Here is a 57,546-nt window from a genome sequence, read left to right as displayed (position 1 = left end):
GGTTTATCTGGGGATCCATTGCCGTGCGAGCTGCTCGGACTGGAAGTGACGGCAGTGAGAATACATCTGAAAGAGCCCTTCAACCCCGAGCACTTGCAACAACGTCAGTCGCCTCCTTTCAGCCCACACTGTTGCTTTGGAGAGAAACTGCTGGAGTGTTTGATTGTCAGGCTGCTTCTCCCTCCAACAGGCACCCAGCTCTGGAGTGCTACCCTTCGCTGCTTCATTCCTTAAGGAGCCAATAGGCACACGGCTAAAGAAGACCCTCCGTGATGCCCAGCACTGCCTTATCCTGCCCTCCGTGATGCCCAGCACCGCCCTACTCCAATCAGCTGCAGTTAAGGATAAGAGCAAAAATAATCATTTTGCACATTCTGCCCTCGCCGCAGGCAGAATTTGGCCCAAGGAAAAAGAAAATGTGGCATGTCCATGTCCCCAAAAGAAGTCATTGGCGTGTGGTTTGTGGCGGTGGGTTTGTAGCACGTTTGCTTTCCACCACTGAAAGGGGGACTGGCTGGATGCGGGGTCCGGTGATGGGCTATGAAGCTGTTCCCTTGTTGGTGTGAGGTTTGGGTGGGTGGGACTGAAAACCAGGACAAAGTGCCGGCGACTTCGCATCCAGCGTGAAATAAGCTGCAGTCTTTATCGACCCGAGTTCTAGCCCGGTGGAGGTTTTGACCTAGCAGCCCAGCCTCTTGTAACATGCATTATTCATCGCATCAATCACCTCTTTGGTGCAGCATGAAGTGGAGCAGACGCCAATTCACTATTTATGGTTTTGGAACAAGATAGAAACCAGAGCAATGCACTGTCTAGAAATGAGAGCAGCGAGAGGGAAACGCGTTGGACTCTTCTGACACTCCTTTGTCTCTTAGTTACTGCATTCAGCTGCCAAAAGGGACCGGCGGTAACAACAGGGCGCTGAAAACAGTAGGCTGCGGACAGAGCGTCATGTGTAGGGCTGCTGTTGTCCAGGCGATAAATCCAGAAACGGTTGGGAGAATTCACAATAGGCCAGCCAAGCCCCAGCTGATTGCAAAGCAGAGGATGCTAAGGGAGGGGTCTGCAATGCACATCTGGCCAGCAGCGTTTGTCTGAGACGGGGCCCATTAGTAACGCGGGGAAGGGGAGGAAATAGACAGTTACTTAAAACACCCAACAGGAAACCACCCGGATCACAGGAGCAACTGACCAGGCAGGTGTAACCTCGCCTGAGCTGCCACTGCATAGACTGGAGCAGGGGGCACGGTTGCGCTTAGAGCAGCAATTCTCAAACTGGGGCTCCCGAAGCAAAAGGAGGTTGCAAGACTATTGGGGGGGGAGGGGGCGTGAGTGCGGGGGCTGCTGGCCAAGCGCCCAGCTCTGAAGGGAGCACTGCTGCCAGTGGCAGTGCAGACGTAAGGGTGGCCTGGGGAGGAGAGGTCATCACAGCCTGCAATAGTCTCAAAGGGAGGGTCCCAGCAAAAAAAAAGTGTGAGATTCCCGGTTTAGAGGTTCTCCTCCACATGCAGCTCTGACCCCTACCTCATGAAGCAGCTGCCACTGTGGCATGGACCCCCCTCCCCCCCAACCTTCCCTTTGAGCTGGGGGCGCTCCCCATCTGGAACCAGGAAGAGTGGGTTGCAAGTAGGTCCAGGTGCATCAACCACCCCCGGCACCTAGCGTTAATTCTGCAAAAGCTACGAGCGCACCCGGCTGTATTGTCCATTCTACGTCTCCCGGACGTTCAGGGAACCCCCCCACCCTCTTTGGGGGGCAGCAGGGCCAGAACTGGCACAAGAAGCCCTGGCTTTGGCAGCCATGATCAGCAGGGAAAGGTGGGAAGAACTTTACAGCCAAAGCAAAGGTGCGAGGGCTCTATGCCGATGGCCTGGGCCGCTGGCAGAGCTGGGTTTTCTCCTGACGTATGGGCGCCAGATTAACTGCGTCTCGCCTGGCTGGGAGAATGGGTCAAACTCACCTCCTGAATGGGAGAACTTGGCAGAAACGTCACAGCGGGCACTTCCTGGGCTGTGTTTTTCTGCTGGGCCCACTCCCCTGGGTTTTACTATGGGGGGGCCATGAGCTGGGGGGGGGGAGCCTGGATCCTGTGCGCAGGCCTGCCGGTGTCACTGGGGTATTTATAAGGCTCCTGTCACTCGGTGCTGGCGTCAGTGAAGTGACGCCACGTTTGCACTGCGGAGAAGCGAGCGGAGCCCTCCCTGTGGTGGAAACCATTGTGCGCAGGCAAAGCTGGCGACTGCTCTGGGGAGCTGGAGGGAGGCACGGCTGCTGTCGCTCGGTTCATTAAGATGAATGTGCTAGCTGATAAGGCCAGCGCTGCACTGACTGCTCTTAGGAGCCAAAAGACTGCTAGGCAGCAAACAATACATCCTCATTCAGAGGCCTGGGCTGCTCAGGGGCTGAGGTTTGCAGCAAGACGCGGCGTGCTGCACGGTGCTGAAGTACTGTCATCGCCGAATGAGCTGGGCCCCCGCTTTGCTCACACAGAGCGAGCCCGCTCGCTTGCACTCCAGCTTCTTACAGGGTGGAGGTTTCGCGTCTGAAAGAGGGAATTAAAGCAGCTGTTATGGGACTGCTGTGGGCATTCCCCACTGCCCCACCAAAAAACTCTCAGTTGCTGTGGCTGACATTTGCAAAACCAGGAACCCTCCTTTCCCCCCAAAAAATGCCTTTAAGGAGGCGGGGCTTGCTCACAGCGCTGTAATTTGCACCGTGTGCTGTAATGAAGTGACTTGGGACTTTGATTGGATTGCACTATAACCATAGTCCCACGTAGTCTAAAGGGCACGTCTACGTCACATGCCCCTGGCTAGAGCACATGCATTGCCCTGCTGTGTGTGTGCAAATCAGGAGCATGAAAATGTGACCACCTGGAACGGCTCACTTGGTCCAGGTTAGGCAAGTGCTTAAGTAACTTGCTGAATGAGGGCCTTAGTGAACCCTGCCTCTTTTCCACAGAAGAATGGTAAAGGAGAGAGAATCAGTACGGTGCAATGAACTGATCCAGGAGTGTCCTTGAAGTCAATGGAAGTAGCTGCACACTATAAAGTTAGGCAGATACTTAGGACCTTGTTGAATCAGGTCCTAAAGGAAAGTTCTACTGCACTGCGTCCCTATCGACAGCTTTCTGAGTTAGTCATTCTGCTGAGTTAGTCATCTTCATTTCAGCTCACTGGCTCCTTGGAGAGGAGCTGAACAGGTTTCAGATTCCCTCGGACATTGCTGATTACAAACGAGCTGACTCACCTGGAAGAGATCTCTTCTTTTCCTTGTTTTTTGTACTCTCTAGCAGAGGGAATCAGGAGTGGAAGCTAGTGTCGTCCCTACCAGCTCCAAACAGAGCTGCATGGGAAGTGACTTTCCTGACCCATGAGAGTTTTTGAGATTTCAATTTTCTCCCCTCCATCCTGAATCAGGACGAAAAGTCAAAAATCTTGAAAATTTTCCTGAACCGAAAGTCCAAATATTTTTTTGGATTGGGGCAATCGAAATATTTCATTTAGGAAATTTTGCAATATTTTGTTTTCATCATGACTTTTAACATTTTTTTTTTTTTACACTTTTTTAGTATAAATAAACCCCAATTTTGACATGAAGCAGCGTTTCCAACCGGACGCCAAAACTTTGCACTTCAAAAATGTGAAAACAGGATGTTTGGATACGTTTGGAACTTTTCCTCCCCAAACTTTTCGCATCGGGAGATCAATTGAAACTGACCCATTCCTGTGAACAGTTTCCGTTTGGAAGAATCAGCATTTTCAGAGCGAAAAAATGTGTTGGAAAATTCCTGATGAGCTCTCCTGCATAGGCATTACAGAGTCCAAAAGTCCATCTTCCTGGAGCCAAGGTTTGTTTTTTTTAACAAAAAGGCAAATCCAAAATAACACTTCATGAACCCAGTCTAGTTTTGGCTGTTCCTAGTCCTCGGGCCCCTTCAGCCACCCTTGCATTCAGGGTGGAGTTTAACAAGCCACATCTGCCCCAGTGAGTCAGCAGGAATTAACCTGCCACAGCAACCAGTAGGATTCCACCACCAGATAACAGGGCCAGGCATGGAGAAAATCCTGCTCCCTGGGCGCAGAACTGACTGATGTTCCAAACCGGAGAGCGGCCTGCCCTGTTGAAGACAGGTACCTCGGAAATTCATACCAATTCACAGGCTATATTAGACAGAAAAAAGAGTCTGTTCAAATAATAACACCTTGATGGGGAAAGGGGGCGGGGGAATTTTCTCTGAGGGAAAAGCAGTTCATGTCACATTGAAAATGGAAACTTGCTTTTTAACTCTGGAGTAGGATTGGAGTCATAACCTTGCTGAAATCACCACCCACTTTCTTTTTTTCTTCATAATTTATTTCTCCAAACTGGCTGCAGTTGTGCTATGGGCCCTGCTTTGCACCCCAGAGAGTGACCCTAACACACTGTGAGCAGAATGGCCTGTTTTCAGTGCAACTCATACATAAGCCACCTATTCGTTAATTAGCTTTAATGAGCAGACTTAGCTTAGAGTCTAACAAGCCTTGACCTTCAAGATTCAGATCTCACAGCTAAAACACACAAACATACCCAGGTCACATACAGAATTAGGTAATCTTGTGCCTGCACCCTGTACAAATCAGGAACTCCGCCTGACTGTCAGTTTCTTCCAGCCAGGCACAATTGCCCAGCAACATAGCTCTGTCTCTCTGGATGCAACCTAATTCAGTTTCTGGTCATCCATAACAAAACCTCATCAAGGCATCTGGCGAGGCAAGAGACAGACAAGCCCCAGCCCATGGAAAAGGTCTGGAGTGCTAGCCAAAGATGATAATTTTAGCGAAAGCTCTGCTCTCAGACAGAGAGCATCCCAGATGTTGATGAAGAGTCTGCCTATAAAATTCAGACTCGTTAGTCTGGTAGCATGTTGTCATTCTGCCCCCGTACACAGGTTGGTTAGAACTGGTCTTGAACCACAGGGTATTCACAGGGATAAAAGCGCATCAAGAAGTCAGAAACTTACCCTTATACTTCCGAAAAAAACCCAACCACTCACATAGAGAGTTATAAACCAACTGAACTTTACCCAGGGGTCACATAGGAACAGAACAGATCCTCGTACTCACATAAGCACTATCCACAACCCAAGATCCCCCACCAACACTGCCCATTACCTGTTCCCACCCCATGGCATGTCTCTCTTATTGTTGTTATTTATTTGTGTTACTGTAGCACTTAGTGGCCCTAGTCATGGACCTCCCCCCATTGCGCTAGGTGCTGCACAAACACAGAATAAAAAGATGGCCCCCCGCCCCAGAGAGTCTACAGTCCTCCCTTCCTTACCTTATCTCTCCATCCTCTGTCCCTGTCGGCCCCTTCACAATTCCTTGGTGAAAAGGGAGGTTTCAGCTGGCAGTTGGTTAACATACCATGCACTGGATACTAACTCCATGTTTCTAAAACTAAATTTGCTCTGTAAGAAGCAAATTATTTCAGAGATGGTGCGAGTGCAGCTAGCGTTTCAGCCGTGTGCAAACAGCCTGGGGTCCTGGGGCCTCCTCCAAACCCTTCCCTCCTGCAGCCTGTGCTCCTTCCTCCAAGTTCCAGGCCTGTTGCTGCAGCAATGGATGCGTTTCTTCAATGGCTGGTTATGAAATCGGAGCACACTATGGGCTAGACTATGCCTTTAGGGACGCTCCCTGAGCACAAGGCGTGCATACCCTGCAATCCCAAGTCTTACCCGCCTTGCTCTAGTGGGAGGAGTAGCAATTTGTTGCTGGCCTATGCTAGCAAAACGACTCCCACCCTCGAGCTGTGCTAGCCATTGAGTAAAGAGAGCAGAACCAAGGCCTTACTCAACTCGGTCAAGTTGTGCAACTGCCCCTAACCCACCTGTGTCCAGCCCCAAGGGCCAGGTAGCTGTCATCGGAGCATAGCTGAGATTCTTGCTACACTGCTCAGGTGCGTAGTCCCAGCCTCAGTTATAGAAGTTGTGACAGGGCCAGACCTGATGGCTACAGGAGAGTAGTGGAGGGTATGTATATTAGCCCCAGGCTTAACAAATCCCTGTTCCCTGGGTGATCCAGCTGGGGCTACTCAAGGGCAATTAGGCCAATTAGGCCAGCTGAGACCAATCAAGGAGTTCGCCTCAGCAGTTAAAAGCCTCCCTGTCAGGCAGAGGGGGGGCAGCTGGAAGGGAGTGAGGAGGAGAAGCGGAGCGGAGCGGCCACATGCCACAACCCCAAAGGTACCAGAGACAAAAGGGGGTACCCGTCTGGCCATGGCCAGGGATCTAAGGCACAGGCCTGAGGGAGAACCCCTCCCCACCCAGTTCCAGGAAGCAGCCTGCGAGTAGCGGGGCCAAGGACAGGCGACCCAGGGAAGGGAGTAAGTCATGGACTGGGCAGTTTGAAGACTACTCTACACAGGGTCCCTGGGTTGGGGCCTGGGGCAGAGGGTGGGACCGGGTCCCCCCCCTGCTCCCACCCAGGTGTATCATAGTCGTAGCTGAAGAGGGAACAGTACCCACGAAAGGGCTGAACAAGCCGCCCATGGCACAAAGGATAGAATGAATAGAAATGTCAGGCTGAAAGGGACCTCAAGAGGTCATCTCATCCCCGCTCCCCCATGCCGAGCCTTAGCTAGCTGTTCTCTGCCGAAGGCTAAAAGGGGTGAACTTCTGAAGAAACATTCCAAGCCCCTGATCCAAGCAAAGCTGCCATCGGTGAACCAAAGTGTCTTCAAATACGATAACCCTGTTAAAGGAGGGTGATCCGACAAGTGACAAGTTTAAAACATACCGTTACTTAAACATACTGCCAAGCAGAGCTGTCCAACACTCAGCCGTTATGGCTTGCAGGGGTCCATGTGAATATTTCCTCCGGGCTTGTAATTTTGCCCCTCCACTACAGTCTCGCATTGAGCTTTGAGTTTGAAAGCAGTTGGCTGAGTGACTGGTTTTGCCCAGAAACCACAAACTCCACATGGCTTTTAATGCCCGACCACAAGGCTCAGGTTTATTTGAAAAGTTTGTGAACCTTTCGAGTGAGTGTGTATTTAAAAACAACAACAACTCCTCCCCCCTTCCCCCCGCAAACCAGACAACTTTGAGGTGGTTTTGTTTTATGGCGAACCACTGCACAACTTGGAGCTGATTCGGATCTCACGGACCCCGCTCTTACACTAGTGTAACCCCATTTGCTTCACTGGAGTCCCTCCCGATTTGGTTGAGTGTAACTCAGATCAGAACCACTTAATCACTTCACTGCTATTCACATCCCCCGTGCGGAGCAGAGATGGCTCTGGATTGTAAGCATTTAGGGCAGGGACTGGCTCTTTGTTCTGTGTTTATACAGACCCCAGCACGATGGGGCAGTGGCCCGTCTGTGCTATTGTAATACAAATAATATATAACCAGGAGCCCCTTGGCTCTAAGGCCCTTTTTACTTTTCTGATTTTTTTCTGTACTTTTTCTTGACATTTTTGCTCTTTTATGGACCTTTCTCTTTCACTCCCGGGTTTTTTCCCTCCCAGATCTCCCTCTCCTCTCCCTTCTCGCAGCGAAATCAGCAGCGGCGTTTTGCACTCTCTGATATGACTCTCATCACATCAGACTGATTGCTTCAGGGTCCTGCAGAAAATGTGAGTAAGGAAGAAAGTTGTTTTTGCGACGAAATTATCGCCAGTAGCAGTGGGAGGAGCACAGAATGCATCCAGCAGCGGTGGGAACCCCAATAGGCATAACAACGGGGTGAGATTTGTATGTATTTTTTATCTAGCCAGTGAGGACTTACCATAAAAGCTCCTAGCAATAGAAGGTCAGTAGCCAGGAGAAAAGAAATCAAATACCTGAAACAAATAGGGCAAACTGATTGAGGTAGAGAGTGGGAGAAGTAACTGCAAGGTATGGCACAATCCTAAACCATATCCCCTCTCCCTGGGGCAGTGGGTACAGTCAGTACAGAAAAGGGGAGGACCGACTCATAATAAAAACGGAGGTCCGGTTCCCGTTAATGCTAATGGCAACACTTCCACTTGACCTCATGGGATACAGGATCAGGCTTGCAACTTTTCCATCCTCACCCCCAACTCTGGGCCCTTCCTGGCGGATAAAAGGGCAGGGTCCTCAAAGCCCTGTATGCAGGCAGGGGAGGATCCCTCTGGAGCTGGAACAGTGGGAGACAGCTGTAAGTGCGGACCCTCTTGAAAGCCTTGGCGTGCTGGGGGCAGTGGAGATTCCAGGCCGTGCTGCAGTCTGGAGGACAGCCAGGAGAGGCTGCTGTTACTCTCAGGCCACAAGGGGAAGGGCACAAAGCTGGTTAAAGTCACTTTGGGCCTGTGCCAGCCACAGGCTGCGAATGCTGCGTTCTCTCTCTTTGAGGCTCAGCACTGGATCTCAGCCTTTGTCTTGAACTAGAGAACGTTTTTAAATCCTGAAACAGAGACACGACTGAAGAGCAGTCACAAAACGGACCCCTTCCAAGAAAGCAAGAGCGGAGGGGGTCACATTGAGAGGTGATGGGCAAGTCACTGGTCTGTCGGTGGTTGTAAGGGGGCCGTAGGGTATTTCTGCCCTTTGACCTATAGGTGTAATTCCCAGCTCGAGGAGACAGACTCGCCTTAGCTCGGATCGAAGTAGTGCACTAAACATAGAGTGAAGCTCCGGCAGCATGAGCAGTGGGAGGGTCCAGCTGACTTGCGTACATCCCCACCCGAGATACCAGGCGTGTACTTGGAGAACCCAGCCCCTCCTGCCACTCACACCGCCGTCGCCACATTCTAATTTTGGTGAGCTAGCTTCATCAGAGCTAGCACAGGTATGGCTCCTTGCACTGGAAATCCCAGCCCAGCTTGAGGATAGATATTCCTTAAGGCATTCTACAATGGTGACTTGCATGCTGAGTCTGGGGCTTTATTTAATTTATACCTCAGCACGTAAATTATATCAACAGCTTCCTGTACCCCCAAGAGTTGGTATTAAAAAGAGGGGAAACATTCCATAATTTTGAAATTTGCCATTTTAAAGACTTCAGAAGCTGTGAAATGTCACCCTCTCTACAACGGGTCAAAAAATGGGGGGACAACATTCCTGAGAAAGATCATTATTTTTCTTTTCCCCCTCGCTCTTTCTTTTTTGTAATATAAAAACTTCAGCAACATTTCCTGAAATTTGAAGAATTTTCTTCAGACTTCTTTACACTCTCAACAGTGAAGGGATTTTTATATGTCTGGTGTTATTGCCGTGGTGGATTTACAATAAATCCCATCATCATGGGGGGAAAAATAGTATCTGAGACAAAAGAAATACAATGAACATAAACTGAACTCAGGCAGCAGGGTTTGACTGACAGCTCGTAAATGCTCCCCCTGAGTTATCATCTGTAGATCAACTTGAAAGGGCATCGGGGTGGGATTAGGTAGCTAATAGGTGATGAGGGAAGGGATACAAGGAGTTCCTTCTGCAACTCCAAATAGGCAGGAGCTGGAGAAAAGCAGCAGTCTGTCAGCTGGAGAATAAGACTGGATACCAGCGATAATACATCGATTTTAGGGTTTTCCATGCTCATCACTAGAGTATCCAAGCGCTTTCTAGGTATATAAGAACAGCATGGTCAAATTCGTAGTGGCCATCAAGGACTCTTTGTCGCCTCTTCTCCCTCCCTTTGTTAAAGGAGGCTGAGCTGGGCATGATATGTGGCCTAGTGGATAGTGCACTGGACTGGGATTCAGGAGACCTGAGCTCTGTTTCCACCACTGGCCTGAGGGTGACTTCAGGCGACTCACTGGGCCTCAGTTTCCTTGTCTGTAAAATGGGGATAATGATACTGCCCTCTTTTGTAAAGTGCTTTGGGAGCTAGTGATGTAAAGCACGGTATTAGAGCTGATAATAGCTGCTAAGTCGAAGTGGAACTGGTAGCACTGCTATATAGTTAAGGTTGCCATTGTCATATAACTTTCCATTATAACACCTTGTTTTCAGTTGCTAATAATTTTGCCAAATTTAACTATTTGGGCTAAAATGTCTCATGCGGATATCTGCCGCAGGCTGACGTTTTTGGAAACGTTTCAGCTAAAATGGTTCAGCCACTTCTGAAAGCAAGATTGGGGCAAAGTACATTGTTTTGCCCATGTTTAAAAAAAATTCTTCCAACCATTTCTTTGAGTAGCTTTGCGCGGCCGTGCTTTGGATGAAGGTTTTTAAATTTGGCTGGGGAGTTGCACTGGGGTCATGGGTGTGACTTTTGCCCTCCCTGTGAAAATCTGCCCAAATTTGGCTTACTGATGAGGCTCTGAAAAATGTCATTTTGCATGTGCTCAGTAGAGACTTCTTAGATTTTGGCCACTAAATTCTCTTAAGATTTTGTCTGCACTAAGCATGCTCCATCCCCCCACCGCTCCTATGTGCACAGGCAACCTTAATTCTGGCATTCCCTAACGTCTGAGTGCTCGACTTTGCAACCTTAATATTCTTTTAATGTAGGTATTTTTAATGTAATAAATCTATACAGAGAGCAATAAACTTTTTGGAAAGAAAGTAAACACAGACATTCCTTTAGAAAGGATTTGTAAGAGCCAGCACATAATTCATCCTGACAATGCAGAAATTGAAAACCTTTGAATGTAAAGAAAATAGATTCCACTTCAGAAGGAATGAACAAGAGGTCTGGGTTGGAAATGAGGCAAAACTTTTTCACTAGGAGGGTGGTGAAGCACTGGAATGGGTTACCTAGGGAGGTGGTGGAATCTGCATCCTTAGAGATTTTTAAGGCGCAGCTTGACAAAGCCCTGGATTTAGTTGGGGTTGGTCCTGTTTTGAGCAGGGGGCTGGACTAGATACCTCCTGAGGTCCCTTCCAACCCTCATCTTCTATGATTCTATGAATACATTTAGAAATGTAGGCTGTGATTGGCCAAGCTGCTTCTGCAATTTAGCCTCTGTCTACACTAGCACTTTTGTCGGTACAGCTTATATCGATCAGGGGTGTGAAACAACCCCCTCTCCCCCGAGCGACATAAGTTACACCAATCGAAGTGCCGGTGTAGCCAGCACTATGATGACAGGAGCGTGTCTCTCCGCCGACATAGCTACCACAGCTCATTGGGGGTGGTTTAATTATGTTGATGGAAGAGCTCTCGCCTGTCGGCAAGGAGTGGCTACCTGAGAGGTCTTACAGCGGTGCAGCTGTCTCAGTGTACCTGGGCCACTGCAAGCTCTGTAGTGTAGACGTAGCCTTAGATTCATGCTTCCCATTGAAGTGTGAAGAAGTTGTGCATCTGAACCCCTTAGATCAGCGTTCAGATCAGTCCTTTTAAGTAGCAAGTACCCCCTCACTTCTGACAATTGTAATAAGTACCCCACACTCCATTTTCCACTCTGAGAAATACAATCTTCCCCCCCTTTACCGCTGGGCGACTGTATTTCTCGTACAGCAGGAGAGATCTGAGTTGTGCAGTGCTGTGTGGCTGGGGCCGATCACAAACCCCCTGTTGTTTCTCCCCTCCTTCCTCCATATAGGAGCAAAGATCAACGCCAGCCAGTCACTATGGGCTGATGGCGGGGTCACCTGGTGTTCTCCTCACACAGGTGTGAACTTGTGAGGTCTGAGCAGGCTTTAGCGGCCTACCAGAGTGGATAGCAGCGCTCCCCATGGCCATCCCTAGTGGGGTGCGGGCCTGGGGCAAATCACGCTGTGTGGGCCCCTCTTAAGACTTTTAGACAGGTAAACTCTAGGGCTGTCTAGGGCTGCGGATAAAGCCGGGCTCCAGGACTGGGCCAGCCGCCAGGCTCTCTGCCTGGCTTTCTGGGCACCGGGCTTTGAGCCGGGAAGGGGAGCTGCCACCTGGGCAAGTTGCAGGTGGCGGCCAGCCCGTGAGGTGGGCGACTGCCACCTGCTCCAAGCTGGGGTGGAGGAGGCTTCTGCTCAGGCTGGGAGCCGGGGATGTGGGCAGGCAGCTGCTGCCCATCTTCAAGCCAGGACGCAGGAGGCTGTCTCTCGGCTCAGAGCTGGGGGACGAGTGGCAGCCACCCAGCGGCGAACCCAGCTTGCAGGGTGCAGGAGGCTGATGCCAGGCTCCCACCTGGGAGCTGGGACTGGGTGGGACATGGGCAGCTGCCACCTGGCTTCCCAAAAAGCCGGCGGCTGCCCCCAGCGTCCCAGGACTGGGGTGGCTGCCGTCTACCTCCCAGCTAGCAGGTGGGACCGGGAGGGAAGCGGGAAGCTACCACCCGCCTTCCCCAGAAGTCAGCGGCTACTGCCTGCCTCCCTTCACTGGGTTTTTTGCTGTGTACCCCCTGCCTATGTCTTGTGTACCCCTGGGGATACGTGAAATTGAGAAACTATACCTTAGATGGCTTTGGAAATCTCAGCCCCTGGGGTTTTTTTATCCTGCAAATTGTCATGTGCTTCCTTATATGAGGCTGAAGGACCACCACACCCACTGAGTGGAAGTTGAGGATAGGAGGAGTCTCGCAGGACTCAGAATTTCACAGATTCATTCAGGTCCTTACAATTAAAATATAAAGGAGTTTCTAACTAAAAAGGTGAAAGCCGCTGCTGTCACAGCTGTGTTGTCAGATGGCTAACAGATTTCAGTAGGGTGACCAGATAGCATGTGGGTAATAAGCACCCAGATAAGAAAAAGCCCTGAATATCGGGACTGTCCCTATAAAATCGGGACATCCGGTCACCCTAGTTTCCGGCCAGCGCTGTGCCTGAGTTACAGAGTTCAGATGCAGAGCTGAACTTTCCCCAAACTGTTCAGACCTGGGTCTTTGGTTCAATTGTCCCATTCATCACCAGCTGCAATGTTCAGCTCCAAATCTGTCTCCAGATCCAAAGTCTGGGGGTGTGGAGATCCAACGTTTGGGTCTAACCCAATCCAATACCCAGGCCTAATCCCTAATCCAAACCTTCAACCAAAATGTCAACCAGCCGATGCTAGAGATCTGAAATACCCTCCCCTTCACTCTGTCACAATTGCATGTCTTTGGATCCAGTCGCGCAAGTCTTCCACGTATAGGAATTGCTTCCCAGAATCGGGCCCCAGTCAGTCTTCCAGAGCACAGCAGGAGAGGATTTTCTCCCCATGTAACAGGAATGTACCGATCTGTACCTCTGAGTTTTGAATAATGGATGTGGTGTTGCTACAATTGCTAAGCATCCTTCAGCACACGAAGAACCTCAAGCAGTTTGTTCTCTTTGTAGCCAGTTTTTATGCTGGCCCTGATATTCCTGGAGCGTTTCGGAGAACAATAAGCCATTTTTAGATCTCACCATTCCGCCCTCACATTCAAGAATTACTACTAGTATTATTTCCAAGGAAACAAGGACTCGCTCATATCTTTTATGTGAATTCTCACATCCGGAGATTTCCATGTGACTCTGCTGCCTATTTTTAGCTCCTCAAACATAACTGCAGGGATAAGGGCTTTAAAAACCCACAGAAAACTAATGAACTGGCCGTGTTTGTTTAGGGATTTTCATTGCACAGGCAAAACTATTGTGAAAGCGAATGACCAGGTCTCAGCAATCGGTAGAAATAATGCAAGAGCCAATAGCATATGACTGGATGTTGCCTTGTTTACTTTTCCCTTCCACTCTACAAACAGAGGAGTGTTGTTCTAAAAAATGTTTGCATTTTAGAACTGGATCCACCCAGCAGGTGAGTGAAAGGCTCCTGTCTCACAGCAGAAATGCAAATCTAGCAGGCGCTTCAGGGGAGGGCTCGGGTCCCTTCTGAGCCGCTCTGCTGATATAGTGGAGCCACAAACAGCCTGCAAGCAGAATTCCTGTGGTGCAGCTACCACACTGGGCAGTCAGAGGCGACCTATGTAGCACCCAGTCCAAGCCCTGGTGCAGGAGGGCACCGTGGGTGGCGCATGATGGATCTTGGGTGGTAGAGGGATTCTTAAAGCAGAGGTTTTCAAACTGTGTGGTGCACCCTCCTAGTGGAGTGCGAAGGATCATTGGGGGGGGGGGGGGAGGGCACAGCAAGGCTGGGGCCAGCCCCCATGGGGGTGGGGAGGGAGCGCCACCCCACCCCGCTCTGCCCCAGCTCTGCCCCCCAAGCGTGGCTCCGGCCTCAGTTCCTGGCCCCACCCCCCCAGCCCCGGGCTGCAGTTCTCTGGCTTGGCCCCGCTACCTGCCTCGGCCGCCTCAGCCCCACTCCTGGCCACGGTCTCAGCCTGTGGTGCCCAGCCTCAGCCCTGACCGCGGCCCTGCTCCCAGCCACAGCTGGGGAGGCGTGTACGGGGGGGGGGCGTGATCTAGTGGGGACCATTATCTTAAAGCTACTTTTCCCTCGGCCCCTGGCTGCACGGCGGCGTGGAATTTCAGCTGTTAGTCTTTAGCAGAGCTGCATGACCTGCAGGGCTAAGAGGGGCCAGCAAGTGTTAGTGAAAAGCGGCCGAATTCTTCTCCCTTGCCCTGCCCCTTGTCTGGTCGTTTACACTGATGTAAAGTGAGTGCAAAGTTCTACCAGATCAATAGTAGTGTTGCACACTCATTTTGCACCAGGGGAAGTGACAGCGCAGGGTGCAGCACGCAGGGGAGTTGACTCTGCTCTCATTTGCACCTGTGTAAATCGGGAGTGACTTCAGAGAAGTCAGAGGAGCTACCCCAGGGCAAAATTGGTGGAGGGGAGAATTGGATGCAGGGGCCATCCACTGAGGCCTGGATTCAGAGCCGACTTTTCCGGTGTCAGAGACCTTGTCTCAGCCACCCCGGCCGTTCTGAATTTGAACCAGCAGCACCATTTGTGACTCTATCCTGAAACGCCTGGGGAGCGGAGGGAGCAGTTTGAGGACTGTGGCCTACGTTGCTGGGCCAGTGTTGCTTTTGTTTTCTGTGCGCTGTGCCTTCACCTTTCTGAGACGCCTGTCTGTGTGCAGCCATGTTGCTCTCAGCGCTGATGCAGCCTGTTCTAGAAGAGATTCACACACACGCTGCTCTCTCCAGGAGGTTTGACTTTGCTTCTGTTCAGCTGTTGTTTTCCAGAGTCGTTGAAATCAACAGACTGTGCTTTGCGCTCTGTGGCTGGAAACAAAACAGGGAGCAGAAAGATTCGATCAGACTTCCTTGGGCATGCAGGAAGGCAGGTAACAGCTTGCTGCTTGCATACGTACATGAGAGCCTGAAGAGCTGGGGAGACTGGAAAGCAAACAGCTGCAGTAGCCGAGACAAGCGGAGCTGAGTTGTGATTTCCTGTCTTTGGAGCACATGCTGCTAGGAACGCCGTAACTCCACTCAGCTGAGCTCAGAATTTGGCCCCAGCGCTTTACATTTCAGAGCGATTGTAATGAACATTGTAGATTGCAAATGTGAGCGTGGCATGGGCCTGACAAACCTGTAAACTGCCTGCGCACGGGTGTCCTGTATTCAAAGCTGCTTTGTACAACTGCATGCCGTCAGTGACTTACAGTCCATCGAGAGACCCAGCCACTAGGGGACTAAGCGTTAGTGCTGTGAAGATTGTTTCTGAAACGTTGCCACTGGGTTTGTCTGCTCGCTCGTTGCCTCGGGACTCATCAGTTCCTCTTTTTCTCAGGCTTTCTTGTTTCCTATTTAACATGCCACTTGATAAAAGAGCAGCATCTTTCCTTTGTGGTGTTGCCTGGCTTTTGATGCCATATTTCCAAAGGCTTCCAAGCCTCCTTCCAGGTCCAGCAGTCATGGATCAGACAAATCAGTCTTCCTGGGCTTTCAGCCTGGTCCCTGGGAGACGTTGTCAGCAATGACATTTTCCTCAGTAGAGTGCCTTGGGCATATTGAACATCATCTTACATCCACGTCTCAGGCAGCTGCTGAATACAATCTAGTTAGCAAGCCCATGTGCCGTAACCAGAATCCTTTTGTCTTCCTCTCTTGCAGACCCCAGTTCAGCAAGGTAGTTATGTACAAGCCTGATTTTAATCCTCTGACTAGACCCAATGGCTTCAATGACCATATTCGCATACTTAGTTAGGCACAGGTTTAATTAGCTGGCTGACTCAGGGCCCAGCAGTCCAAGAGCTGGCGGTTTTGGCACACCACTGGCAATAGGCAATAGCAGGTGTACAGACACTTGTCCCAGAGAAGGGGCTGCTCACGCAACCTGAATATTAAGAACAGAGGTCCCCAAACTGTGGAGTGTGCCCCCCCCCAGGGCGATGCAGTAGAGTGGGTGGGGGTGGGACCTGAGCCAGTCCCCATGGGTGGGCAGGGAGGAAGCACTACCGAATCCTGCTGGCATGATCAGATGTCCCAATTTTATAGGGACAGTCTCCATATTCCAGGCTTTTTCTTACATAGGTGCCTATTACCCCCACCCCCACCTCGATTTTTCACACTTGCTCTCTGGTCACACTAAGCCCCTCTTTGCCCCATCTGCACTCTGGCCCTGCCCCCAGCTGCAACCCCAGCTCCCAGGCCCCAGCTCCTGGCCCCGCTTCTTGCTCCGGGCCCTGTTTGCAGCTCCGGGTCCCCATTAACCCCTGAGCCCCTCTCCTGGCTGTGGCCCAGGCCCATTCGCGACCCCAGGGCTGCATCTCTGGCCCCCAACGCAGCCCCAGCCACAGCTAAGGCCCCCAGCTCCCAGCCCTGATTGCAGCCCCCGACCGTGGCTCTGGCCCCACTCTCGGGGGAGGGGGGGTAGCAGAAAGGACACAGACCAGGGAAGTGGGGGCATGACCCACAAAGTTTGGGGACCACTGATTAAGAATTCCATAAGCATCATTTTATGCCAGTCTTAGGCCCAAATGCTCCCTGGGTGCCACTGATCAGCATCCCCCAAGTGAGGGGCAGGTGCATGCAGAGGTGCCCGGCGCCTAGCGGAGAGGATAACCGGTGTGCTGCATCCAAAAAAGCAGCAAAGAGCAAACCATTTTTTTCCCTCTACTTTTGTCCTTTGAATTTGGCTCTTAAAGGTAAACGCAAGGGGTCTGAAGCGGCATGAACTGAAACCGACCAAAAACAGCTTGTAGAAGCCAGTGTGAACTGGAACTGGCAGTTTTTCACAGCTCTGTTTACAACTCATTAAAAAAGACCAACCGCCAGGAAATTAGAATGGACACGCTCAGATAATTTGTGCTGCAACATCACAAAGGAAACGCTGTAAAAGAGTGCACAGAAGGCAAGTGATGATCGGAAGGAAAAAACTCACATGCTAGAACAAAGGTCCGAGGCTAACTTTGACCCTGAGCCTCTGCCTGATTGCACCAACCTGCAACGCTAGCAGCACCCAAGTGGGCACCACAAAAACGTGAAGGGGCTTGATTGAAGGCAGCGTGACCTGTGGCTATGAGACTGGAGTTGGAGTCCTAGCTTCTAGTCCCAGCTCTGCCACTCAGCTGGTGTGTGTCCTTGGGCAAGTCACTTTCCCTGCCTGTGCCTCTGTTTCCCCTCTCAGGCTGTGTCTGTGTTCAGTATTCAGAGAGTGAGCTCTTTGGGGAAAGGTCTCACTTTTACTATGCCTAGCACAACGGGGGCCCTGATCTTACGGGGGCCTCCCAGCACTGCTGTAATATAAAGAATATTCATAGAATTGTAGGAACGTAGGGCTGGAAGGGACCCCAAGGGGTCAGCAAGTCCAGCCTCCTGCAGTGAGGCAGGACCAAGTAAACTTAGACCATCCCTGTGCAACCTACTCTTAAAAACCTCCACTGGCGGAGACTCCACAACCTCCCTTGGAAGCCTATTTCAGAGCTTCACCACCCTTGTAGTTAGGAAGCTTTTCCTAATATCTCATTTTAATCTCTCTCGCTACAAATTAATCCCATTTCTTCCTGTCCTACCTTCAGCGGACATGGAGAACAATTGAACACCGTCCTCTTTATCACAGCCCCTGACGTATCTGAAGACGGTTATCAGATCCTTTCTTAGTCTTCTTTTCTCAAGACTAAACAGTTCTTTAACCTTTCCTCCCAGGGCAAGCTATAATTTTTGATGATCTCTGGACTCTCTCCAATTTGTCCACCTCTTTCCTAAAGCGCGGCACCCAGAACTGGACACAGTACTCCAGCGGAGCCCTCACTAGTGCTGAGTAGAGCAGGACGATTACCTCCCGTGCCTGATGTATGACATCCTCTTAGTGCACCCTAGAATGATATCGGCCTTCTTCACAACACCACCACACTGTTGACTCACATTCCATTATAAGCCCCAGATCCTTTTTAGCAGTACTACTGCCTAGCTTGTTATTCCCCGGGTTGTATTTACGCATTCGGTTTTCCCCTCCTAAATGAAGTATTTTGCACTCGTCTTTATTGAATTTCATCTCGCTGAATTCAGACCAGTTCTTCAATTTGTCACGGTCATTTTGAATTTTAATTCTGTCCTCCAGAATGTCTGCGACCCCTCCCTGTTCGGTGTTATCTGCACATCTTATAAGTACGCTCGCCACTCCATTATCCACGTTCTTAATGAAAATATTGAATAGTACTGGATCCCTATGGGACCCCACCAGATAAGCCCTCCCAGTTTGACAGCAAACCATTGATAACCACTGCTTGAGTATGGCCTTCCAAGCAGTTGTGCACTGCCTTAGAGTAATTTCATCAAGACCACATTTCCCTTGTTTGCTTATGAGAATATCATGTGGGACACCTGCCAAAAGCTTTACTCGTATCTTAAAAAGAGGCGGGAAAAGCAATGCAGTGAACATGGAAACTGACTCAACCCATGGCTCATCTTTTGAATTGGGACCCCACGCCTAGATGATAAGGTGTAGATCAAAGGTGGGGGAATTCAGGACTGCCTCTCATCTACCATAGAGAAGAGATGTTGAGAGAAGGGAAGAAAGGGTCTAGGGCTAACTTTCCAAGAACAATAGGTGCTTGGTGTAGGAAAGGGGGAGAAAAAGACCCTTGAACCTCTAGTCCAGTGGTTCTTAACCTTTCCAAACTACTGTACCCCTGAAGCCTGAGTCCCACCCCCACGGGGCTGAGGCATGTAACTTAGTTTCATGGCGCCCCTGTGGCTCCAGGCAATTGCCTTTCTTGCCACCCCCAATACCAGCTCTGCACTTGCGACCCCTCTAAACCCCCAGGTTGAGAAACACTGCTCTAGTCTGTGACAAGGTGATGTCTTGAGAGGTGGAAGAATAGACTTGTGGCTTCCCCTTCTGATGATTAAAGGCAGCAGCTGGGGCTCAGTTGTCCCTGGGAGAGATGGAGTCAAGACCTGACAGCCATTGGGGAAAACACTATAGGAAGAGCCTGAAAAGTTTCTGAGAATATCTGCATCTTTAGAAGCTTGTTGCAACTACCCTTTTGACGTGTACCATTCACATCTCCTGAGATACTCAACGTCATCTCTGTAAATCAGGAAGGGTTGGAAAACTTACTGTGTACATTCCCAATGTGACAAACGCGGCTAATTCAGGTGGGAGGCCCAACCTCCTAATGAAAAAGAACTCTATGAAGAACAAATCAAACAAGCAGGACCATCATGTGCAAATGTCCCACCAAGACTCCTCAGATCAGACAGGTTGTTCTTCTTCACCATCCCAGAGCACACCCTATAGGCGAGCCTCCTCAAATGTGTCTCCCTTTATGTCTGTTTTCAGACCCTCTAAGTCCTCCTTGTTGGGTCAGTTTAATGCGGATCCCGTTGAACTTCCTGTTTCCATCTGTGCACAGCTGGAGTTTGTAGCTAGGATCAGTTAATAATTTCTTTTTTTTTAATGCATCATTCTCAAGTGCCTTTTGGCAATCCACATTAAATAAATTATTTAACTAAAATAAATAGTAAATAAACAATGATGCCTACAATATTCACCCAGAATACTTTCATGCAATCAGGTCAGATGAAACTAGAAGGTGATCACATGAAGCTCATGTCTTGAACATTCTGTTCCCTTAGTGTAGGGTATGTGTGTGTTGCCAGCTACAAAAGATGGGAAAATATAGATATAGACAATAGTTCCAAAATGGAAAAACAATAGAGGAAAGACTCTAAATAGCTCTTTATTGATTGACAATTTGCAGATAATACAAGTCTCACGTGACTCTCTCGAAAATTGATGGGATATGAGCCAAGAAATTAAATCCTCCCAAGAGTAATGATGCAGCACCATCAGCCTTAATGAAGATGACAACCAACTGTCCTCACAACAACCCTGTGAGGTAGGTGAATAAATATTACCCTCACATTATAGAAGGGGAAACAGACAAGGTCACATCCTGAGGGCCAGAAATCCCTAGTTTCTGTCCTGTGCTCAGCTCATGCCTTTCTTTTTCGCTTCCAGATATTTTTTGGAGGTAGCTTTAGAGAAGTGTAAGTAGATGAGCGTCACACCAGAAAGACCCAGCTCCCAAAAGTAGTCATGAGACTAATCAACAGATTTTGCAGCAAACGTGCCATGTACAAAACCAACATTTTGCAAAGTATAGAAAAGGAGTAATGCAAATGGAGCAAAGGTTAGAATATGGATGTTCCCCTTCATGCCTCTCTGTATTAAGCCTATGTCTGTGAGACGAAGATAATTTCATCTATACATATGGAATTGAAAATGACCAATAAACAATGTTACAAATGTAACCAATTAGTAGAGCTAGTGGGAAAATGAGGAACATTGCTCACATTTTCACAAACTTTAATTTCTGTTTTGTAATTTTTAATTACATTTGGAAATTTTAATTTTTGTTGATGTTCTCCAACCAGCTCCACCAATTATAGTTATTTCAAACAGTTACATTTCAGTAAATGGAAAAGAAATGTCATGGCATCTGATCGTAGCTACAGGCACTTTAAAAATGCACATAATTAATGATAAACTGTAGTAATGAATAATGAGCAGTATCTCACCAGAGCTCAGGGATGGTGTTTAAAAATTGAAGTATAAGATTCTTAGCTTTTATACCTAAGTACTTATTTGGCTCTCATTACTGTACAGTTGGAATGCTTCAAAATCATTAATGGACTTTGTGCTTCCAACACCCCCATCAGGTTGGGAAATATTATTACTTAGATTGTAACCTCTTTGGGGCAAGGATTGTCATTTTGTTCTGAGTTTGTACAGCACCTAGCACATCAGGGTGTTGGCCCATGTCTAGGACTCTTAGGCTCTGTGGTAATACAACTAATTAAATCCCTCTGGGGAAAACAAGGCGCAGAGTTAATTCAGTGACTGGCTCAAGCTCAGACAGGATGTCTGTGGGTGATCTGGAAACTGAACCCAGGCTATTAGCATACTGGCCTATCTCTGGGACAATCTTACTACTGAAAACACTGCACATATGAGAGGTGGGGAAACTGAGGCAGAAGTGAAGTTACTTGTCCCAACCCTTGCAGCACATTTGTGATAGGACTAGAACCCCAGTTTACTTAGTCCCACATCTGAGCCCCAGCCACTGAACGGTGTAGTAACATGCCACAGGGAGCTCATGGACACCTGCTGTGCAAGTGGGAACCAAGCATTAACTCTTTCTTAAGTTGCTGTCTGTCTTGAGCTGTGGTAAAGTTTGTACTTCTAAGGTAATTGGATGAGTCAATGCTAATTGGTTGAGATTGGGGGGGTGGGGGGGTGTGAGTTGGCAGGTGTGGAAAAGCCTGGCAAAAAAACAGCTAGATAGAGACACGGAAGAGGAAGGTTTAAGTTAGCCTGTGAAAAGGTGTTGAAAAGCCCTGGGATAAGTTGTTCCTAAAAGAGTGAAGTAGGGATAACAGCAGGAACTAAAGCATTTGAGGGTATGTGGGGCCTTTTGGTCTTTGCTTTTATTTGGATTTGTTTTAAATATTACATTTTGCTACAGAGGATTTTTTGCTATGAAATGCTTCAGATGTTGCCAAGGTAAAGTGAATCTTTATGTACCTTTCTCATAGCATTTCATTAATGGCAATGTAGTGAGAGCTGGTGCCTAAAGGTATTTAAGTTTTATTTTGGGGGGTTTTTCACTGCCAAAAATCCTTCAACACAGATAATTCGACTGAGGAGAAGTGTCTGCCTTTTTAGATCACTTTACTGTGGGGCTCTCTCTGGTACCCCTTACCATAGTTCTAAAGCTCAGAGCCTCACAGGTATTTAGGTGCTGAACTCACATTGATTTCCATGTGCATTAGGTATCTAAATACCTCTGAAGATCTGGGCCGAAATGCTGAGAAAATGCAGAGAGAGAGAGATGCCTTTTCTGGTCAGCTGCAGTAAGTACTACTAGAACCTAACCCTGTGAAGTACTTAGCATGTTTGCAGGCTCTCTCATTTCAGTGAGATTACTGGGGCTCAATATTACGTGCAAGCTAAAGAGAGCAGGTTGGATGTAACGTGTCAGGCTGTTTGTTTTCGTGAGAGATTTCAGCCCCCAATAATGAAATTCTCACAAGTTTAACTGCTCTCTGGAGACTTCTGCCAGCTGGAGTTGAAGTCTTGTTTTGTGAAATTTCTGTAGCTCTTCAACAGAAAACCGACTCCTTCCTATTTTTTTGTTTCTGTCCCGAGATCATAAGGGTGAGTGTGGACCCAGACATATGCATTCAAATGCCATATCCCTTCTGTTTCCTCAAGTACAAAGGCATTTAGATTCAGTGCTCTAATTTTTGGCCTATCTCCATCTACAAGCCTTATGATGAGGAAGGCTTCTGCAGAGTTCCTCTTCAGAGGGAGCAAACGTCTTTGCAGAGAGGAGACAAGGTGCTTCCTGCGTGAGCTGCGCTGAGTAAACATTCTAAGGCATCCCCCGTTGCCTAGACTCCTTCACCTTTTCTTTCTTCCCCTATCAGGGGGCCGCCTCCCCACTTCTGATCACAGTCGCTGCATTCACCCTGAACGTTGACCTCGTGCCGCTCCTTTCCAGTGAAAGAGGAGAGTTGATCACACGTGTTGCTCTGCCGCTCTGTTCACTCCTCATGGTAAAGTTACAGAGCTGTGGTGACCTGATGGCCTCTTATCACACGGCCCCCCTGAAGAAGCAACAGAATTAATTGAGAAGTGACAGCACGTGAAAGTAAACTCTTTGTGTCACTTGCTGTCAAAGGAAGCAGAGCTGATTAACAGATGCAGTAGTGGTTGTCCCTGTAATGTTCCTTCGGAGAACCTCTGAGCCCGCTGGTCCACAGCTGTGCTCTAGGCAGAGCAGGCTACCTAAATCCTTGTAGTTGCTTAATGCACGGTTTCCTGCTAATCTGAGATGAAAACCATTGCATGTGAGGAGGCAACTTTTACCAAATGCTGCAAAAGCGCCTTCATTTTATGGCTCCTGGGGGCTGTGAAAAAGAACATGTTGCAGTAGCATGTAACTGTAGTAACCAGCTCAGAGGGGAAAGGTCTCTGTTCTGCATAGCCAGAGGTAGGGGCATCACTGAAGCAGGTAGTGGGGACAGGACAAGTGCGGGAGATGACTGGATAATAATGGCTCTGAATCCCAGTGATAAGCTCTGTAATACCTGAGGTAAATCAAAGATGAGGAGGAGAAATATTCCTCTGACGTGAATGTGCGTGATTCCCCCCCCCCCCCCCCATGTCTGAAAACACCCCAAGTTCACCCATGTCCTACAATTATGATACGTTCTGTACAAAGTAGGCCTTGTTGGGTGGTATTGCTGCTGAACGTGAATATCCTGTTGGATTGGATTGTGTGTGCCACCACAGTATTGTTGTAAATGTTACTACAACATGTTACAAGGGGGGGAAACTCCCACGAACTGCCTTTCAAGCACAACAACGGAGTGGCCAGACCGCGTTAATGGCTATCTCTCACCCATTCAAGAATAGATTCCACCACCAAGAATGGTTTACCATGAAAACTTTTCTGCAGGAAGCATGTGCGCAATGGGGTTGCTTGACCAATGGGAAGCAGCTGCCGCGTCACATGCATAGCTTTCTAGAACAGACCATAAAAGGAGGCATGACATCATCGCTTGGGTCATCTGGGAGACAGAAGGACTTTGAAAGGGGGAGGTGAATCCCAAGCAGGGAAGGTTGCCCAGCCGGCATTTAAGCAACTGCTTAGACCAGCTAACAAGGGTGAGACGTTGCTAAGCTCGTTAGTGCATAGAACTTAGACTGCGATCTTATGTTTATTTCATCTGGTAACGCCTTTTAATCTTTTTACATTTGCTGTGCATAGTCACGTCAAATCTATTTTTCTGTAGTTCATAAACGGGTTTAATGTTAACCAGTGCGTCTTTAGGTGAAGTGGTTGGACAAACTGCTCAGCAACAAAAGCTGGTGCGGGGCTTTCCCAGTGTGAGGGAAGGGCGGAGTGGATGATGATAATCTCCACTGGTCCGGCTTTTTGACCAGGGTAGACAGTGTGGCCCGCGACTGAGGAGCCGGCTGGAGTTTCTCTGTTGTCGGCTTGATTGTGAGTGGCTGGAGCGCGTTCATTGAAATAAACTGGGTGTCCTTCCTTGCCTATGGAGGGATGTGTAAGTGCAAAACTTCCCAGGGGTTTGGGCTGTCACAGGGTGAGAGGGAGCCCAAGCCGGTCACACAGAGGGCGTGGCGGTATTCCAGCTACCAGGCAGTAACCCAGGGGTTCTGCACACCCTCACACCTGCACACCGCAGGGTACCCTTTTCAGTAGTGCTGCACACGCTGTCTGTCTTTTACATCCACGCATATCTCTCATCTCTGAAATCGGGGGGGGGGAGGATCATGCCCTGACCTTGTGTGAGGGGGGAATACCAGGGCCACATTCTACAGTGCCCTCCCCTTCTCTCCCTGTCCTTGCCTTGCCCTCAAAAAGAGCAAGGCCTGGGCATGGCAGAAGCCTGCCGTGCTCTCCTGGGTCATAAGGCAACATCTTCTTTCTTTGGAACTTCCTGCAGTGATTAGACTTGCACCGCTCTTGTCAGATGTGGTTCACGTACCAGATGGGCTAACCAGGACTGTGGTTAATTCCTCCTGCGGATAAGCAGTGCTGGGCAAACGACGGGCTTGGTATCCCACAGCGTTCTTTCATCTTGCAGTGATAAACTTTCCCAATTGTCTCTTCTTGAAAATCATTGTGTTTTGCATGGGGGAGAAGCGATCCTGACTGCTGCGTGCTGACCCGCAAGCGTAGCTGTCGTTTTATCAGAGGGCTGCCGAAGACGAGGTCTCTCAGGAATGGCACTGATCTGTGCTCCTCACATGATGAATATAGGGGGGGTGTGTGTGAGGCTACCAGTTCTGAAAGAGAGTAACCCCTCTCATGCTGGCTCCTGAGAGAGCCACTCCTGACTTCCCGCTGCCTGCTAGACCTGGTTTTGAGCGTCTGAATCACACCGGCACTCTCTATGCAGCAACAGGCTCTCATTTATATTGTATGAGAGCGGCTACAGACCTGGATCACTGCTACTGGCTTTTTTCCCCCCCCCCTTTCATTGACTCAGAAATGCTGGTGCACAACTTCCCGAAGGTGTAATGTGCAAGTGACCTCCTCCAAAATACGTGCCAAGAGGCCAGATTTCAGGCTTGTTATCGTCCCTATATGTGTGTGTCGGGAAGTAACTGCTCTGCATTTAAATGGTCCCTTAATAATGCTTAGCTGGTATTCAGGTGCTAACTGCTGGCATTCAACATGCTGGAAAGACATGAACTCACTAGTTCTTGACAACCCTTTGTGGCAGGTGATCCCCGCTTTCCAGATGGAGACATAAGACAGTGAGTTGCCGAAACCCACATAAGGAACTGGAACCAGAACTTCTGAATCCAAATCCAAGAGGGCTCTCAGTAGACACAGTCTGCTTTGGCTGCTCAGCCACAGTCCAGAAACGCACACAGCTGCTTAGAAGGGGAGATCTTTGTGCTCCCTGAGCTGGTGGTGTCAGACCAGTCCCCCAGCGTAACTTAGTGGAGTCTGAAGGCTACTCCTGAGTTACTTCAACAGCCCCAGGAAGTTCAGCGGGGTACAGGGAGCCCTGCTCTGACTCCAGTACTAGTAACAGGGAAGAGGTGATGGGAGAGGAACCTTCTACACTGGACTAACCTCCCATGGTCTGCTACGGGCGCCACATCTTCACTGTTTTTAAAAATCACTGAGTTCTGAGGTCTGGGGGTGATGCCTGGGACAGAGTTATCTGTCCATTGGGAAGTAGATCAAAATTGCCAATTCCTCTCATGGAGACCACCAAAAGGTCATCAGACAGTAGCAACTTTCTGGTGCCTACCAACTGTAGTCAGATTAGAAGCGAGGCCTTGAGAGCCGGTCAAATCCTGAGCAGCCAGGAGCCTCAGGAAGTCTGGATTCTATGTAATGTCATATGTTTCTTCTGCTTCCTTTCCGGATGGATCACTGAATTCCATGGGGAGCTTCAGAAAGATAACTTTACTGCATGCTCACTCAAATGCTGTTCGCGATCTTCTCGTTTGTTACAGCAGTACCTGGATTCATAGACATGTAGGGCTGGAAAGGACCACAAAGTCAAATCCAGCTGCATGCACGGAGGCAGGACCAAGTTAATCTAGACGGTCCCTGACAAGTGTTTGTCCAACCTGTTCTCAAAAACCTCCAATCATGCAGATTCCACAATCTCCCTTGGAAGCCTATTCCAGAACTTAACTACCCTTAGAGTTAGGTTTCCACAACCCCTCCCTCCCCATATCTAATGTAAATCTTTCTTGCTGCAGGGTAAGCCCATTGCTTCTTGTCCTAACTTTACTGGTTATGGAGAATAATTGATCGCCATCCTCTTTATAACAGCCTTTAAGGCTATCAGGTCCTTCCTTAGTCGTCTTTTCTCAAGACTAAACCAGCCCAAGTTTCTAGCCTTTTCTCATAAGTCAGGTTTTCTAAATATCTTATCAGTTTGGTTGCTCTTTGCTGGACTCTCTCCAATTTATCCACAACTTTCCTGAAGTGTAGTGCCCAGAATTGAACATGCTACTACAGCTAAGGTCTCCCCAGTGCTGAAAAGAGTAGGGCAATTACCTCCCATGTCTTACATACGACACTCTTGTTAATACATCCCAGAACATCCAAATTCTTTGCAACTGCATCACATTGTTGACTTGTCCTCAATTTCTGATCCACTATAACCCCCAGACCTTTCCAGCAGGACTACTACCTAGCCGGTTAGCCCCCATTTTGTAGTTGTGCATTTGATTTTTTTTCTACATCCCACCCCCCTCCTAAGCATAGTACTTTGTACATGTCTTTATTGAATTTCATCTTGTTGAATTCAGACTAATTCTCCAATTTCTCTATGTAACTTTGAATTTTAATCCTGCCCTCCCAAGTGCTTGCAATCCCTCCCACCTTGGTGTCAAGAACAAATTTTATAAGCCTACTCTCTGCTCCATTATCCAAGTCATTATGGAATATCATGGACCCACAATTGACCCCTAAAAACTGATTTGGTTTTATTTTATTTACTGAGCAATTCCAAATTATGTGGCTTCCCAGTTTGACTGCAAACCATTGATAACTACTCTTTGAGTTCAGTCTTTCAACCAGTTGTTCACTCACCTTATAGTAAGCTCTTCTAGAGACTGCATTTGCTTATGAGAGTGTTATATGGGTCTGTATCAAAAACCTACTAAAGTCAAGATATATCACATCTACAGCTCTTTCTTCCCTATCAACTGGGCCAGAAATCCTATAGAAGAGGGGGATGCAGTTGTTTTGGCAGGTCTTGCTCTTGACAAATCCATGTTTATTCCCTAGCTAGCGTCCTTTAGGTGCTCACAAACTGATTGTTTAATAGTTTGTTCCAGTATCTTTCCAGGTATGAAATTAGACTGACTGGTCTATAGTTCCCCAGGTCCTCTTTCTTCCCTGTTTTAAAGAAAGGTACAACGTTTGCTCTTCTCCACGACCTCACCTGTCTTCCAAGAGCCCTAAAAAATAATTGCTAATGTTTCCAAGATTGCTTCAGCTACTTAAGTGTGCTAGGATGCATTCCATCAGGCCCTGCTGACTTGAATAACATCTTACTTATCTAAATATTCTTTTACTCTGTTCTTTCCCTCTTTTGACTTGCATTCCTTCCCCTTGACCATTAATTGCATTGAATATCTGGTCACCATTAACCTTTTTAGGGAAGATTGAAGCAAAATAGGCATTAAACACCTCTGCTTTCTTGATGTCATCAGGTTTTTTTGAGCTCTCCTTCTTCCCTGCTAATTAGAGGACCTACACTTTCCTGTCTTTCTCTCTCTCCTAATGTATTTTAAGAACCAGTTCTTGTTGCCGTCTATGTCCCTTGCTAGGTATAATTCATTTTGTGATTTTGTTCCTACGTCTGTGCTATTCTTTTGTTTTCCTCCTCAGCAATCATACAAAAAGGGGAAACATGGACTATTCCTCTTCTTTGATTTTCAGGTAATTGAAGAGCTCCTGAGGGAGCCCATATTGGCCTCTATTATTCTTTCTATCTTTTTTCCTTCACGTTGGGATAGTTTGCCACTGAGCCTTCAATATTGTCTCCTTGAAAAACTGCCAGTTCTCCTGAACTCCTTTATCTCTTAAGTTTTCTTCCCAGGGGACCTTACCTCTTGAGTTTTACTCTGCTTGTCTGAACTCCATTGTCGTCGTCCTTCTCTCACACCTTCCTTTTCTTAAAATCATCAACTCATCCAAGTTGCCTTCCGTTTGCCAACCAATTCCTCCATGCTGGTCATTATCAAGTCTAAAATGGCTGTTGCCCCTGGGTACTTCCTCCACTTTTTGAAACACAAAGTTGTCCCCAGTACATTCCAAGAACACATGGGGAAATTTTGTGGTTTGCATTATTACTCTGCCAACAGAAGTCTGGATAAAGTCCCCCCATTACTACCAGGTCTTTGTTTTTTAATATTTCTGTTTTGTTCTAGAAATGCCGCAGCCGCCTCCTCTTCCCAATTTTTGGTGATCTATAGTAGATCTACCCTCCTCCCCCCAATCAAGATATCACCCCTATTTCTCTCCCTCCTCCCTTATCTTTACCCAGAGACTTTCAACTGGTCTGCCTCTCAACTCCCCTCTGGATCTCCAATCAAACATATTGGAGGTAGGTGAAAACTCATTTACACAAACTGGAAAGAAACCAACAGCATTTTTTCTTCCCCGAAAAGAAACCAGATTTTGAATGAAAAACTCTCAAATGTATTGATGTTTTCCACCAATATTTTTTTTTTAACCAAAGTCACTATTTGTGTGTGTGTGCGCGCATGCGCCTACCAAAAAACCTGACTTTCAGTGGGAAAACATGGCTTTTGGTAAACAAACCCTCGTGATAAATTTTATTAGACACATCATCAAAAAATTAACAATGGATCCGTCGTTGAGCCCTACAAAATGGAAACAACCCTCTTTTTGTAAAACTGTTTTGTCCCCGCTCTCTTCCTCCCCACCCCCCTCTTTTTTTCAATCCCTTCTAGCCTAGATCCTTTAACCAGGTCAGAGCCCCATCATACTAGCAAGAGTACAAACCTATAATAAATGACAGTCCTTGCCCCACAGAGCTCACAAGGGTATTGCCTCTGTGTTCTGGGCTCTAAAAGTACAGTCTGCTGACACTTCAAGTCTCTTTAGGCCCTTGAGACTGGAATTTTAGTAACTTCACTAGGTGGAAAACATATTTGCACTCAGTTCACTAGAACTGCAGCACAATCTCGTAAATGAAAAATAGACTGTAACAAGCTCAAAGGACTCAATTTTTTTCTTGCATTTTAAAACCTTGCATGATTTGAACAGCTGAATGATACTGCACCAAACTGGGCCTGTTTAGCACCAGCTTGTCTCCTCCTGACATACAAGCAGCAGACAATATAGATGTAACTAAATGGTTCCACACACTCCGCCGTAGAGTAGGACTATCTATTTTAAATGATTATATAACAAACCTTAAGTGTGCCAGGAATCTAAATAAATGTTCGTGATTTGTCTTTTCAGCCGACGGTACATTTACTTTAGCTGAACAGATATGTTTATCAATGCAGTGTTTTCTATAAAAATGAAAGAAACAAACTATAAAATATAGAGAAGTTGAGTAGTTGTCTTCTATGTACAGCTGGTTCAGATGCAATCTGGTTACTTTTGGAGGGTAGGTAAACAGCTATATTGTACATAAAAAAAGCACTTTGCAACCACAGACCAGATTTACAAAGGTAGTCAGGAGCCTAAATTGCAGATAGGGGCTTACAAAAATGCCTGAACAGATCCGTGGTTTCCAATCTTTTTGGCTCGAGGGCCACAGATATAATTGTTACAACCCTGAAGGGCCACCAGCCTCCATCAGCAACCGACCCCAACCCTCCCCCCTGCAGCCAGATGGAAGGAGTTCAGCGAGGAGGCTGCCTACCTCCTTGCTGATCTCCCGTCTCCCTGGCTGTAGCAGGGAAACTGCATCCATCCCGTGGCCCCGTCCACTCCACCTGGGTCCTTAGACAATGTCTCCCTTCTGCAGCCGCTGCCAGGGGAGGGGAGACCAGTGCTCCCCTCCCTCTGGCTCCAGCAGGGACCCCAGCACCTAGGGACCCAGATAGAGCACTTTGCTGTGCTTCCTGCTACAGCCAGGGAGAGGAGAGTGCTGATCTCCCATCCCCTTGGCTGCAACAAAGAGCCTGTGCCGTCTTTCAGCTCCGTGGCAATGCGTGCCACCTTGGTCCTTACGCAGCGGCTCCCTATGGAGCCAGTGGGAGGAGAGCGGCAGGCCACTCTGAAAGCCCCCAAGGGCCACTTTTGACCCCCGGGACCACAGGTTGGGAACCACTGGATTAGGCAATTAACTCTTATGACATTCAGTGACGGTTCAGCCTCACATTAGGCTCTCTTCTAAATCACACGAGGCACCGATGTGCATGTTTAGGCTCCTAAATATCTCTAATTCAGGCCCAAGATCTCTACAGTCCCCTGACTTTTACTGATCGATTCTTATTTTCTTTACTGAACAATTCCAAAGTAGAGCATTTTTATTCCGGCAATGAGCAAGACTCCAAATGCTCGGCGTATGAGTTCAGTTCAGACAACAAGTTATGTTACAGTAGGATCAGGAATCCCCAGCTGATATGGGGCGGGGGAGGGGGCAGTGTTTGGTGCTGTACACAGAGTAATAGACTGTCAATCCCAGCCTCCAAGAGCTAATTATTGAAGTACACAGACGAAAGGGTGAAAAAAACGGACGCATTCTCCCCATTTTACATGTGAGGAACTGAAGTGCAGAGATCAAGGCCCTTATCCTGCGCAGACGTCAGTATATGCTTAACTTCAAGCGTGGCAGTGGCTCGCTGAAGTCGCCTGCTTGAAGCTAAGCATATGTCTTGGTAAGAGGGGGTGCTTCAGTGACTTGGCTAAGAGCTGTACAGCAGAGCAAGGAACTGAGCCTGGACTGCCTCGGTCCCAGCCAGTGCCTTAGCCACAAGACCACCCGACCTCGAGAGCAGAGAAACATCCGAAAACCTGGCAACTCCTCCACAGATCTTCAAAAGCCAGGTAGGTGTTTCTGGCACCTTCATGTCTAATGCTGGCGTGGGGAAGGCAGTCCACAGTGGCACTGCATGACAGCCTGGCTCCCGAGAGAGCGGTACTGTCGGGTGAGGGTCTCCAGGGGCTCGTGTGGATCTCAGGGTCGCCACGGATGCTCCAGAACTTACTGTGTTGCCGGACACGACTGTATTGGTTGGGGGAGGAGGCCAGGTAGCCATGTAGAGGCACAGGATGGCACCAGTTGCCCCAAGACTTACCATCTCTTCCCTTGGTTCCCAGGACATCCATCCTTCTGGAGAGCTAAACTCCCTTTCCACAGCATGGGGTGGCAGTCCAGGCGCTCCTAGGCCCAACTCGGGGGGGGGGGAAACATCAGGTAAACCTAGCAGAATTCCCGGTTTGTCCCCTTCCAGTGGGGAAGCCGTCCATGAATTCCAGTGTGGCTCAGTATCGGATGAATATATTTATTTCAGTCTGTTCAGCGTTAATAGCCTATCTTTAACATAAGGTGTTCTTAGGGCATAAGGTAACATGAGTAAATTAAGAAAAAACTCTCGCTGTAGGCAAGTTTATCTCATGGCTCACTTTGGGATTCTTATAGCTTCCTCTGAAGGATCTGGAGACCAAGGTACTGGAGGAGATGGACCTCTGTTCTGGTATGGCAGCTCCCATATTCTACCTTCAGATACATAGGTTCCCGCTCACTAACATCACAGGAATATGTGGACGTACCTGAGAGCAGAAATGAGATCAGACTCCTATATGGTTTGCATAATAGTTCAGCACATGTTCTTGCAAAGGGTTGCTATATAGTTGCTTGTAGAATTAAAGGTAAATCTTGAGAGGCAACTTCTCAGAGCTAGGTTTAAAACTAATTGATCACTTCCCCAAAAACACAAACACACACACACACCTGTTTTTTATTTTGCGTTGATAAGAAAGGTTTCCTCAAAGACGATAGAGACAAATAACCTTTCAATAGCCACTACTGACATGGAATTATATTTTCAGTCACTTTTCAGTTGTGTGTTGCTCCGTCCTGTCACATTAGTCTGCTAACACTTCCATTGTAACAATGAGACAAACAGTGCATTGTGCTGTTCTAAGCCAAACATTCATCTCTTCTTGGCGCTAGTTCAACAGGGCTGTCAAAACTCCTTGCAAGCCAGCCAAAGCTCATTAATGGCGGTTGGATGCGCATATAGCATGGAAAAGAACTCGGGGGAGGAGAAGAAACATTCCTTGAAAAGGTCTTTAAAAGTATAAACACACAAACTAAAAACCCAAACTACTAAATATACGTAGTACTTTATACAGAAGGCAGGGGAAGAAATGGATTACAAAATCCTCAAGACTTATCCCTGCCTTATACCTAGCTCAAAAGAGACTTTGGCATTATTTCTTTGAGCATAAACTTAGTTGGGTTGGCCCTGCTTTGAGCGGGGGGTTCACTAGATGAGGTCCCTTCCAACCCTGATGATCCATGATAAACTTATAAATGCTACCATCCTTATGATGAGATGAATCCTTTCTTCTTCCCACATGATATCTCCTGGATTTGTAGTTATTGGGTGAGATTCTTCTCTCCTAGCCTGGTGTAACATCACTGAAGTCAATGGAGGAATCTGATTTTTGTACCAGTGCAAATGAGAGAAGAATTTGGCCCAACCTCTCTATAAACATCCTGGCATGCTGGCACAACACTAGCTTAGCCTCAGGCAGTCTAACATCCCTGCTACAGCTGGTAAGCCCTTTCATTAAGATGAGGGAACGTGATTTAATTATGGAGCCCGAATGTTTATATTTTGTTTGGGTGCTGAGTTAGTGTCGAACGTGAAGAACGTATGACTTGAGGGATTGTCACCCCTTCAGGATATTCCCATCCACTTGTTTTATGGACTCTCCAGTTTAGGTTTGTTGTTGCAGAAATCTACTGATCTTGAACAAAGTACTAGTGATGGATAAACTTTCCAAAGGTAAAGTGGTTGAACCTTAGGAAAAAATTCTACTTCAAATCATCCTCAGCTTAAAATATAAGAAATCATTTTTAAAAAAGTACTCCTTCTAATGTACCAGCGGTTCCAATAAGTCTGAAAACAGGGTATCTAATTTGACATCTACGCCTACAAAATGCCAAAAAAATTTGCTGCTGGTCAAGGAGTAATGAAAGACCTGAAGTGACATATTGCAATATATGAGACGGAAAGAGACAGTGCCGCCGCTTTACAAATGCCGTTTAACCACCCTACACTGTGACATAACTCAGTCTGAATTAAAATGTGAGAGTGGGGTGAAGGCCTCCTTTAAAAACGGAAGTGGTTGGTGGAGTGAGGGTGTGGGAAGATGGTTGAAACAAATGTCTCAATGTACTGTTCACCTGCATCTTAAATTACCCTCTTTCAATACTAGCACATCTGCTCACTTGTTATCACTGGATAGGAAAGTGTGTTAGCAGCTGCTAAAGAGCTCTAGTTCAAGTTGCTGGTGGCCACTCAGTCTGGTTATGCTAGATGAGCAGAAGAGTAGCAGAATGCGGCGCAGAGCTCTGGACATATTGTTCATTCTGCTTATGTCATACCCCTTCTCCTCTCTCTGCCCCCTCCCCCAACCTTGCGACACTGTTGTATCTATTTAAATTGTAAGCTCTTGGGGATGGAGACTGTCCCTGGTTCTGTATTTTTTGTACCGTGCCTAGCAGAGGAAGATCCAGATCTCTGCTGGGATCTCTAGGTGCTACTGTAACACCTCAGTCCACTTATTAGCAGTGTGATGTGCAGGAAGTCAGGGCTATGCTGCATCATCTTCTCTGTTTCAGATTCTGCTACTCTTCTGCTTACCAAACTGAATGACCACCAGCAACTTGAACTAGCGCTCCTGGGCAGTTGCTACCATGTTATCAGTGGATTAATGAAACGGTTACTGGAGTACTGTGTGCGATTCTGATGGCCAGACTTTTTAAAAGGAAGCTGGTAAATTTAAAAAAGGAGCTGTTTGAATGAACTGAGGTCTGGAAAACCTGGCTCATGGTGGGAGACTATAGACAATCAATCTGTTTAATTTATCCAGGAGAGGGTCATGATGTGACTTGGTCATGGTACATCTGCACCTACGTGGGGGGAAGATTCCTGTTAGCTCAGGGCTCTCTAATCTAGCAAAGGGACACGGGGAAGTAATGGCTGGAAGCCGAAGCCCAACTAACTCCGACTAGAATTAAAGGGCACATTTGTAACATGGAGGCTATTCCAGTGGTTATTCTACCTAAGACTGTGGTGGATTCCTCGTCACTTGAGGTCTTTGAATCAAAGCTGGATGACTTTCTGAAAGTTATGATGTAGCTCAACCAGAAGTTAGGGACTTGATACAGGAAACTCCTTCATGAAACACTATGGCCTGTTTTATCAAGACAGGCTAGATGATCATAGTGGTCCTTTCTGGTCTTAAAATTTGACTCTCATGAGGAAAAACCTGGATGTGTGGCAAAAAGGAAGGGGAAAACTGGATTGCGATCTCAAAAATCTGGGTTCAATTCCTGTCTTGCCCTTGGGTTTTTGTTTTGCTGTGGGTAAGTGACTTAATCTCTCTGTGCCTCTGTTCCCATCTGTAAAATGGGGTTAATAGTACTTCCTGATCTTGCATGGGGGTGTGAGGCTTAAGGTAGTAATGCGCGCTGGCGATGGGAGGCCATATAAGGATTTAGATTGCTAATGTCTGACAAAGTGGGCAGCTGGAGCTATGGAAGGTGTGGTTTTGTGTGTGTGCTGGCACTGCCGGGGGCATGGCCAGGTGGCAGCAGGAGGCAGGGTATCTGACACGTGCAGGGAGAGTGCCTTGCTATCTTCAGTCTAGCACCTGAACCTGGTTCCTTATTTTTGAGAACTGAAAAGGAAAGGCATGCTTTCTGTCTCCTCTCAGAAGGTGCCTTTTCTGCCAAAGATTAAGGTCCTATCTTGTCCTAATCCTTTCTCGATGTGACCCAGATTGGATTTTTCATTTTCGTGCATCAGAGCCATTGCAGACTGGAAGAAATACAGCACTGGAGAAATGGACCTTGGTCACCTTTCGCTAGGCCTGTGGTGTCTTTCTAGAGGCATATTCTCCATTTAACTATATGGCTATTTATCTCCCCTGGGGAGCTGTCCTCTGTTTCTGGGACCAGTCAACAGTTACTCTAACTCTGACATACTTGGCGGTGTGTGATATTTGGCAAGGCTACAACCCCTACTGAGGCTGGCTTTATGAAGGACTCTTACTCCCTTCAACCAGCCTATTATGGGAGGGCTCAGGGCTTGTATAATTAAAAAGCTACAGCATAGACACTACCTACAGTGGCAGAAGGGATTCTCCCATTGGCATAGGTAATCCACCCCCGAGAAGTGATAACTAGGTAGATGGAAGAATTCTTCCTTCGACGTAGCACTGTCTGCACTGCGGGTTAGGTCGGTATCGCTACATCTCTTGGGTGTGGATTTTTCACACTCCTGAATGACCTAACTATACAGATGTAAAACTAGAGTGTAAATCCGGCCTGAGCGATCACTTCGACTATTAAATCCTCTGACACCAGGATTGATGCAAACGGGAACAGCTTATTGGCAGACAGGCGTGAAATGAAATCGATCACGAGCAAACCCAAAGAGAGGTAAGTCTCAGGGCTGCGATGGTGCCACAGTCCAACCACCGGGTGTTAGTGGTTTCTTCAGAGCGGAATTAGAATTCTCCCAAAACACAGCCTAGTTGGATGTCATTAGGAGCGGCACATGCTTGTCTCTTCTCAGGATCAGGTCCATAAACTGCTGAAATCTCCTACTCACCTTTCTAGGTGGCAAAAAGAGACCGAATTAACCAGATAAACCAAATGAAGAGATCTGTATGAATGGGAGCATAACTCAAGCCGCTGGTTTTCTTACCTGGCACAACAGCTGCCTCGGAGTTAGAAAAGAGCCGGTTCAAGTGCTGCTTCATGCCAGCAGAGACTGTTAGAGCAAATCTCTTCCCAATGGAGTAGGCACTGATAGGCTTAAAAATATATTGCCACCCTCCCAGACGCAGTCAGCCCATGCTTTTCAGTCTGAGGCTGCTTGTCAGGCTGCGCAACTATTGTATCTGCTCCCAGGATCTACGTACAGGAAAGAAGAGGAAAGTTGCTCACTTTCAATGCATCATGGCTATCTTGGAGCCTGAGAAATGATCACTTCTAAGAGTTCTAGCCTAACTCCCTCATTTCAGGGTCTGTGAACCATACAGCAATGAGCCTGGTAATCTCTGTGTCTCAGTTGCTCGTAGCTTGATGCTTCCTGTATAGCCGTGTTCTCTTTCTGCCACATAGCTGATTTCCTCTGGTTTTTAAGGACTCTGTCTTGCATGGAATGAACCTGAAAGCAGCAGCATGGTAGAGAATGAGAATTCTGGGATATTTTAATTATTCAGTATCTGACGAGATGACTTGGAATTCATCACTCATCGTACATGGAGGCTGAGATTAAACCAGCTTCCTATAATATTTAATTAATCTTTAATGACTTCTTCAGACCAATTTATTCATTTCTAATCATGGGCAAAAAACCATTCTCCACTGCCCACTACTCTGTATGTCAACTTTTCTCCTCCTGGACTGGCAGGTCTGGAGACTTGTGCTTATTTACAGGAGATGTAATGTAATAAACATGTCACAACTTGTACAGAAACTCGTCCTTATTACTGCCTCTCTATGGACAATTCCTCCAGTCAGCCCTCTGGCTACATATTTAATGGAGGATGATGTTCTGCTGTGAGCCCAAACTCTTTGACTCCAACTTCCAGAGCTGAGCCCATGGGGAGACAGCGAAGTATTTGAAAGAGCTGCAGTTAGTAGCTTTTATGACAAGCCCACTCTTAACAGCGTCTCATTCAAAGTTGTCTTTAAATGTATTATAAATGAAATCATTTCTGTATTTTTTTTTTTCCCCTAGGACTCAAACATTTTAGAGACCTGTGTGTTACAACAGAAAATTCTGGCGATTTAAATACATCTACTCTACAGTGTGCTGTGTAGCACAGGGCTTCTAGTTGGAAAAGGGTACACCAGTATTTGATTGCAACATCTGTTAAGAATCTAGTTGTTGAAGCTAAAAGGATTTTTCACCTTAAATGAGGGTTCTGTAAATTAATCTACGCTTGCAGTTTTATGTTTGTGTTCCTCCAGCTGACAAAGACAAACTTCGCTGCCAGGCTTTGATCTCTAATGCACCTTTATCTTGAACAACTGTGGAGAAGCTTAATTGTATCAGTTGCAAAAACACCCCACTCTGTTAATGTAGCATTAAGGCTTTGCAGTTAAAATAACAAGAGGCACCCAGAAAGTTAAGGTTCCAACAACCTTGTAATAGCTCCACTGTGGTGTATATCCTGTATGTTTTGTGACAGGAACATTTTTAATGTGCCCCTTTACAAAAGAAATGTGTTGCTTAATATAGCATTACTTGTCAAACACACTCCGTACAACATGAACAACAAGCAACTTGCTCAAGAGAAGAAGGCCAGCCTTCATTACGGGTCTGGATTGGGACTCAGGAGAGCTGGGCTTCATTTCTGGCTCTGCATTTGTGACCGTGGGCAAGTCGCTCAGGCCTTGATCGTGCAAAGACTCTGTGCACACAGAGCAGGCGGGCCGGTTGCTGGATCCACAAAAGTGTGTGTGACTCCAGTTAGCCCTTCGTGTGAATCAACCCCCTCAGCCTCAGCTGGCGTGGAAGCCTCCTTCCTCACAACACACTGGCTGTGCAGAGGCCCTCCTCTCCTGGCATCCTCTGGAGAACTCGGAGCTAAGGGCTCTCGCCATACTAGAGTGAATCTCACCTCTCTGCATACATGCTTATGGGCTGTCTCTCTTCGACAGGGAGAGGTCTCAGCCCACCTGTGACACAGCATATTTACCTCCCCAGGAGAAGAGAATGAATTAAGTCATGTGACTAAAACAGGCTTCTTTTTCGGGAGTGGGGGGTTAAGAAAAGTAGAGGCCAGTTGACAGCTGAGAATGGTAAAGTGAAGCTGCAGGAAGGGAGCGTCTCCTGCAGCCATCCACAAGGAAGGGAGACTCCATCTGGGAGTTGTGGTTAGGTAGAAAGTCCTGGCTGAAAGTCTGATTCCTTTTGGGAAGAAGGCAGGCTGGGCCTTGCATCTTCTCCAGCTGCTCAGAGAGCAAGGAGAGAGCACCTCAGAGAGGAGGGGCTGTGCCCGGCTTCAGGCTGAGGACAACTTTTTAATTTTGAACTTGGCTAATAAAAACAAACCCCAAGAAGTGGCTGCTAGACGCATGGAAGCCCCTTGTGTGTCCAGTTTGAGGATACCAAGAGGGGAAATGAAGGCCGGGTGCTGCAGAGCCTCCCTTGGCCATGAGAGGGCACTCAAGAGGCAGCTAACCCTACTACAGTGATACTGTTTGGAGAGTCTCTCTCTCCACCACTCCTGCTGCCTAATGAGATCAGATGGGCTGGCTTGAGCTAACCTTGAATCTCTGAAACAACCCCTACATGCTCACTTGCTGTTTCCTTTCTTGTTTGGATTTCTTGATTGTCCTTGCTTTGCTGAACTCCAAATAGACCTGCCACCCGTGGGCGGAGGGGGAGGTTGTCCTTGTGCCAAAGACATTAATCTCTTTCCGACAAATACGTTTCACAGGAGAAGGGTTTGTAGCTAAGCTGTGGAGAAATGTCTGAGGAGATTAGCATAACTAGGCCCCAGCCCCGCCACTTGAAAAATGGACTTCATGGGAGAAGGCTTCATCTCAATGGGGAGAGAGAGAGGCCACCAGAGGAACTCTGGAAGGGGTGGAGCAGGGCAATGAAGGAAGATGATGATGATGATGATGATCTTTTAGCAGAGGCATCTTGAGTAGAGTGGAATGAAGAGATGCAGGGAATGAGGCATGGAGATGGATCCGGGTTAAGTACTCTGCATGAGATGACCTTGGTGTGGATCAGGTGGAATGTAGTAGAAAGTAATAGTTGTTTTTTAAAAGAGTGTGGATGAAGAGGAACCAAGAAAATAACGCCTAATTGTGAGGAAAGACCAGGAAGAGTATTATCTAGGGTGGGTATAGTGAACATTTAAAATAAGACCCAGTATGGCACAGGAGTAAGATTCTGTCTCTGTCAGGAAGAGTTGTATTGTGAAACAAAAATGATGAGTTTTTTTGGGTCTTAGTGCAAATTTCTTTCTAAAAGATACTTTACAATACTTTCCAGAATGATTTACCTATCTCTAGAGTGATACTACATTGATTTTATTAAATTTTTAATATGATAATCATATGGGGGCAAATCTCTTTTCCATAATAAATCCCTTTGCATAGCAATTATGGAGCAAAAAACATTTGTGGTATGTCTCAACAGGCTACTTTGAATGAAAAACTGAATGGAGTGCTTTTTAGTCCATATCCAGTGAAAATATACAATCATCTGAGCTTTTGGCTTTAAATGCTTTTCCCAAGCACTTGATAGAAGCCTTGACAGTAACACTGGAGTAGACGAATATTAGTAATTCTTTACTTTTTAAACATTTTTGTTTGGACGTTTTAAAAATATTTGGTTTGAAAATTTCTAGTTTCAAATTTTCTTTAATGGTGTTAAAAACACTCAAGTCTTTTTAATTTGTCAATCACAACATCAATTTTTTTTTTTTTTTTTACTTTCCAATTAATTGAAAACTTCAAAAATTTGGTTTTGGTCTGACCTCAAGAACATTTTTCTGAACTCTTTTTCAAAATTGCCAAGCAATCTGTTCGTCACCCTGCTCCGCTATGATTCAAAACCCAAAGACTCTTCAGGTATCTTGGAAAAAAAACATGTTTCTTTTCAATTTCTTGCCATGGCTGACATTAAACTCAGAGATGAGATGTAAGGCTGGGGAGTTATGTGTCGGTCAGTAGGTGTGTGTAAGTTGATGGTAGCACTAACTCACTCCCATGGTGAGTGAATGGAAAGTTAATATGTAAGCTAGCGTGAATGTGAAGAGGCTACTTTAACTTCTTACTTCCTTCTGCTTCATCCCCATCCACCAGGGGCTGAGTCACATCAACTTTCTGCTACACCCACTGGCTGATGTGTGGGGCACAACATGTTACACATCACCCCTGAAACTGCCCCACTCAGATCCCCTCGGCTTGTGCAGTTTAGAATTTCTCTCCCTGCCTGGCTCTTGTTTGAATTTAAAGACCGTAAGAGAAAACTAGGTAAGGGCGTGTTCACACTTGAAATGCTGCGGTAGTACAGCTGCGTTGCTGTAGCGCTTCAGTGTAGACACCCTACAGCAACGGGAGGGGTTTTCCCATCACTGTAGTAGAGGCGTGTGTGTGTGTGTGTGTGTGTGTGTGTGTGTGTGTGTGTGTGTGTGTGTGTGTGTGTGTGTGTGTGGTGGGGGCGGGGAACACCCCCACCTCCCCCGAGTGACAAAACTATTTTGCCGCCATAAGTGCTAGTGTAGACAAGGCCTTAGCTAGATCAGGGGAAGAATTCTTCCATTGACTTACTGTTGTCTGCACCTGGGGTTGTCAGTTTAACTAGTTGCTCAGGGGTGTGGATTTTTCACACGCCCCAAGAAATGTTAACTTCTGAGTGTAGCCCTGGCCGAACTCGCAACACACAACGATTCCCTTTCTTTGTCTGCTCCGCCCATCTCGGCAGATTGAGCCAGGAGAAGGGGCATGGAGCGCAAACTGCTGCCTCTGCAGAGGCTTGGTGGGATGGTATGGGGAAAGTATATCCTGCGGCCGCCCACGCTACCCGCTCTAGGTTTATGCGGCAGCTCTCACAACGGTACCTAATGGCATGCCACCTCTTCTGTGTTGTCTGCTTTACAGCTCTCCTGGGCTCGAAGATTCACTCAAAGGCAGTGTTCAGAGAGGAAAATGTTACATGCAAATTGTCTCCTTGGGAAAGTGCATAAAAAGCCCAGGGGAAGGAGAGAATAGTACTTCAGGACCTGGCGCTTCTGAGAGCCCACAAGGGCTAAGACACTGTGTGTGGAACGTTCTTCCGTTGACACTCTTAAAATACAAAATCCGCATAGCTCAGGATGCGGATGAGCCTGGGGTTGAGACATGCTCACATGGGAGGAGTTTCATTTAAGACTATCCAAACACAACACGTTAGGAATGCCTTGCTGGAAAACGTGGGCACCTTGCACACTACTTCGCATTCTGCCTTGAACAGACTGATTGTGCTATGAGCAGATGCTTGTCCGAGGAAGTTCCTGTTACCCTGTTTTCACTGCTGTCCCCATCGCTGGATTAAAAAAAAATAGTGACCGATTAAATCAGTCAGGTGACAGCTTGCTTCTGGTTTTTTAGGTCCTGATCCAAAGCCACATGAAGTCCGTGAAAGGATTCCCGCTGGCAGCAAGGGGCTCTGGATGGGGGTGTGTGTTTGCATTTTACTGAAACAGAGAAGTGAAGCTATGAGAGAAGCTGTGTGCCAAGAGTTTGGGGGTGATAGCAGCTCTGTGGCAGAGTGACTCCATTATACTTCTGTAAATTGGGAACAGCACAATGTAAAGAGACCATAGGAGCAAGCTCCGTTACATCCATTAAAAAACCGTATGTGTGTCCAAGGCTGTGAATCTTCAATGGTCCATTACATGGGGGGGGGGGAGGGGGGTATGTTGAGCATCTTGTTTTTAAATTGGACTGTAAGCTCTCTGGGGCAGAAACCTTGAGGGGCGAGGCGGGGTGTTCATCATGCAGCACCCAGCACAAAAGGCCCTCAAGGCTGAGTGAGCTCTCTGGGCACCAGAGCAATACAAATAATTACGCATATCGCCACCATTTTTCAGACCTCTTGTATTGGCTAGAATCCAGAGGTTGCCATGTTACGTTAAGTATCAAGTGTTTTATTAATCACCAGAGTAAACGAACACACACAACCTATGTAGCTTGCTGGCAGGCAGGCGAGTTACGGCTACCCCAAGGCTGCAGTAATTTACACTCTCTTCTTTTAATGTACTGCATTTTCCTGCAGCTCCATGAGACTTAGCATCCTTTGGAAAAGCGTGTAGGGACTCCTGGTTCACGTCGTCCGAAGAACCCCATTTGGTGGATCACTGCGCTGTGTATTCTTCTACGGAAAAGAAGCAGCTGACATCTGTCTGTAGATATTATGCAAGGTTGTATGTGACCGTGCATGCGGCTAGGTAGAAAGCCAGGTTGAAATCCTGGCGTCACTGAAGCCAATGGAAGTTCTGCTAACAATTTCAGTGGAGCCAGGATTTCACCCCATCATTGTACAGCAGTCGACCCTGCACTTGTACTCATCAATCTCTTGTAGAGCAATTTTATCATAAACTGTCCTTTGTTTCTATTTTGAAGGTTAAAAAAACCCCAAAATTCCACAGCCGTTTTTCATTAGCTGAAGTTGGTACCGTGCAAGAGCAGGGAATTCTCTTCAGTGGGCAAAGGGGAGGAACGACTTCTATAGCACTGAATGCCTTGATTGAAATAAGCAGCAAGGTTCTATGCACTAGCAGGAATCAGCCAGTTTCTGCTCCCCTCACTCAAGTTGACTGGCTGTGAGAGAGCGCCGCTGAAATCAGTCCGACTATTGGTCAAGTGAAGTCCTGCTCAACGTGAGTAAAGGGGGTGGAATCTGGCTTTTAAATGTTAATCGGCAGAAAAGGGCTGTGGTGACCTAAGGACCTCTTGATGTCAACTGGCAGAAGGCACAAGGGTACATAAGGGTTACAGTGATCCCCTGGGTCTGGTATCTACATACTAATCTGCCAAAGAACAGCATGTAAGGGCTCTATTCTGAGAGTTAAGACAGGTCACCCAAAGATGATCCATACACTCCTGTGAGTCTGGGTGTGTGGGGAAGAGATGTTTATTTCTCCCTGGCTGGTCATGTGAAAATTGAGTAATGCATGGGGCCTGGTAAACACCCACTTACAGTCCGAGCAAAAATGCTAATCAGTAGATGGGGAAGCTATAGAGAAAAACCAAACAGCAGTGGTTATCGAACATTTGGAACCATATATTTGGGGTGCAGATAAACCTGCCCAGTGATTCCTTCAATCTTTAAGGACAAGCCACCAGTGGCCTTGATCTTCTGAAAAAGGTGGAATCTCTACCAACTGGGTTGAAAATGCTGGGAAAAGAACTTGGGGAAAGCTAGCTTGTAGGAGATAGGGAAATGCCTTGTTAATTGAGTTTAGGCTCTAGAAAGTGTCTGTTGAATTTTGTTTATATGTAACCATTTTGTTTCTAATATTCTTGCTTTCTATCCCTTGAATCTCTGATCTTTGATAATAAACAGCCATTTTTCACTATAATTATAGCTGTGCTTAGTGGCTAACTGGCTTCAAGACTGAGTTTGATAAATGTATGGAGGGGATGGTATAATGAGATCGTCTACAATGGTGTGTCGCCAATCTGCAACTGCTAGGAGCAAACATTCCCAGGGTTAGTGATGCAACACCAAATGGGAAAGGCTCTGAGTTATTAGAGAGCTCTTTCCTGGGTGTCTGGCTGTTGAGTCTTGCCAAAATGCTCAGGGTCCAACTCGCTGCCATACTGGGGAAAATTCTTTCCCATCACACATGTCAAATTAGCAGAGACTCGGGGGCGCTGGGTTTTTTTGCCTTCCTCTGCAGCATGGGGCACAGGTTACTAGTGCAAACGGTGGATTCTCTGTACCTTGAAAGTCTTTAAGTCATGGTTTGAGGACTTCAGTAACTCAGCCAGAGGTTAGGGGTCTATTACAGGAGCGGGTGGGTGAGGTTCTGTGGCCTGTAGTGTGCCAGAGTAGATGATCAGTATGGTCCCTTCTTGTCTCTGACGGGGGAGCCTGAGCTGACTCCTACAAGCTGGTGTGTACTAGTGAATCTAAGAGTTTTGTGACTGTTCAGTGGGATGGGCAAGGCACCCCAGAGCGCTGCCTAGAGGACAGGCGTTGGTAGGAGCCTGTCTCTAATCTATACAGCGAGAGCCAAGCCTTCAGTGGCCTGAAAGACGGTGCTTACGCTGCCAGAGGCGGGTGGATTCAGGGAGCTGATCCGAAAGTTTTATACTTTTTGGGTTGGAAAAAAGAATGAGAGAATTTCATGGAAGATCGGTCTATCAATGGTGATTAGCCAAAAATGGTCAGGAATGCAAGCTGAGGGTGTCCCTAAATCTCTGACTGCCAGAAGCTGGGACTGGATGACAGGGGATGGATCACTCGATGATTGCCCTGTTCTGTTCATTCTCTCTGAAGCACCTGGCACTGGCCTCTGTTGGAAGACCGGATACTGGCTTAGATGGCCCATTGCTCTGCCCCAGTGTGACTGTTCTTATGATCACAGCCAAGACACTCTCACGCTAAGGGCTAGTGATACCCAGGTGCTCCAGGAAGTGTCTCAACTCTGTGTAAATATATGAAAGGAAGAGAAACTTGTACAGTGGGCAGCGGTGAGTTGGCCCGTTAATTTGTAATATTCATGGGGAAACTGGCAGGATCTCATGGGTGGCTGAGCCCACATCTTATAAGCAGAGCACGCCCAGTGTCTAGCAACACCCTCTTAAAAATGGCTATAACATACACAGAGGTTTTATGTTAAAAAGCAGCTGCTTGTATCTGATCGCTGTAGGGTGGAGGGTCAGTTCAGTAGGGAAGGAACTTGAAGGGATATAGAGGATATGCCTCTGCTGTGGCAGAGAGACTGCCAGGATCTCTTGTCTGTCTGAGTGTATTAATTACAGGGTGATCATGTATGCTTAGATATAAGCCTCTCTTCCCAGTGCCAAAGAGTTGGCATTTAGCACATCTCCCAAAGGAAAGATCTTAAAGATTGTCAGCTATGCTGCTCTCCCTAAAGCTATTTAAGTGGGAGGAAGAAAGGAAGGGCTGCAGAATCTATATGAAAAGTAGATTCTAAACATGCCATGAGGTAGAACAGCACATAAGAGAGAGCTGATTCTCCCCCCATCCCACCCCCGAAGCTATCTATGGATGAGGAGTCACAGCCCTGAAAAGGGATCCCCAAAGTGGGCGAGGCTGTAGAATGAACACACTCTAGAAGCAGCTTTTCCCAACTCCCACAAAAATCCCTAGTGTTGCTGGACTTTGGTATGCAATGAGATTTTTGTTTTTCCCCCTGTTCTGTCTACTGGGCTCCGCTCTGACATGCTGCTTTGTTCCAGGGCTTCCTGCTGCTCTCTTGTTATATAATTGGTTTCTTCCCCCCACCCCCTAAAAGCTTTATTGCAAAGCAATAAACCACTTCCCACCCTTCCCCCTTTCAGCCTGAAACTATCTAAGACTCCCCCAAGTCACGAACAGATTTTCTCACACACCCTTAAAATATGCCAAACATATTAATATTGCTAACTCCAAGCCTTCAAAAAAAATCACAAGTCCCCAGAAACCATGAGATTGTTACAAAGATCAGGAGCTGATTGGTTGGGTGGGTTGGGCTCTTTCTTCTTCTTTCTTTATTTGCCATCTACTTTCTGAATCCTCTAGGCTTTGTAGTTTTCAAGCTTTCCTCTGCCACCCTGAGAGCTAGAAACTTTTTTTTAAATGCAACCTGAGATTCTCACTTCATCACATGACTCCAGGAGTTGGGGCTTAATGGAAAAAACCTTAAATATTGTGACACGTCTGTTACACTCCTAAGAGCTGGCAACACTGCTTTCACAGCTAATTGCTTGAAGGTCAGTTCACTACTAATTCATGCTCTCTCCTAGATACTTGATGGTACCATGCGTTGTGAGGAAGAGACAAGACTCTTGACCTCAAGGCCTGGTAGCTGTAGTAGGCAAAAGAGATCAGAAATCACATCCATTTGATTGGGTACTTCAAATATAACTTGAATAGACAGGAGCTGAACCGGTTGTATGCTTCTCTTACATTTCCAAAAGCTTCTCAGTTTCAATTTTGCAAGCTCAAAAGCATGTCTCCTGCTTCACCTACCAGCACTGGAAACCCCTGTTGCTCTCCGCTAAACCTATCTCCATATGGTCCATCTTAAACTCACTGAGAAGCTGTGGCAGTGTAGTAAATCAATCAGCAGAGATGGGGGAATTAGATTCTGTCCCTTTAGAATGAAAGGGCGCTCCTGTCAGGCCATTCTCTACCTGGTCCCCTCTAATTGGGAGTTTACTCTTTGGTCCAAAGTAGCTTGAATGTGTCGACGTACTGGGTATAATGCAAAGCCTCTCTATTTTCATGTACTTTAGGGGGAAGCTGTGTGTGTGAGAGAGAGAGAGACCCCCATGCTTGCCCAGTGTGGCATTCTGTCCCCTCTCCAGTGGCCGGACCGCACAGAGCTTTATAAGTCTGTTGCAGCCTTTGGCAACTAAAGCTGGGTCCTTTAGCTGCTGTGGTAGAGGCTTCAACTTTAGGGTGAATGGTCCCAAGTTCACCACCCCTGCCAGGGGCATCACATGCCAGGTGTAACTTGGTAGGGTGGGATGTTGGGCTCCACCTCTCTTTCTCAGTCCTGTTTCCTGGTGTGGGGGCACAGGCTGTCACGGGGACAGCCTCAACCTGCCTTCCTTAGGGCAGACCGTCCTCTCACAGACTTACACAGATTCAACGCCGCGGGCTTTATTTAGAGTGTGTTAAACAAGTGCTTGTCTCCCCACAACATAAAGCTTTTCCCTTCTCCCCAGGTGGGGAAAACAAGCAATCTCATCTCTCTGAGATCATGGGCTTCTCTGGTCTCTCCTTCGCCTCCTGTTTTTTTTTTACATGTCCTCAGCTGATGAGCTGACTGGCCTTGTTAACTGGTTAATCATTTGATGCTAATGCCCCTGGAGCCCTGAATAGCTACCTCAGTGCCTCTGTGCGGCTGTGGTATTAAAACTAAAGGAATGAAAGTGTACGCAGTGCCAGAGGGGTGCCTTACGGCCTGTGGACAGGCACCAGTCCCTGTGATCTCCCTGACCCAATTCAGGAAGACAGCAAGCCGGTCCCTGGTATCAAAAAGGTTGAGAAACGCTGCCTTACAGAATAAAATCCGAGCCCTGCTCCTTACAGCTGCTCTGGAGCAAGTCGGCCCAGTAGAGGAGCAGAAACGTTTTGGAGATGCTTACAGAATGACCCGTGTGTGTTTGATTGATTGGTAAGTCTCTTAAGTGGGTGAGGGGAAGGGAGAGGGGCAGCAGCTCCTATGGGGAATACTTGTAATAGTGATAGTGGGGACAGTGACCTCCTGTCAAATATGCACTGACTTGATATCCACCTTAATTTATATAGCCTAATCTTCCCATCAGGCCTTGAAGGTCCTTCTAGCTACCAGAACTTGAACTATGCTGAACCTTGCAAAGAAGACAGACTATATCACTTCCAGAGCTTTCGTTTAATGTTTTTTATATTTCGTATTTATTCTCCAGATATTCTTGTTATCAATTATATAGTTCTAACCCCTTTCTGAATCCCGCTACTCTTTCTCAGTGATGTCTTGTGGCTATGAGTTCCACAGGCTGCTTGCACACTGTGTGTGTGTGGGGGCGGGGGGTAGGTTTTTCTTTGATCAGTTTTTCGACTTATTCCACTTCATTATCATTGAATGTGCCTTTGTTTATGTACTATGAGAAAGTGGAACTTCTATTCACCATCTGCCTTCTTTATATCATTTATTCTGTGGACTTTTATCATGTCCCCTCTTCATTGGGACCATTTACCTGAGAGAGGCAATCTTTTCAATCTCTGCTCAGATAAGAGCGTGGGGTTTTTTTGTTTGTTTCTTTAGGGGTGGTGGGATCTCAAAAGTGCAGGGTGAGAAGGAGAACCCCAAGATATGTTAAAGGAACAAATCAGGAGAAGTGTAAAGAAATCCTATGCCATTACTGTGGTGTGTATGGTATCCCTCTAAATAGTTGGACACCTCTAGTGGTATTCACTGTGTTCTAAGTTTTAGGAACAAGCCAAGAGAGTAGGTTGTATATGGATCTAGCCTTGCATGTTGTGCATAATTAGTAAACACAGTTATTTGACCTCCTGTGCCTCTTTTTATTCGACTATTGTACTGCGCTTACTGTGTCTCCAGAGGCAATATTTATATTTTCAGGTTCCCTCCTTAAGCCACTGCTCTAAAATTGCGCTGTGAATTTTAATAAGGTTTATATTTTATTTTTGATTGTGGATCAAATTTTCAAACATCACTAGGACATAGACTTCTGAATCACTCAAGTACATTTCAGAATGTTGCTGTGTATGGGTAATAATGTAATCCTTTCTCATTCAATATTTATACAGACTTTTTTTTCCTCCTTCCCTTTTTCTTAACTGCCTGAGTTGCTCCTTGCTAGTTTATTTTCTTTTCTCACATGGACCTTCCCTTGGGTCCACTTTCGATTTCTTCCGAACTAACTTTCTTTGGGTGGTGGGTTTTTTTTTCCCCCCACACTGGATTTCACATCATTGTATTGCTTTGATCTCTCACTGATTTCCTCATGCGCACTCGGCCACCCACCGGTCCCATTCAGCGTAACTGAAAAGAAATGTTTTTATGTTCTAGCCAGTCCAGCTCGCCTCTCGCACTGCTGCACGAAAAGGCCAGTCAGCGTAAGCTTGTCTGGCGTCGGTGCCAGTCTCGGCTGAGCCAGTTAAAATGCTAGAGCTGTTCGCATTCTGTCAGATGCAGTGGTGGGGGACTTCCAAGTTGCTAGAGAGAAGAATGCTGCTGTGTATCCGAGGGTGCAAATCTGAGTTACAACGTGGGCTAGGGGAGTAGATTTCACAGCCCCAGAGAATAAGGCAGGGCTTGTGCTAGCCACATTTTGAATTGTCAGTAGAGTTGGCTGAAAAATTTCCGTCCCTTTCTTTGGGGGAGCGGGGAGGGCTTTTGTCAGTCAAAACGCAGATTTAAAAAAAAAAAAAAAAAATTAAATGGAAACAGTTGGGATTTTTGATCACTCTGAGGACTTAATCCCCACCCCCAAAAAATTCATACTCAGGGCACAAGGTAAATCATTTCCCAACCAGCTCTAATTTCTCCCCCCACCCCCTCTGGCTCACAGCTCTGAACTCCCTCCATACTCAAGACTAACTGGAGCTGTGTTCAGTCCCAGAAAGGATGACGTGTGGGATCTGGTGTGTGTTTGCACAGAGAGATTTAGCAGGGTGGCAATACCCTGATAAAGCTGGGGATCTGTGAAGTGGGGCTGTGTCACATCCAGTCCAGGTTGTTCTTCCGTCGGAGTTTTCCATCAGCATGAAGCCTCTTATGTTTCATGGCATGAGTAGAAAATATCCTGCTAGAAATTCAGCCTGCAAGGGGCGGGCTGCCTGCAGACACAAATTTGAAGGTAGCATTTGAACCGGGCCTGATCGTGGGCTCCCAAATTCCCTGCTTCCTGGAAGAAACCAGCACACGTTTGTCATTCTCCCACTCGCTGTGGCAGCCAATGGAGAACAACATGCTTCTGAATGAAACCTGCTGAAACATTCCCACGGTGGACGCCGATGGGGGAGGAGCCTACACCTGGCCATCTTGCTGACAGCTAGCAATAGGAAGCTCCATGAAAATGTCTGTAGATCCACTTCCAGCTCACTTAAAATCCCTGAACCTTCATATTTAATGCCATGCATGCGTTTTAGTCAGGTTTTTTTTAATGGTCTTTACCCCTGGTTGTATATATTGGGAGATAGGTGGGAAGAAATAGCAGCAGCTTAGGAAGAGAGTGTGTGTGTGTGTGTGTGTGTGTGTGTGTGTGTGTGTGTGTGTGTGTGTGTGTGTGTGTGTGTGTGTGTGTGTGTGTGTGTGTGTGTGTGTGTGTGTGTGTGTGTGTGTGTGTAATTTCAAGTATTTGTAGGAAGGCTCGGAGATCTGGAGCCCATACCACGGATAGAACCCTAAAATAGATAGCTAGGTTAGTCAAACAGTTTGTCTGATTCAGCCACTGGAAAGACTCCCATTGACTTCAGTGGGCTTTGGATTTGGCCCAGTAAGACCCCCCCTTTTTTTTTTTTTTCTCCTCCCTCTAATTTTTTGTGCTCTCTCCTAGGGAGCAGAAGTACCAGCATCCCACAAGAACCAGGAAGTACTAGCAATCTCAGACCCCCCACCTCCCTTCCACAGGCTTATTTGGTTGCCACCTTGGTTTGCTCTTCCTAGACGTACAAGCACTCATGGTGGGTGTGGTAGCGAATCTGGCTGGACCCACATGTAGCGTCAAATCCATGGAGAAGTAGAGGGAAGAGTAGGTACTCTCTCCTCTCTGATCCTCCCATTGATACACCTTCCTGATCAGTCATCCCCTGCATGGGCTCCCGACCCAACTCCTGCGACAGATGTTCCAGTTTTTCATCTTAAAAAGCTGTTCGCCCTAGACATGATGCTACTTCTCCAGATCTCAGGAAGGGTTTGGCTGTGATGCGCTTCTAGAATAAGTCGGGTTAGCTCTTACTTTGAGCAGTTGTGAGTTTGAACCCAAACCAGTTCTTAGCACCTTCGAACTATGAGGCCCGAACCCAACTCGGAGCGGGCTCCTGTCTCTCTAAAAGGGCCAAAACCTCAGGGCCAAATACTCCCCCTGATTTTCGGGTGTTGAAAATCAATATTCCTTAGCTAATTTTAACCTTACTTTGCCTAGTCCCTGCTGTTCGGGCTGTCCAAGAAATGCAACTGTCCAGCATAAAGCATTTCCCAATGTAAAACTTATTTCAGTGATGTTCCAAACACAACTGCTGCTGGAAGAGCTGCAGAGTATTTTAATAAACACGGAAGTTTAAAGCAAGTGCAGATATGCTGGCAGTGCTCCTTCCTTGTTCAGGGCAGCTCTTTTGATAGCGGGAGACGAAACGGCAAAGCCGGATGGAACAACCAGGGGGGGAAAAAAAATCACTGTCTTGTTCCGAACTTCTAACAAACCTCTTTCAATAGCGCTCGCTATGGCGCCCTGTCCCACTCCAAACAGGTCCAGCTTTCTCACAGGAAGCGTCCTCAAGACTAGAAAGCTGAGGTTGTATGTGGAGTGTGTTTGTTTCTCCGATCACCCGTGAACATAATGGCTGAGTCAATCACTTGTCAGAAAGGGCTCATTATCGCTAGTGTAGACAAGAAAACTGGTAGTCGATAGCACGCTGTGCTCAGCTGGGTGTGCGGGCTGGGGAAAACGCACTCTTTTATTGCCTGTATCGTGCTTTGTGCTCTCTGTTAATATTGATGGAGTGCGCGTAACCGGCTTCTAAAGGGTCTGGCTGCAGTCGGGGGTAGAACCATGCTGGTTACTATGAGGTGGTCATCAGTCCGTTCTGGGACAGCGTAGGCCGCTCTGGGGCTTGTGTCAAGCCCTGTGTGTTGATGGTAGGTAGCATGGCTGTGACAGTCATTCTGTGTGTGTGTGTGTGTCTGTCCTGCAGGCACATTAAAGAATGTGCTTTTGTATTGACCATGGCAGAGCTCTGTTTCCCTTCTGCAAGAGCATGATGAAGTAACTAACGTGTTTAAACCTGCTGCCCTGACCTACGCGCCATCTCTGTGCAGGGTAGTGACTGTTTTATGTCTGTAACCATGGTATGGAGCTGTCCCAGTCCTGGTCCCTGATTCTTCATTGTCCCGTCCCTTGTCTAGTCCCATACCCCACTGCAAAATGCTACCAGCTCAGCATGGCAGCCTGTGACGCTCACTCTGTACGGGTGTAACTGAGCACGCAAGGTGCAAGGCAGTGGACAATCAGTCCCCTGCTCTGTGTAGGGTTTGCTTCAGAGGATCTCCATTAGCCTGCTTCCCTACCATCAGAGGCTGCTTAACCTTTTCCCCACTTTCTCACTAGCAGCTATGGGAGGCTTTGTCTTCACAGGGCTGTAACGCTGTTCCAGGACAATGGCATACAATGGCTGGCTCTTCTCTGCACAGGTGAGACTGGAACTGCATTGCACCGCGGCCAGGGGCGTGCTGTGTTACCTTGCTGGGCTGGCTGGGTGCTGCCATGCATTCCCTGGTTAGCATGGACCAGTTGCCTTTCTGAGAACCATACTGTCCATTCCCTGGAGGGGTGGAGCTAGAGCACACTTCTGTAATGGCTGCCATCGTTACCTGGGAAACCAGTTCCCGTGCACCCTGGGCAGGAACCATGACCCCTCCCTTCCACGGCTGTATCTAAACATCGCTGTTGTGCACACGGTTCTGCAATGGGCATCCTTCTCTCATCACCTCTGCACGCAGGCAGTGCTAGCCCATTGGGGGCCCTAACCAGGAATATTCTTCCCCCCCCCCTCACCCTCCCAGCACATACGAATAATTAACAAGGGCCCCCTTTAAGATGCTCAGGGCCCCTCAGCAATTGCTTTGTCTGCTTATGCCTAGCGCCAGCTCTGCCTCTGCAATATAGCAGATCTCCTCTAGCAATCGAATGTGAGATGAAATGTGTTCCGCTAGCTCTCCCCGACTGCACATGGCTTGCAAAGGTAAAATGTGCTGTCTAGTTTCATTCTTACAATGGTAGGCTGACTATCCATGGTTTTGCCCATCTCCCTAGACCTCTTGGTCCCCTCTGATTGCTTGCATAGGTGTAGCAAGAGGGTGTCTGTTGATATCGTGTTTGCTTCAAAACCGAACTTATTGGAGTGGAGACGCTGTAGCAATAACATTCCCTGCGATGGAAGCCTAATCAAATTCCACAGGACGAAAACCTTGCATTACACAGCTGCAGCGATGCGATTTTTTTTTTTTTTTTCCTTTTGAAAGTTAATCCCGCTAAGAGCCCGTGTAATGCAACCTTGTTTCCCCCATATCCATAGGCATGGAAATTCAGCCATTTGGACGTTCCTGGCTGTGAATCCTGCCCTCGGTGAATGTATTTGATGCTGATACAAGGTCTCTTGGCTGCCTGTGCTCATGCCCGTCTGTTAAGATGGCATTGAGCCCATGCACAAGATGGTGTGCTATTTTTGCTGAGGCATAGGTGCCAAGCAGACCAGATGTTTTCAGCAGCAAAGTGAAATGGGAAGGCAGGGTCCCTTTTTAAATACTGACTCCTTGGATGATGCCGGAGGGTAGGTGTGGGTGGAGGCTTCTTGCCTCCATTTTGTCCTAACCTTGCCACGACCCACCCTCCTTCACCAAAATACTGTACATGCAGAACCGTCCCTAGGGTAGGGCAAATGGGGGTGATCCCCAGACCCCGCACTTTGCACCAGGACTGGCCAGGACGGGGGGCGGCTGCAGCCCGCCTTCAGGCTGTGTGCAGGGACCGGCTGGGAGATGGGCATCTGCTTCCAGCGTCCCAGCTCTGTACTGGGACCAGCCGGGAGGCGGGTAGCTGCTGCCAGGGTCCCAGCTTCACCCCGGATCCCCTAGGAACGGCCCTGTGTACGTGAATAGTACTTGCCAGGGCAGCTGATGCTGTTCTGTTGTCCCTTGCTGTCTGATTCTAACATGCTGGCAAAGTGTGCCTAGTCCGCCCTGCGGATAAGAGGATACCGCTGTCACTAGCATTTAGTTCAAGTGGCAGAAAGCTGAGCTTTGGTGCTAAGAGATCCGGGACTCTTTCCTAGGCGGTGACCTGTACGTGGGGGTTCTTTATACAATGCTGGCTTGTACCCGTATTTTGTGGCATTAGCAGCGGGAGCGTGTGATATGCCGGTAATAGCTAGACTTTTTGCCTTTAGGCAAACCTCTGGGCAAGAGCTGTTGTGTGAGCAGCACGGCTCGAGGGCTGGCCCCGGAGGCATTGCAACTCGGACGATGTTCTGTTACTTTGGCAGGTAGCCGTTCTCCGTTAGCCGATGCAAGCCGGCCATTGCAACACTTGCGTCCCTGGGGCAGCACAATGGCAGGGTAGCGTCCTCATCCATTCGCTGGCCACCTGCCTTGAGTGACGAGGAGGTGGAAGAAAGAAGGCGCTGCACACGCCGCACTGGTCCCTTGTGCACTGGGACCCAAGGACCCCATGCTATGCTTGGAGAAGGGAGGGCTGGGTTCTTCCTTGGGCGGGCCTGTAGTACAAGTGCTCATGATTGGAGCTAGATTTTTTTTTCCAAAACTGCTCCGCACTTAAGTGTTGAGCCCTCTGAAATTCTGGCCCTTGGTGCAGTAGACCCTGGGTCCTGTCCTGTACTGTAGGAGGTGTGTGGGGTGTTTTTTGTCTTGTTTTTAAAGTGATTATGCATTCCTGTTTGTGCATTGCGCCCCCTCCCTTCAGTGGGCAGTAGCCCTGGCAGTGACTTTCCTGAGAGAAAATTCACCCCACCTAGCTTTTCTTAAAACACACATAAAACATCTAGGAAAATGGTTTTAACAGCACTGAGGAATGAGCTGTGAGAGGCAAATCTGAGCAATCCTGCAACAGCTGGTCATCGATGAATAGGCTTGGCAGAATTTGATTTAAAAATAATTTTTGTTTTGAAGAGTAAGGTGGATGGTTGTTTGTTTTTAAGCGTTTTGTTTTATTGATTAAAATTATCGCAGTTGCAGGAAATTATGGGGGGGGGTCAGACAATAGCAGTTGATAAGGAGATTAAAAAAGTTAAAGCTTTATAGCTGTTAAAATACAAGTGGTCAAAATATACAAAGTAAATCATCTTAAATCAAATGCTAAGTTTTGACGCAGCGTTTTTCACACTTTGCCTATCTGGTATATTTTGATGATTATCCATGGAAATATTGTTTTCCATTGTTGTGTGTGTGTATGGTGAAACTGACGTTGATGGACATTTACCGATTTTAAAAATCTAATAATCCTTCCAAGCCTATCTGAGACACCTGCCAGGGCAATAAAGGAAGCTGAGAGCTTTCACATCAGCCAGTAGGGGATAAATAGTAGAAATGCCACCCAAGTCCCTGAATCCTGTGCAGTCATCTGCTGAGTGAGATGGAAACAACCACTCTGGGGATGCTTGTTCTGTCTTGAGGACTCCACCCAATACAATACAGTCTCTCTCTCTCTTTGTGCTTTCTCTCCATCGATCTTCTGGACCACACGGAGCTACAGCCATTGGCATTTGCTCAGCAAATCCCTGTCAACAGCAGGGAGGATTTAGGGACAGGCACAAAACACTGAGCCCTGAAAGTAAACAGTTTGTAAACTGAACAGAGCCCTAACAGATGGGTTACGCTGAGTTGTGTCTTCTGGGGAAAGTAATACTTGTCAGTGACTGAAGAGGGAGGCGCTTCTTCTCATAAGGCCGATTCAGTGCAGCAAAAGGGCAAGCAGTGTGTGTTAGGATTAGGAAGCTCTGTCACCTTCCTTCATTGAGCCTGGGGGGGGTTATGGTTCAATGTAGGTGACTGAATATTGTAGGCAAGGCAGAGAGAGAACTCTGCACTCTAAACACTCCTACCTTGCATCATTAAGTGACTTGTCTGACATCACACAAGAAATCAGTGGCAGAGCTGGGACTAGGACACAGGAATCCTGACTCCTGTACTTTAATCGCTTCCTTTGGGTGGCATTCCCGAGAGGATGCTGCTGCTTATTGTTGTGGCAGCCTCCACAGCCCAAACAAGAGTCGGGGAAGAGAAGTTTCCCCTCGATAACTGAGTAACTCGAAGGTTGTGAGGTTTTTTTTATTTTTAAAGTAAGCAAAAAAATCAGCATTAACTTTTGTGATTGTCCTGAACAACAACCCCTTCCATCTCTGGTCAGAACAATGAACTCTCTCTGATTTCTCTTTCTTATACCTTTCTGCTCCATGTGGCAGTCAACCCTATATGATTACGTCATTCTTAGGTATGTTTAAATAAAAACAGATTTAAGGGTTTACTGTTAGGCTTAAAGTAGCCCCTGGGGAAGGCTATTCATCTTCCTGCTTGTAGCTTAGTTTTCTGGGAGTAAAACATCCATCCAGTACATATGTACAGATGCGCATGCGCACATTAAAGACTTGTCAGAAGCGACTCTGACTTTCAAATGTATAGGGTTTACGCTCTAGATTAAATTTTTGCTTTTGACAGTTGCCCTAAGATAACCCCAAATCATGCACTGACAAAATAAAAATTGGAAACTTTCATTGTACAATTCCTCCCCCACCCCCAAGGAGTTTGATTCTTCTGGTTTACTTGATAGCACAATAATACAAAGCAAAAGTTATAGCGTCTCTTGCACGGTATTACCACTGATTAGCTTGAAAACCAAATTACAGTAAACTGCATCTGTGCAATTCTAATTAAACAGCTCAGTGCGTATGCAGAGTCCTAGCGAGCCGCTTACAGTGAATTTGAACTCTGGCAAACAGTGGCTCCACTCTTGGGAGCTAAACCTGCATTTTCATTGCTGTTGGCTGGCTGGGTTTGTGGAAGCTGGAACAGTGATCTGAGAATTTGCCAATCACCATGCAACATGCATGATCTAACTTTTTTCCCAATGTCCCACATGGGGTTCTCTCTGCTGCTTTAGATGCTCCAGGAAATATAATTGGATTTTTAAACCTTTTTTTTTTTTCTTCTGTAGACACAGGAAACCAATGTATTGGTTATTTGCTTCCAAAGAAATAAAATTCTCTCTTTGAAGGAAAACTGTTTCTTTTAATTTGTTTTAGTGGCATTATTTAGTAGAGCTGAGCAAACTAGTTTTTGTCTAATGTTGAATCCACTTGGACATTGGGGGGTTGAATTTTTGACTCAGTCTAATGTTTGAGTACTTGTTTCTACTAAGGAGGGACTGCTTGGGAAAACTGAATGCAGGAGGCGGGACGGGGAGCTGGGGGAGGAGGGGAAATGCAGTGGTGAAAACAGGAGGGGAAAGCCTGAAGAATATAAAACAAATGCAGACAGATTGCGAGTAACCGAGAAGAAGAGCTTCCTTTTGACTGGATGGATTCTGCCACTGACTAGAAGTCTGTGACAAAGACTTCGATTCAGATAAGCAAGAGACAAACGTCGACATTTTAGGGGAGATCTAGAGACTTCAGATCAAAAGCAAGTCTCTTGCTTCCCTGAAGTGGACCAAGAAAATTGTCTGTACTGCCTGCTCCTTGCACAGAGAAGGCTAGACTGAGGGTGAGAGAGCAGGGTCCTTTTGGGAAAATTGCTAATAAGCAAGTTCTGACACTTTAAGCCTCAAGGTATGTTTTTAATTAGTTTAAAGTTCCCAGTCCATTCCCGCTTGCCCTGCTCCAGTCCTAATTAATTTCTACTCGACTCCCCTTTAAAGCTTTTGACCTAATCATGTACTCCCTTACGCCAGCAAAGCTCCCACGGCCTACAATGGGAGTTCTGTCTACATCAAACGCATGCATTCAGGCCCTTCAGCACACCGGGCAGGGGGAAGGAGATTCATCCCTTTGTGTTCAGAAGACTATTGTCAGCGTGAAATACCCGTACATTACCAGAGGGATTTGGGAAATTTCTGCAGAGGGAGACTGACAAGAA

At 47.2% G+C, this 57,546-nt stretch overlaps 1 long non-coding RNA gene across 1 annotated transcript; it reads left to right on the top strand.

Annotated features, from left to right (window-relative positions):
- Positions 1–21,536: 21,536 nt before the first annotated feature.
- On the top strand, positions 21,537–41,683 carry LOC137147843 (uncharacterized). Its single transcript, XR_010918376.1, has 3 exons — positions 21,537–21,643; positions 22,016–22,096; positions 41,606–41,683. It is a non-coding gene; the product is annotated as an uncharacterized lncRNA (long non-coding RNA).
- The last annotated feature ends 15,863 nt before the right edge of the window (positions 41,684–57,546 follow it).

The sequence above is a fragment of the Emydura macquarii genome, unplaced genomic scaffold (assembly GCF_026122565.2).
Source record: "Emydura macquarii macquarii isolate MOO-44397 ecotype Brisbane River unplaced genomic scaffold, CSIRO-AGI_Emac_v2 contig_71, whole genome shotgun sequence".
Lineage (NCBI taxonomy): Eukaryota > Metazoa > Chordata > Testudines > Chelidae > Emydura > Emydura macquarii.
The sequence above is the reverse complement of the archived record's forward strand: the minus strand, read 5'-3'. Positions and strand labels throughout refer to the sequence as shown.